The sequence below is a fragment of the Tenrec ecaudatus genome, chromosome 6 (assembly GCF_050624435.1).
Source record: "Tenrec ecaudatus isolate mTenEca1 chromosome 6, mTenEca1.hap1, whole genome shotgun sequence".
NCBI classification, from domain to species: Eukaryota; Metazoa; Chordata; class Mammalia; order Afrosoricida; family Tenrecidae; genus Tenrec; species Tenrec ecaudatus.
The window spans coordinates 6,306,195-6,357,369 of record NC_134535.1 but is presented as its reverse complement, the minus strand read 5'-3'; the positions used below and the strand labels follow the sequence as shown (position 1 = coordinate 6,357,369).

General features: G+C 54.9%; 1 protein-coding gene across 1 annotated transcript; it reads left to right on the top strand.

Moving 5' to 3' along the window:
* Positions 1-7,656: 7,656 nt before the first annotated feature.
* Positions 7,657-29,273, top strand: SAMM50 (SAMM50 sorting and assembly machinery component). Its single transcript, XM_075553515.1, has 15 exons — positions 7,657-7,768; positions 15,405-15,515; positions 16,582-16,683; positions 17,615-17,702; positions 18,043-18,149; positions 18,601-18,731; positions 18,860-18,947; positions 19,355-19,483; positions 20,045-20,116; positions 20,835-20,921; positions 22,294-22,364; positions 24,392-24,459; positions 26,395-26,541; positions 26,876-27,017; positions 29,097-29,273. The coding sequence occupies exons 1-15, from the start codon at positions 7,748-7,750 to the stop codon at positions 29,140-29,142; spliced, it is 1,410 nt and encodes a 469-aa protein (XP_075409630.1). The 5' UTR covers positions 7,657-7,747; the 3' UTR covers positions 29,143-29,273.
* The last annotated feature ends 21,902 nt before the right edge of the window (positions 29,274-51,175 follow it).

Sequence of the window (51,175 nt, the reverse complement as noted above, 5' to 3'; positions counted from 1 at the left end):
GTGGGGGAGGCAGCAGGACACAGGGGAACGTGGGAGATCAGGGAGGGAGGTGGGGGAGGGCCAGGCAGGGCTTTGAGAGTGTGAGTGTGTGCTTGCATGTACGTGCATGTGTGTGCAAAGGCACACTGGTTTGTGCAGATTCCCGGGCCCTGCCAAAGCCTCCCTGAGTCACAGTCTCTCGGGGTGGGCTGGCAGCCTGCATCATTATCGAGCAGCCCGGGTGTCGCTGCCAAGTTCAGAACATCAGTCACTGCAGATCCCGAGGCACAGAGCCTGCACCCACAGCAAGGCCTGGCCACCTCGAGTTTAGGTGTAGTTCCCTGTTCAGGATGCTGGGCTCCTCTCCTCACTGTCCTGAGAGCCCCTTGCCCTTGCCCAGCCCTGGCACGTGGGGCAGGAGCTCTGCTGTGGTTGGCAGACTCATGGACTCACGTGGGGAGTGGAGGGTCCAGCTGCACTGGCCCTCGGGGGCCATGTGGAGGCTCATCACAGCAGGGCCACCCAGTGGCTGGGTTTCATGAGAAGGTGGTACAGACTCCAGGGACAGCAGGTGGCATGGGAGGGCCTGGCTGATGCTCAGAGGACTGGGCTTGGTTAGGAAGTGGAGCAGAAGGTGGTACGGGCAGGCTGTAGGGCCCCAGGTGTGTGTGCAGGAGGACACTAATGGGCCACATCTGGAGTCCTGGATTAGAGGCCACCTGATGGCCACGGAGAGGATTCCAGGCGGCAGGCGTGGAGGCACGTGGTGGCAGAGGAAGTAGGACCCTGGCATGTGTGGTGGTTCACCTGGCATCCCACCTGGTGAGTCAGCCAGCATCGGCTGAAGCTGCCCAAGCAGCAGGCACCTCGCTAAGCTAGCTCTCTCCCTTTCAGATGCTCAGCTCCAGCAAGCTGCACACAGGCCTCGCAAGCTCAGATCCCACGGATACCGCTGTCTCCCCGCCCTGCCCCCCCGCCCTCCAAGGCCACGGTTGCCCGCCATGTTGGGTCATGAGGGCCACCCTCGCCATCTTCTCTGGCATCATGACACCCGTAGGCTGGGAAGAGACAGTACCTTCCTGGATTGTCCAGAGGGGACAGTTGCTGTACTATGCCAAGAGATGAGACGAAATTCTCTCTAGGGCTCGGCCGTCCAGCCTGGACAATCACCCCACCCCCACCCCAGCCAGCTGTCAGCCACCCATGATGCACAGAATTCCAGCATCTGGACCAAATTTACGTAGTTGTTGATGGCAGCCGTTAGGTCAGCCCTGATTCATGGGGACCCCATGTCTGCACACAGAGACCAGATCGCATGTGACCCACGCCGCTGCGTTGGCTTTTTTGCAGAAATTGGTCACCAGGCCTTTCTTCCTAATGTCTCTTAGTCTGGAAGCCCCAATGAAACTGAGTCAGCATCTCAGCAACACACACATCTCCGTGGACAGGCAGGGTGGTGGCTGTGCAGGTGGGGCGGTGGGTGGGTATGGAACCTGGGTCTGGAATGGAAGGGGGGTCTCTTGGGTACGGCGTGAGCCTTCTACTCCTGAACTAACTGTCCGTGCCTCGTCTCAGGTGGGATTAAATGAAATCAAGGGTGTACCTTTCAGAGCTGAGATGTGATGAAGAGTTTGGAGGGAAACCTAAGGGAATTCTATCATTGGTTGAATTCAGTGAAAGTTAACCGAATAAGCCTTTAATAGATAGATAGATAGATAGATAGATAGATAGATAGATAGATAGATAGATAGACAGACACTGAGCGAGAAGGACTAACATCCTGGCTCCCCAAACTGGAGGCAACAACAATAAACGCTAGGACTCCTCAGACTTTAAAGCCCTGCAGTTGAACTTCACTTGCCCGTTCTCGGGGTTGCTGTGGTGGAAATGCCATAAGTGGGTGGCTGTGATGGACAGAAGTCCAGATCGAGGGTCCCAGCTCCAGAGGAAAGCACCCTCTCTCTGGAGGACAGTCCTTGTCTCCTTCCAACACCTGTGGGCCCAGTGCTCCTTGGACATCTCCACCTGTCTGGGCATCAATCTTGCCCTGGGTCTAGGAGGTTCCCAGCACAGGAACTCCGGGCCCACAAGATAGGCTTTGTCTCCTGGCTTTCCGTTCTAGCTGTTGGTAGGTTGGTTGATCTCTCTCTCTCTCTCTCTGTCTCACCTGTAAGGTAAGAGGTGGTGCAGGCCACACCCAGGAATACTCCCCCTACATCGGATCAAGACTGATCCAAGGGAGAGTGTCACATCCCATTCGAATCAATCCCCTGGCAACGGATAGGCGTATCACATCAGCTAACACATGGGGGATGATGGACCATATCCGGTAGCTTCCAAGTTACATCATTACATTCTCAACCACTGACGAATCACGGCCTACCCAAATCGACACTTCGTTTGTGGTCACGATGTTTCTGTCACTGCCATCTCAGGTGTTGCAGCTTCCCTCCCTTCCTCTGAGCCCTCACCAGATGGCCTTGGATGTCCAGAATTCCACCCAGTATTTTCACAGCCATCTACGCTTTCACTGTTAGGCACCTTAAGACTCTTCCAGCCTCTCCTCATTGCCAGTTCTAACGCCACTTCCACATTTTACATAGCTGCCAAAGAAGCACCCTGCCCCCAGTACCAAATCCCATCTCGCTGCTCTGGTGCTGCCATACAGAAACACTGGAAGTAGGTGCCTTTAACAAGTATATTGATTTTCTCCCAGTGAGGAGGCTGGAGATTGTAGTTCAGAGAGCCAGCTCTCAGGGAAATGTTTCTCGGCTCCAGGGGCTGGTCTTTATCTCCTTTCGACGTCTGTGAATACTGAATCTCTTAGGGAGCTCCAAGTGCCTTGCATCAATCTTCCCCTGGGTCTAGGAGGCTCCCAGCAAAGGACCCTGTGTTCAAAGGACTTTCACGGCAGTGGTCAGATCCCTTCCTGTCTAGCCAACTTCTCTCTCCTGCCATGTCTTGTAAGAGAAAAGGGGGTGCACCCCCTGCCCCCACCCAGCCCCCCACAAGCAAACACCACTGACATCAGGTGAGGGCTGTGTGTGCCCTGAATTGCCATTCAACCCTAATCCCTTACAAGGGACTGGCTGACCATGTCAGAGAGTGCCATGGGTGTGTGTGTGATTACATCATTATGTAAGAGCCACGGGACTGAGGGTCATGGCCCAGCCCAGTTGACATAGACGTTGGGCAAACACTACACAGCCCGTGGCAGTTTACGGTCCCTCGTCTGTGGATAGGGAAGGACATGCTCGGCATATCTCGAGACGAAAGAACTGAAGGAAAGGTCCAAGCTCGATTTGCACTATTAAAAGATTCCATGGGCACAATTCTGCACGATGTAGGAGGCATCTGAAGATGTGCAGAACGCAGAGTCAAGGCGCATCGCCTTAATTACTGTTCCCTATTTAACAACGTTGGGTTCTATCTGCTGAAAGGGCTACGCAGACACCCTCCAACAAAACATGGTGGCAGGGTTTCTCAAGGAAGTGGACATGACCGGTGTAATGCCCTCAAGGGGACGGACGGACACCGTGGCTGCCATAACGGGCTCGAGCTCAGGGACCACTGTGAGGACAGCACAGGAGCCGGCAGTGTCCCATTCTGCTGTCCGTTGGGTCACCATGGGCCGAAACCGACTCGGGCGACACCTAACAGCAACGATGCGATTGAGAAATGCTCAGGGTAGCTGTTTGCCAGGACTTGTTACCAAGTTTCAGGTCTGCTAAGGAACGCCCGCAGGGGGGTGCCACTCTGCTGTACGCCCTGACCTGAAGGGATCAGCTCAAGCTCTTCAGCTAAGGAAGCCAGCTCCCTGATTTAAGTGCCCAGAGGCACCCCCACCCCGAGAGCCAGCCAGCCTCCTGCACAGAGCACCTAACTTCACTTGCTGTGTGGGCTGGGAGTCCATCACTCTGGCCCACGCCCTGGCTCCGGGTTCTGTTGCTGCTCCTCTGAGGGCATGGCTGTCAGCTGGATCCAAGTGGGACAGGAAACAGAGGAGGGCCCTTGACAAGAGGGACGGCCACGTGGCTGCAACAACAGGCTCGCGCGTAGGAGCGGTTGTGAGGACGGCACAGGACCAGACAGTGCTTCCTTCCCTTGTGCGCAGGCCTTGTCACAAGTCAGAACGAACTAGATGCCCCTGTGAGCAAGTGCCGCTGCGTCGGGTTCCATGCTGCATGCTCACCGTAAGGTGGACAGTACCCAGCCACTCTCCCCTCCGAGGGGCAAACGTGAGGCTTTCTGTTCCTGTATCGACACGCAGACTCAGAAACTCTATGTAAGGTCGCTATGAACCGGAATAAACACCACAGCAGTGGGGCTTTGGCGGGTGTGCTTGGGGACGGAGACTATTTCCCAACCAGAAAGTCGGCCCCCGGCCACCTTACTCACTGATGGGACTGGCTCCCGTGGGAACACCAGGTCACTCACTGCCATTGAGTCGATTCCAACTCAGAGCCACCCTAACCACACAGGAGTGTGGGGGACACCTCACTTAGATGGATACTTGTTTGAAAACAAGCCTTTAAGACCCGAGATCCTAGTCTTCCCACTGTCATGAGAACAGACTGTTCTTAGATGAGGGTTCAGATGATGTGTGAGCCCCAACGCTATTCGTCTCAGGCTCACCTTAGAGACAGCATTGCCATTGTATGTTAGAGAACATTATCGATCATCCCCCTGGGCGTAACTTCCACTGCCATCGAGTCAGTGCTGACTCATAGTGACCCTACAGGGCAGGGCAGGACTGATCCTGGGAGCCTCTGAGCCAGCAAATCTTCACGGGGAAAGCCTCATCCTTCCCCAAAGAGCTGGCTAGTGTTTTCTAACTGCCTTACCAGCCCCCACAATCGATTGGGCCCAAGAGGTAGTTGTTAATTGAGGGGTAAAATTAAAGAGACATCAGACAAGATAAAGCATGCAAATGCTCACCTCTCGGACCGCCAGGACCTCAGGAGCCACGTCCGCACAGAGAGAGAGAGAACATATTTCTAACGAAGGCTTATATACATTCAGGGGGCATGCAAGTGCCCCTAATGACAGGTAACCACATACCTAACAGGAAGGGGTTATATAACAGTCGTATGCATAACATACTCGTAACAAGGTAGGTGGACTCTAGGCGTCAAGATGGGAGCCTAACCTTGGTCGTCCCTGAGTTGGCTTGACTTGAGGTGTCTTTGGGCTCTCCTTCAGAGGAACAATCCATTACCCTTATCAGAAGGGAGTGGGCCCTACTTAAGGTGGGACAGACTATAGGTTCTCATATTTCTAGATGGCTGATAATCTTTGTTAGGTAGCAGAACAAGGACCAGGGTGTCCAACAGGCATGCGCCAATTCAGGCCCCGAGCCAGGGGGGATGGTACACCTAGGATAGGTCCAATCTTGGCCAGGTGGACTTAAGTCAACCAATGGGGTCAAAAGTACCATCGACCACATCTCCCAGCAGAAGGTCCTAAAAGCTAGAGGTTGAAGACCACTGCTTTCGTATTTCCTAGCTTCTCTTCTGCCTTCTATTCAGCCATGTGGCAGTCTCTCTCTCTCTCTCTGGCCAAAGGTCGCCATGTGTGTAAGGGTGCAGTCCTGTGTTTGGTTAACTGTAAAACCTGAATTTTCTTCTTTTATAAAAACTCACTTGGATCACAAACCAGGCTTCAGCATGAATTTCTTTCTTGTCAGAAGCCAGGAATCAAGGTATTTCCCACCTGAGGAATCTAACACCTTCAGGCAGATACCATTTAAGCAGTTGACCTCCAAGTGTATAGTCATTGACCATGTGTTAGCAAGCAGCACTTTAGGTTTGGCATATATTATGGGGGCGGCAGTTGGGGGGGGCAGCCTGGGGAATAACTTTTCTGTTTCCCCACAACCTGTAACCATTATGCATTGCTAGTGTCATTGGTTTGGCCAGTGGTATAGAATTCCAAACACTGCCGAGAAAAGGAAATCACATGAATATAGGCCAGCTATGAACTGCAATCTATGAATTGTTGACTTTACGTAGGTTGAACTCCAAAGTGACTGGGTGCTACTGACACAGACAACGGGGGCTGGAGATGGAGCAAATCTTCTAAGCATATTCATTCACAACAGCAGAGTCACATCGACCATTAATACATGTCATGATGAAGCAAGGAGGGCATTAAAATATTAAGTATATGGTAGTTCCAGGCACATCATGGCAAGGAGATAATTCTAGAAACTCTTACGTTTATTTATGCAAGTGTAAGACAGAAGGAAACAGTGAGGTTTGCTACTTCCAAGACACAGTGAAAAATCATGAGTTAGGGGCCTTAGCTACATGACAGGAAGGAGGTGGGGTGGGAATGATTAGCAGGTTTTGAAAATGATCCAAACCAAATTCACCGCTATGGGGTCTATTATGATTCACAGGGACCCTATAGGACAGGGTGAAACTTCCCCCTGGGGTTTCAGAGACTGATCAGGGGGGCCCAGAACAAGATGGCACAGGAAGCAGGGTTCACAGGAGAGCAGTTTACATTTCCCCAGGGGATTATCAGACCATCGGTTTATATCTTCATTCCTTCAGGGGCTGTGAGCTCCCAGGCTCCACTGCTTATGCAAGAGACCCTCCTTGCCTCCTTCCTGATTAGAATGCCTTTATTATTAAGTTTAAAGAGAATTTGTACTGCAAAGGAGCGTGCTGTTACATTTTGGATTTTTAACAAACCAAATGCCCATGGAAGCAGCGGTTACGAGATCAAAGGACACATCCCATTGGGTCCGTCTGCTGCACAAGACCGCTTTAACGTGTTGAACAGCAAGGCTGTGACTTCGAGGGCTAAGCTGCCTCTGACCCAAGCCATGGTGTTTTCAGTTGCCTCGTAGGCATGTGAAAGCGGGGTACTGGATCGGCAAGACGGAAGGAAAACGGGTGCATTTGAACTATGGTGCTGGTGGAGAATACTGAAAAGTGCTAGAAACAAACCCATCTGTCTTGGAAGAAGTACAGCCAGAATGCTCTTTGGAGGCAAGGTTGGCTAGACTCCCCCCACCCCCCCCCCCACCCCCCGCCTATGTACTTTGGACGTGTTGCCCGAAGAGACCAGTCCCCGGGGAAACTCATCATGCTCGGTCAAGTGGAGGGGCAGCGAAAAGGGGCAAGGTCCTTGACAAGATGGACCGACCCAGGGGCTGCGACAATGGACTCGGATGTAAGAACAAGTGTGAGGACGCGCAGTGTGTCCCTCGTTTGTGCAACGGGTTGCTAGGAGTTGGAACGCGAGGGACAATCCCCAAATAAGAACGAATCTTAAATTCTGTGATCTTTCTAGCATTTGGAATGAACAGCAGGCTCTTTCACCCCCTCTACCAAAATAGACACCAAGCACCCAACCACCTTCACAGCCCCTAAGTGTCCTGCGCTGCTCCAGGTGACGACTTGCCGACCCGCAGTCCGACCCCGGTGTCCTGCCAGCCGCGCCTCCAGGCTCCGGGCTCCCTGCCGGACCGCAACGCGGATTCGAAATCCAGCTGCCAATAGCGCCACAGGCGTCGTTGGACGCTCTGCGCACGCGCATCTCTCAACAGCAGGACTTCCGGCGCTCGTATCAATACGTCTGTCACAGGCTCGTCGGGACCAATGAGCGGCGGCGCCTTGGACGCGGGGGCGGGGCGGAGGCGGGGCCTCATCGTAGATTCCGGTGCGCCGCGGCCTGAGGCTTGTGGGAGCGGCCTCCGCGGGCCCGCCCACTGCCCTCGCTCGCCTAGTGGTCTGAGGGTCGGCGGCCGGAGGGAAGCATGGGGACGGTTCACGCCCGGGTAAGAGGCCCAATGACCCTGGGCTGTGTGGCTCGAGGGGGGCGGGCCTACGGGCAGACGCTCCCGGGGCTGTGCGCGGGCGTCCCTGGTGAGGAGTGGCGGGGCCCGCGGAAGACGCGGCCGCGCCAAAAAGATCGCTTCGGGGCCGCGGGTGGCTGACCTGAGCAGCCGGAAACGGATGCTCCGAGGCTGGACGAGACTGGCTCAGCCAAGGTCACTCAGCGCGTCGGTGGCCTCGAGTTAGGTTGCGCGAGCCCCAAGTCTTGGGGCAGCGTGTGCAAAGTTCTTGTACCCAAGGACTTGTCTTCGCTCCCCACTGGTCACCTTCTCCAGCCCGGCCGAGGCTGTGGTCACTTGGACATCACTTGGACTACCGGTCTGGGACCGATCACGTCCTTCGAAAGGGGGCGTCGCCATGGGACTGCCCTCGCCGGGCGTGGGGAGAACGAACAGACCCGGTGCATAGAAAGTGCTTAATTAAGGACTCCCTTTCAGCCTTTCCAATCCTTCAACCCCCAATCCGCAGGAGAAAGGCCTGGCGATCTGCGCCTGATAAAAATGAGAAACAAACTCACTGCCATCAAGTCCAGTCCCTCTCGACCCCTAGCGATCCTACCTGGGCAGTTCTGTTCCACTACGAGAGTGGAGAAACCCCCCCCCCCCAACAGCACCCAGCAAGGACTTTGATGCCCCCCCCCCTTACTAACTGCCAACCAGAAGTTGCGGTGACTGAGGGTGGAGGAATGAAAGTCACCTTGCATGAGCTTCAGAGAGTGTCTGCCTCTGTCCTCCTGATGCTCAGCGCTGCCATGTTTCTCTGGCCCTCCGCAGTGTGACCATCCCTGTTCGGTTGCCAAATACCTCCTCCAGAATTTCTAGTACACCCCTCAAACTGTTGCCAGCAATTGGACTAACGCTCTCATTATTCGAATCAGGCAAGCCGGCTGACTGCCCCCTGCCCCTTCTGGGCATCGCTGTGTTGTGCTGACCCCTCCCCAGCAGAGTAAGCGGATCCTCCTTTTGAACGCCCTTCAAGCCGTTGCCCACTTCAGCCTTTTCCTCTTGTCCCCTTCTTTTAGATGGGCTAGGAGTGGTTGTGCTTTGGGCTGCAAGGTCAGCAGTTAGAAACCTCCAGCTGCTCCTAGGGAGCAGGATGAGGCTGTCTGCTCCTTGTAAGAGTTCCAGTCTGGGAAAAACTCAGGGGCAGTTGGACCTTGCCCCATGGGGTCTCCGTAAGGTGGAATGGACTTGGTGGCAGTGGGTTTGGTGTTTGGTTTGGTCCGCTCTCTCGCACGTTTCCTCTGCTGCCATTTGTTTTTGGCCATGTTTTTTCATTCTGTCTGCTCTTTCTCCTACTCAGTTTCTCATTTCCTACTTTGCTTCTCCGATGCAAGCATCTCATTTGGCTTGGATCCATTGTAGCATTTTGGGCAAAGTAAAGTCCTAGTCTTAAAGGAATGCTTTAGCTCCTATCCGGAGCCCTAGTGGCTGCTAACCACCCAAGGTCAGCAGTTCGAAAACACCAGCCCTCCTCAGAGAAAGAGGAGCCTTTCTACTCCTGGAAAGAGTTAAACAGTCTCAGAAACCCTCAGGGCCAGTTCCACCCTGTCCTCTGGGGTCACTGTGAGTTGGCATTGATTCGATGGCAGAGTTTTGATTTGGTCCTAAAAGTGCTGTCCTTTGATGAATATGTTGTCTCCCCCAGTGGTCCTTAATTTGACCTTCGGGCCCCACCAGCCACTGTTTCTCGATCATTTTCATAGTAAGGAACATTTTGGATTTGCCGTCAAGTAAGTTCTTATGGAGTGCTGGTGGTGATGTGGGGGATGCGGTGGACGCCAAACCCTAGGTCAGCTGTTAAACCACTTGCCGCTCTGTGGGAGAAAGATCAGACTGCCCGCCCCGAAGATGACCGCCTGAAAAGCTCTGCGAAGGGCCCCTGAGTCCGCATCACCTCGAAGGGCCCTGAGTCAACATCACCTCGAAGGGCCCTGAGTCCGCGTTACCTCGAAGGGCCCCTGAGTCCGTGTCACCTCGAAGGGCCCCTGAGTCCGCGTCACCTCGAAGGGCCCCTGAGTCTGTGTCACCTCGAATGGCCCCTGAGTCCACATCACCTCGGTGGCAGGAGGACCTAGGACTCGTGCACACGTGAAGCACAGGCTCCTCCTGGCAAGTGGACTCAGTGTCATCCGACTGTCAACAGGGACAGACCTGGTGCTGGCGCTTGTTCCCTGTGCACACTTTGAGAAGGCAACACGCCTCCAGATTCCTCACTCGCCGCACCTGACGCTGGTCTGAGAGGCTAAAAAAAAGGAGAAAAGTAAAACTGAGTGACACATAAGTCCATTCCAAATATAGGAAGGAAGGAAAAATAGTTCAGTGACAAGATATTGACCATTAATATCTGTTTTGCATTTTTAAAAAATTTTACATTTAATTCATGCCCCTGTCACTTTAAAAATGCTGTTCATGACTTGGGTCAAAGTCACCTTAATCCCCAAAGTGGCATCTTTGCTTCTGAGCACTTTGAAGAGGTGGCTCGCAGTAGATTTGCCCAAGGCGCTCTCTTGGGCTTCCTGGCTGCTGCTGCCATGGCACTGATCGTGGGTCAAGGAAAACGAAATCCTGGGCGATTCTAATGAAGTCCGTCCGTCATCTTTGGTCTTCATCAGTAAGTGCTTCGAGTACTTTTGGCTTTCAGCAAGCAAGCTTGTGTCACACGCATGCCGCTGTCTGCTCCTGACGCTGCAGTCTTTGTATCATGAAGTGTCTCAGATGATGTGCTCAAAATGCAGACTGAAGTTTAAGTGTGGTCCGAGAATACAACCCCAATGCACACCTTTCCTGGTTTTAAACAACTTTATTGGAATGGAGTCTATGTACACGTATCCATGAGCACAGTGAAGTGCCCTGGACTTTTTCCCAATGTTATCCCTGGTTTGTTATGACCCACACAGTTAGAACACAGCATTATCCTGGTATTCTCTGCTTCCAGCCAGAATCCAGTGTCAACCGTGACAGCCCTTGCAGACCTCTCTGGCTCTAGCTTGATAGTGCCCTGTCAGTGTGATAGTGCCTGGTCATGTCTGTGTTTCTAATTATTTTCTATAAAGTTTTCACATGTGTGTTATTTGTGGCATTGGTCAATGATTTCTACATCCTGTTGGGCCATTCTTCTGAATGGGCACAGAATACTACATTAGGCAGGGTTCTCTAGAGAAAAAAAACCGAGACACTAATAATTTTGTATATATTTATATAGATAACATAAGAAATCAACAGTTAACTAATCTATAAAGCAGTACAAATGACTCAGTGGAACTCACTCCCGTGAAACAGCTACCGTGTTTCTCCGAAAGTAAGACATCCCCGGAAAATAAGACCTACTTACAGTTTTGCCTCTTGCTGAAATATAAGGCATCCCCTCCAAAATAAGACCTCCCTGAAAATAAGTCCACCCCACCCCCCGAAACTACTGGACTCTGGACCGTAGTGGCTGGCGCCTCCGCACAGCTCACTGTTGGCCAAGTGCAGCCTGACCAGACAAGAAATGCGAGGTCTCTTTAAATAGAACAATAATAAATGTGTACTGTATTCTTCATGGAAAAATAAGATATCCCCTGAAAATAAGACCTAGCGCATCTTTGGGAGCAAAAACTAACATAAGACACTGTCTTATTTTGGGGAAATGGTATTACACCAGCAGTCCTTCAATTCTTGCGGGCTGCGGGGTAGTCCTCCATGGAGCAGTTCAGGCTCTCCGGCCACAGGCAGCAAACAGCAAGCAGGTCACCAACAGTCAGCCAGATGACAGGATCCGACAGTCCCCAGCTCATGAGATGTACATTCCAGTAGTATGGCGAAGCAGGTCTTGAAGGAACCTCAAGTTACAGCGACACAGTCCACGGGTTAGGTGTCCCACAGGGAGTGTAGCTTGCAAGTGGAGGCACAGAACAAGCAAGGCCGCTGCACACTGGTCCGATGACCAAAGAGCAAGAGCGAAAGAGGTGGGGCTTGTGGAGCCATTTATCCTCCGCCCTTCAACTAATCTCACCATGTTCATTGGCCATGTTGGCACACCAAACCTACCTATCAAAAATACCCAGATTTCTTGGCTTAGAGAGAATTAAGCGGCCCCAGCATTGCAGCTGTGTGTTGAAGCATCTCAGTTGGTCTATCTATACCAGCGGCTGGAGTCTGGTTGTTTGCCAGTGCCTCAGTGCAGCTTGCGGGTCTTTCTTCAGTATCATTGGTTTGTGGCCGTACACCATCTCTTGACACGGTTGAGCCTCAGCCAGTTCTTGTTGTTACAGTAACTCTGTCCCTTCCAGCATAGTTTGACGCATCCTGCTGTGTTCATCGTTTTGCCCATAGAAGCCTTCAGCGTGACAGCTCGAGGCTTGGGTTTTTCTTGCTTTTGCTTGAGCTAGGCTGCGTGTGTTCCTCCCTGCTTCTGGTGTCCAAGGTCTGTGCCCATCTCATTAAGATACTTGGTCAGCATGGCCTTGTTTTCATGGTCACGAGGTAACTCAGTCTGCACTCACGTTAGTTAGTTTGCAGTTCGTCGGCCTGTGCGCAATCTACCGTATATGTATATACTTGTGTATAAGCCGAGTTTTCTAGCACAAAAAATGTGCTGAAAAACTGGGTTTCGGCTTATACACAGTCAGTGGTACCCCAGTGAGGTGTAACATCTCGCTGGCACCCCCTCCCCCAGGTAATGGGATGAGCGCCTGTTATCTCGTGGGTGATTGCCGTTCCTCCGCTGTTCATTCAAAGTCCCGCTGACACTGCAGGGCTTTGAATGTTTACTCACATCTAACCAATCAGAGCTGTCCTATGATGTGGATGGCTCCAATTCGCAGAGGCACCCGTAGTGATTCACTTACGCTGGCAGCTGAACTGGTAAGGATGTGTCTGTGGCTGCGCTTCCTCTTTCCCCTCTGGTCTCTGTGTTAATTCACATCCTGCATCCCCCGCCCACATGGACTCCCCCCCACTCCTCCCGGCTAACATCGTTGGTGGGGGGGATGGCATTACCATGAAAGTCCTTTTTCAAAGTCTTATTTTTTATCCTATTAGAAATGGATATTCTTGAACCAAAACAGAAACGCCGGTCATATGAGGCTGGTTTCAAAATGAAGGTTGTGTCAAGAGCAGAAGAGAGCAATAACAGTATTGCAAGTGGGGAATTGTGTGTTGACGAAAAGCAAATGAGGGAGTGGCAGAAAATGAAGGCTGACTTGGAACAGATTCCAAAAGCTAAAAAAGCTCGTGGTTTAACGTCTTTTTTATGGGGCTCTAGAGAGTGAATTGCACAAATGGGTTATGGAGTGTCGTCAAAATGTTTACTGCGTAACATGCATGGGAATCCACATACGTGCTCTACAAATGGCTAAGGATGACAAATATAAAGCACCAGGCATTGAAAAATTTGCTGCATCCGCAGGATGATGTGCCCGCTTCGTGAATAGATTTGGCCTATGTTTGAGACAAAGAACAAAGATTTCCCAGAAATTGCCACAAGACCTTGAAGGAAAAATTACTATGTCATTCCAGTCGTTTATTATAAAACAGAAGGATTTATAATTATGACCGGGCAGATATTGGGAATATGGATGAAACTGCCATGACTTTTGATCTTCCAAGCAACAGAACTGTGGCAAGTTTAGGAGAAAAAAAACATTTTTCTCAAAACCACAGGAAATGGAAAAAAACACACTTTACAGTTGTTCTATCATGTTTGGCTAATGGAACTAAGCTGCGTCCTGTCATTATTTTTAAAAGAAAGACCTTGCCTAAAAAGATAAATTTCCCACCAAGAATTACTGTGCATGCACATGTTAAAGGCTGGATGGATGCAGACAGAACAAAAAAATTGCTGGAAGAAATTTGGAACCGACGACCAGGAGCAGCCTTAAAGAAAAAGCCACCGTTACATGTTTCCACCTATCAGATAACATAAAAAATTTGGCAAAATCTAGTAAACTTACTTTAACCGTTATTCCAGGTGGGCTTACATCTGTACTGCAGCCTCTGGATGTATCTTTGAATAAGCCTTTTAAAGACCATGTGTGAAGGATGTGGCATGAATGGATGTCATCTGGTTAAGCCCAACTAACAAAAGGAGGAAATCTCATGAAGCCTGACATAGAGTTAATAGCAAAGTGGGTTCAAGATGCATGGGAAGACATGGTGCGGCGTGCCTTCCAGAAATGTAGTATTAGTAATGCTACGGATGGCAGTGAAGACTGTGCTTTGTATGAAAATGACAGCAGTGATGGTGATAACGGCGATCTCAGTGAGGACAGCGTCTGTGATGACCTCACACCAGCTGAAGCTCTGCAGTGGGATATGGATGATGATGAGGAATCCAGTTTTGAAAGATTTTAACTCTTTACATTTTAGCTTGGTTGCTGATTGAGCTCAGGGAATAGTACTCTTAAAGTATCAAATGATACCTTATTGTTTTTGTTGAACGTATTCCATTTACTGTGTGCTGTTTTACTAATGTTAAATGACTTGTCCTTTTATTTATGTTTTTTATTTAAAATAAATATTTAAATACATTACCCCACTGATGTCTCAATTTTTAGTAATTTTATTATTTTCATTTGTTTTGATTATTGAAACTCACCAATAGCTTCTGCTTCCACCCTGGCTTATACTCAAGTCAATCAGTTTTTCTGGTTTCCCAGGTAATAATTAGGTTCCTCGGCTTATACTCTGGTCGGCTTATATTCGAGTATATACGGTAGGTCTTTATAGGAGCCAGCTGCATGGGAGAGTTGGTATTAGAATCATCTGTATTAGAATCATCTCTTCAGCTCTCTCTTTTTTCTTTCATTTTTTAATATTAATATAATATTTGCACGGTTATGATTCTGTCTCCTTGGAAGTCCTAGTCTCGGAGGAGATGCTTCTGCTCCCAGGCCCTTTCCTCCGAGCGGCTCAGCCCTTAGGAGTGTGCAAACACACCCTTGGGAAAGGAGGGAGACTTTCCCATTGCTGGGCCCGGACCCAGGGCACTTCCATAGCAACGGTACAGCAGGGTTTGTGCCTTGGTTTTCCTCACCCCTGATAAATGGCTTTATTTTTAAATGATTTCTTTCCTTTAAACAGGCCTTGAGACAGGTGTGCAGAATAGATTAGCACATGGCCTTTCACAGCTAATTAATGGTGTCTGAGTTAATGATGCCGTGATTCAGTCAGTGAATACTGATAGCTTTGCCACCCATCTCATACGTTAGCAGCAGCAGCTTAACAGCTGCCCTGCGTCCAACTGCTGGCCTGCCCCTACCCACTGACCACATGCCACCACAGGCCGCCTCCTGCGACCTACCCACCTACCGACCAGCCACTATCTGCCGTTGCACAGCCGAGATTGTATGGCAGCTGCCAACCGTGAGCATCTGCCAGTGAGGCGTGCCGGGTCGAGAGGCTGTGTGACACGGCGCCTGTCCCTGGGCTGGGCTGAGAGTCCTCGTGGACTGGCAGGGCTGCAGTGGCGGCATGGGAGGCCACTACTATTGCCTGGACAGGCAGTGAGGAATGCAAGCACCGAATTTCCTGGCACGGCGGCTCTTTGTGGAGTGGCTTTGCTGAGCTGTGCTTCCATCCCGTCTCCTGTCCCCAGAGCCTGGAGCCTCTCCCCGTGGGTGGGCCTGATTTTGGAGCCTTAGGAGAAGAGGCGGAATTTGTGGAAGTTGAACCTGAATCGAAGCAGGAGATCCTCGAGAACAAAGATGTGAGTATCTTCTTGGTTCCTGGAGGCTCTGCCTCGGTGCTCTGCAGGTGGACCTGCCTCTGCACTCTAAATGGAGACGGGATGGGGCGGGGAGTAGCCAAAGTCCTTCGTGGCTCCAGAGAAGGAGCCTTATCATTGGTGGGGGGTGTGCTTAGGCGAGCTTGCTTCTGTGTGTGTGTTACCACTGGACAACATGAGCAAATGTGCACACCTCCCAGACTGGTGGCGGCGGGGGGTGGGGTGTGGCACACAATGCCCTCCCCCTGAGCTGGCCTGTTGCACCTGAAGAAAGGTAGGCACACCGATGCCTTCTTTAAGCACGCTCCTGTCCATATGCATGCCTGCTCCCCTGTGATTTATATTGACCAACTCCACTCATGGGGAACCAGCCCTGCTCCTTCCCACCACCACCACCTGAGTCTGATGCTGCCTTGTACAACCCGAGGGGCCTGATAGCTCAGTGGTACGTGCTTAGACGCCAACGGAGAGGTCAGCGATTTGACCCTCCCAGCCTTCCCTACAGGAGAAAGAGGAGGCTCCCGTAAAGTAACCCTTTAGGGGCAGGTCCCCTCTGTCCTCCCTGTGTGTGAGGCTACACACCATCTGATAGTTCCAGTGCAGCGTAAGCCCTGGGTGGGCAGGTTCTGCAATGTCCAGCGCAGGCCCTGTCTCCTGGGGTATCAGTCACCACATGGAGGGAGGGAGGGAGTGGTGGGTGGGTCCCCCCCTGGTTAGGCCACTTGTGTGAAGGGGCATTCCCTGCAGTGAGGGCCAGGCCCCTGTAGAAGCAGCTTGCTGGTGCAGTGTGTGCAGAGTCCCTGGAAGCACGGTGGGTGAGGTGGGGCATGAGGACGTCATTCACAGGCAGTGTGGCACGAGCAAGGCCCATCACAGTGGCCGGGGGTAGGTGTACAGTAGTGATGGGAAACACGTCCAGGGTAAAGAGTGGGCCCTGAGGCGTGAGAGGAAGAAGAGGAATTGAGGCGTCTTTCCCAGGCCTGCCCCCTTGCTCCCCGCCTCTGCCTGCGTCTGGGCTCGTGGTCAATGCCCGCCCCTCTGTCTATAGGTGGTGGTTCAGCACGTCCACTTCGACGGACTTGGAAGGACAAAAGATGACATTATCATATATGAAATTGGAGATGTTTTTAAGGCTAAGAACCTCATCGATGTAAGTATCAACCCTGCGTGACTGCTTTTCCAGCCCCTCTGAGGAGCCCGCAGGTCTAGTCTCCCTGTCTTCCCTACACCTGGCTCACCGTCCAGAGCCTTATCTTCCCCCCAGGGAGTTGAACCTTCAGCCTTGTCTCCTGCCCCTGGCCCATCTGTTGGCCTGGCGCGCTCCATCAGGGCCTCCCCGACCCTGCACATGGGGAGCACAGTGTGTGTGTGTGTGATCTGTCTGTCCCCTCCCTGCTGCTTGGCTCTCCCCACTGCCCCTCTGCTGAATGTAGCACCCACTCTCTTGCCTCGATCACCTCCATCTCCTGTTCTGTGGACACCTGCCCTCGGAAGCCCAGTGAGCATGCCGGGTCAAAGGTCACCGGCTGTCTTCCCGCTACTCTCGGTTCTCACTCCACCTGACCTTCACCAAGTGTGTGGTGCTGTCCCCGCTCCCCGTTAAAGGGTGGCGGTGTTTTTGTCCTAGGAGATTGAAGTCTATTATAAACCACACTCTGACTCCCTGCTGGTTTGGCATGGTACCGGCTGCAGAGGGAGGCTTGGCGAGGCAGCGGCGTGAAGCCCTGGGCCCGGGCGAGGTCACGGCGCACCGGCTTTGGTTTGATTGGGCTTTCTCTGACTGTAGCCAGAGTTTCCTTCAGGTAGACGTGTCTGTACTTGAATTATGTGGCGGGGAAGGATGTCTCTGCCCCCTTCATTGTGGGCATCAGACATTCCTGGGCAGGCTCTTCCCATTGAGCACAGGCTGAGAGGTGGGGTCTCCCAGCACGCACAGAAATCACAGCACTGCAGGCGCTCCCGGCCTCTCCTGGTGCCGCAGGAGTGCCTCAGAGGCTCTGTCTGTGCCAGTGGCCTGCTTACCTTCCCGTGTCTGTGAGCAGCATCTCACCAGAACGACTCTGCCCCGTCCCCTCTCGCAGGTCATGCGGAAGTCTCACGAAGCACGTGAGAAACTGCTTCGCCTGGGGATTTTCAGACAGGTGGATGTGCTGATCGACACGTGTCAAGGTGTGTAAGGTCCGTAGGCCCCTTGAGGTCCCTGCTCCAGCTTCCTGGGCAACAGAACGGCTCTCTGGGGAGTGGCTGGGTGTTTCTGTTGGGCTGTGGGGGGCCATGGACGTGCTGCCTGCCATGTCACTGGCCCACAGCAGACCTCTAAGGACAGGGTCCCCAAAGAGAGGGCCAGGCTGCGTCCACTTGGGGACATACACCCACTGGTGTCTGTGTCAGAGCGCTGACGGCAGACAACGCCCTGTGGTACAGCAGCCTCTGTGCGGCTACCTGGGGCAGCTCAAGGAAGGGGCTGTCACCCAAATCTCGTCTCTACTCCTGTGCTCTGTCCATGCAGGTGACGATGCCCTGCCCAATGGCTTAGATGTGACATTTGAAGTGACTGAGTTGAGGAGACTGACGGGCAGTTACAACACCATGGTCGGGAACAACGAAGGCAGCATGGTACGGTGTTGGGCCTTTCCTCGGGGCGGCCGCAGGCCCCTGGACTGGCACGTGGCTGTATGTTATTTGTGATGTCCCTGTGTGAGGGCGCGGTGGATACCCTGGAGGATAGCTACGCTCTACCCTGGGGGTCGGCAGCCGCAAACTGGGGTTACCTGGAGGCAGTGTCAACGGGAAGCAGGAACGTGGGCCCTTAGGAGACGGGCCAGCCGGCCAGCTATCATCTCTTGGCTGGTTTCTCGCCACTCGCAGCCTCGTTCGGTTGTGCTGGCTGGCAGGGCAGAGGGGCGTCTCAGAGGGAAATTGTCTGAGCTTCCCTAAGCCCTTGGTGGGGCTGTGGGAACTTGAGGGGACCTTACGGTTGGCAGAGGGAGGCATAGTCCGGCCGACTCCTGTGCCTGCTGCCGCTGGCCCTTCCCGCTGCCCACTGCTGCCTACCTGTGCCTCCCAGGTCCTCGGCCTCAAGCTCCCCAATCTCCTCGGCCGTGCTGAAAAGATGACTTTTCAGTTTTCCTACGGAACCAAAGAAACGTCCTACGGCCTGTCCTTCTTCAAGCCACAACCCGGAAACTTCGACCGAAAGTAGGAAGCCCCCCAGTGCGTTGAGCTCAGGGGCCTGGCCCGGCTCCTCAGGGATGAGCCGCTGTGTGGAGGGTGGGTTCGGCCTGGCCCCCGGGCCAGCCTTTCCAGCTCACCTCGTTGCCTCCTAGCTTCTCCGTGAATGTGTACAAGGTGACCGGGCAGTTCCCGTGGAGCTCGCTCCGAGAGACCGACCGGGGCCTGTCGGCCGAGTACAGTGTGAGTACTGCTTGGCTCCTTCCCCCTCAGGGTGCTGGGGGTGGAGGACACCCAGGGCCTGGCTCAGAAAGGCCACTGGACGACAGCCATCTCCACCTGGCCCGGAGGGGACCAAGTGTCAGTGCCTTGAGCGAGGACTGGTGGGCATGTCAAAGCAGTGTAGCCGTCTTGACCCTCATGGAGGCTGACAGCAGGAATGGACACCTGATGGTCACAGAGCTGCACGTAGCGCTCAGCTAGGTGGCCGTCGGCCTCTGCTACAGGCCTGTCTCAGCAGGCGATGCTTCCTGGGTTGAACAGCCCAGCCTGCCTCTCCTGCCTTCCTGCCCTCCCTTGAACCCACTGCTCCTTCGAGAGCACCTGGTTCCCTAAGTGGCCGTGGCCCCCGCCCCTCCTTGTGCTCGCAGTTCCCCATCTGGAAGACGAGCCACACCGTGAAGTGGGAAGGCGTGTGGCGGGAGCTGGGCTGCCTCTCGAGAACGGCCTCCTTCGCCGTCCGGAAGGAAAGTGGACATTCGCTCAAATCCTCACTCTCGGTGAGCCCTCTGCTGCTGCAGGCGCACAGAGGCGCTCTGTGTTCTGGTGCAGCGTGCTTGGGGCCGGTGCAGGGGGGATGTCAGGTCCTGGGCCCTCTGCGCAGCCGCCGCTTGGTGCGTGCGCTAGCCCTGCTGTCAACGGGACGCGCCCTGGCCGACCAAGGGCCCGGGCTGTGCTCAAGGACAGGCTCAAGTGGGCCGTGACTGCGCTGTTGAAAGCAGTGGCTGGCAGGGTCCTGTTGTGCATTTGTGACCTGTCTTGCGTGGGTTTCCCCTGAATATCATCTGTGGAATTAGAAGAGATGAATTTGAGAGCTAACGGTGGAATAAAGCTCCAGCCTCAAAGTTGGCTGACGACACCAAGTTGGGGTGACAGGTCCCTGAGGGGTGGCCCTGTGGAGGTGTCTGCTCTCACCTAATTAATGTTAATTCCTCCCACTCTGGGGACCTTCATTCCCTCGGGGATAAAATCAGGCCAGGGGTTTTATCGGTCTTCCCGGCCGGCTGGGGGTGAACTGCTCGCTAGGGGAATGGCAGGGCCCTGAAACCAGTGTCTTTCAGCACACGATGGTCATTGACTCCCGGAACTCGTCCATCCTGCCACGGAGAGGGGCACTGCTAAAAATTAACCAGGTAGCATTTGCATTCCTACCACCTGTGCGGGGCAGGCGGCAGCCAGGCTTTTGGCGGGGGAAGAAGGGTCTGTGGGCATGGGTGCCCTAGAGGCAGGGCTTTCCTGGGATGCCCATTCTTGCCATTGTGAAGGGCTCCCACCCCTGCAGCTCCGTCTTCCCACCCACAGAAGTGAGTGGGCAGGGGGGCCACTTAGCAGGCCTGGGGAGCTTTGTGGTTGAGCATGTGTGGCACTGGAGCTCAGTAGTGGGCAGAGCCCCTGGTCTCTGCTGGAACAGCAGCCCAGCAGGAGAGGAGTGGAAACCATCTTGGTGTGAGGAGGGGCTGCTGAGCCTCATGGTCTCACTCCAGCAGCTGCTTACCATCCAGCCACTGTCACCGTATAGGGTGGCCCCCAGGTGACATCCGCCCCCATCACAGCGCTTTCTGTGAAATGTCCCCCCAGACTGGGCTGGGGCCAGTGTGGGTTCTATCCTGGGTCGCTCCAGTAGCCAATCTTGTCTCTGGGGATCACTGGCTGTAGTCGGTCAGCATCTTTGGGAGAGCTTTGACCTCTCTCCATGCCAGCCCTGTGGTACTTTCTAGAGCAATTAGAACGTAGCTTCTAGCAGACACGACTACTCTGTCTCCTAGGTTAGGGTTCAGCCCCCCAGTTAGATGACTGGTGGCTGCAGGTGCTGTGCTTGCTCTCACCGTGGCCCCGGACTTGCTCCCGCAGGAACTGGCGGGCTACACCGGAGGTGATGTGAGTTTCCTGAAGGAGGACTTTGAACTTCAGCTGAACAAGCAGCTGGCGCTGGATTCAGTGAGTGTGGGGACCCCGACAGACGAGCCTGTGTCTTTACCCCTCCCTGCATGACAGTCTTCCTGCTGAATCTCTGAGCAGCAAGGCGGGGGCCCGAGGCTCTGTCCTCAGCCCTTTCAAAGGGAGTATGCAGCGGGAGGGGGCTGGCATTGACCCCCTGTGCAGACCACCTTCAATCGTCAACTCCCGTGGAACCAGGAACAAGTGCCACCACGCACCTTCTGGGCCCTCCGTGTCCCCTTCTCTCCTCGGAGTCTCCACAGGAGGGCTCCCAGGATGGGTGGAGCGTGGTATCTCAATTGACTCTGGAAATGCGGGAGTGGCAGGGTTCTGATTTAGTCAGTGGAGCCCAGGCTGAGAGACCCCGGGCTTATTCCCCAAGTCTTGCCAGCACATGGGTGAGTGGAGAGCCGGCCTTCTATCCCATGGCTGCCACCAGTGTCCTCCTCGACCTTCAACTTGAGGATGGGAGGGTGGTCCAGCCATGATTTCTGGGGCCTTGTTATGAAAACCTTAGCTGCTTCCCCTGCGCAGCTGTTGGCTCCCTGCAGGTTGGCTTGGGTCTCTGACTTCTACCTGGCCCAGTGGGAGACCCCCCACAACCCCCTTCCGCACTCCCTGTGTGAGCCATCCACCCACCCACCCGTCAACCAGCCGTCCATCGTAGAATTGGTTACTGGGGGGAATGGAGCAAAGTCAATGGCCATCTGAGGGGCCCTGATGACACTGTGGGTTGGGCATTGGGCACTCCAACCCCACCATCGGCTCTGGGGTCGGTGTGAGTGGAAGTGGGTGAGAGCCTCACGAAACCCAAGGGGTGCAGGACTAGAACACCTACTGCAGCCTGTGCACGGGCTGAAAGCAAGCCCTGGCCATTGTAGAGGGTGCCTGGAGTCGGGGAGCGGGGTGCAGGGACAGAGGCCTGGAGTCGGGGAGCAGGGGAGGGGCAGTTTGAGCCAAACGGGGGGAGAGGCTGCTGGACCAGGAGCAGAGTGGGGAGGGCGGTGGAGGTAAAGACTGGGCACCCCAGTGTAGGTGGGCCCCTCTCCAGGGGCTGGCCTGTCGGGCCTTGCTTCTCAGTGACTCAGGACCCACCACGGGTTGGAGCATGCTGGGTGCCGCAGGTTCATCATGGGCTGTGACCCCTCAGCAGCTCACCTCCAGGCCCGGCGACTTGCTCGGTGCGTCTCTGAGGACGGGAGTTGGCGCATTTTGAAAGTAGTCACAGGACCCTCAGGTCTGGCCCGTGGCCTGCAGGAAGGACCCTGCGCTCCTGCAGAGAGGCTGGCCCCAGCCCAGGGCCGGAACGTGCTGCGCCCCTGGCACGACAGGGACACCAGATGGGACAGCTGATGGTTTCTCCTCCCCACAGGTCATCTCGGCCTCGCTCTGGGGTGGGATGTTGGTGCCCATGGGTGAGAAGCCATCGAGTATAGCCGACCGGTGAGTAAGGGACGGGGGTGGAAAGGTGGTGGTGGTGTTAGGAGTCTCAAGGAGTGGCTGCAGAGTTCGGGTTGCCGGCCGTTGGGGGAGTGCGAGCCCCTGCTCATTGCACTGGCTGCTTGTGTCCGGCAGGGTTCTCCAGAGAAAGGAAACCAGGGCATATATGCACACATCAAAGGATAGGTTTATACAGCGAGAAGGAGTATGACGCTAATTAGTCCACACAGATGTACTGAGGGCTCCGTTCAGCTCTTTTTTGGGAAAATTAATATACTCAGGGTCCTTCAACTCATGAGGGCTGCCAGTCCAAGGTCAAGAAGGTAGACCAGGAGGCTTCCCCCAGGTGAAGCAGCAGAGTATGCCTGCAGGCAGCAGGGAGCAGGGTTGGGCAGCACTCATCAGTAGCACAGGAGCTTAGGGAAGCAGGCCCATGGGATCTGGAACTCAAGCACAAGACCCACCTGCCTCAGGCTCAAGCAGGGTGCACGGTGATCGAAGGAGCCTCAAGCTCTAGCAACAGGGCCACAGGTTGGCTTGGCCCACAGGTAGCGCAGCATACCGGTCCGATCCCCAAGGAGGAAGAGAGACAGGATGCCAGTGCTGAAGGTATTTATTTATCTCAGTCGCCCTCCAATCAAACTTTGGACTTGGTTGAACCCCGCTCACAGGTTCCTATGGAGGCCTAGTTGGCACAGTAACCCGGTTATCACACTATTACGGTTAGTGCCGCTGAGTCAGTTCCACGCACAGCCTCCCTGTGCACAACAGGGCGAGACACTGCGTGGGCCTGCGCCAGCACCACTGTTATCCAGCCCAGGGATGCAGCCACGGCAGTCCCCCTCACCAGGGGCCTTCCTTTCTTCCCCGCAGACTCGCCCTCATTGACACAGACTTCTGTCTGTGTCACTTCTGAGCCGACCCCGACGTTGGCCGTTTCTGAGGTTTCCATGAGTCCCCCTGGGAGGAGTGACTTTGGAATAATCATTTGCTCTGAGGAGCCTGCACCTACCCTGTCCGCTATCTCCTCTGAGGTCAGGGGCAGCCGGCAGGTGCCAGCAGCTCAGTCAGTCTGAATCGATGCTCTTCCTCTGGGCCAGGTCGGGTTCTCCAGAGCCGCAAAACCATAAACACTCGTGTGTGTTTCTGTGCAGAAAGGGGTTTCTCTCGAGTAATGGCTCACACAGGTGCAGACAGGGAAGCCCAGTCAGGCTTCTTCCGACTTGTGGAAGCTGATGGACAGGAAGCAGAGGCAGCGGGGTCACAGGCTGGCGGCTGCAGAGGGGGAAGAATCCACCGTCCATAGTCTGCTGACAGCTCCTGGGAACAGCAGGCGATGCAACAGGAGATGGAGGAACCAGACTCAAGATCCAGCTCCGACAGCAGGCGGAGGACCAGAGAATCTGACTCAGCTCAGTCTCTCTGTGTCTCAGACAGAAAGCTCATGACACCAAGGAGGTGCCATCAGGAGTCAACCCAACTGAGAGCTTGTGCTCCGCTCCTGCCCTTACCCAGGCGTGCCCAGTTGGCATAATCCCCCATAATCCTTGTTCAGCCAGAGCCAGGGAGAGCTGATGCTGCAGCCCAGGAAGGAGCAGAAGAGGAGCTGGAACTTGAGAAGAATGTTACTGTGTTTTCTGATTAAAACTCGATTGTCGAACATAGGAAACAAAACAGAACCCACATGTGAAATACCCGCAGTACTAATATGATCTGCTTCCTGCCTGGTCCCGCCTCCCCTTTTTATCCTGTTGGGATCTGTCTCGTCAGTCTGGCTCTGGCTCTGGCTGCATCAGCGCGCTGGGGGCCATCTGGAGAATTCACACGGTGCCCACGCCTGCCTGCTCCTTCCCCGAGCTGCTTTCTTTGCCGTATTTCCCACCTCCCAGCCCACCTGAGTGAAGCACCGGGATAAGATACCCGTGACCCCCCTTCCCCTGTGAACGCAGCTCTCAGAGCACCGGGGTGGCTGACTCGGAGCCCTAGCTCCCCACCCGCCATGACTCCCCTGACCCTTTGTTTCCGTCTAGGTTCTACCTGGGCGGCCCGACCAGCGTCCGTGGCTTCAGCATGCACAGCATCGGGCCTCAGAGTGAAGGTCTGTCAGCCCCTAAGCCTCAGCCCTCCCACCTCTCTCCCCCATAGCTGGGAGCGTGCCTGCCGCTCCTGGGATGAACTCCCGGTTCCTCACTGTGCAGTTAGTTAGCACACCACAGCCAGGGAACTGCAGACGATTCAGAAAGGATGCCGGCAGCCAGTGGTCGCTGTCCTGGCCCAGCCCTCTGCTCTCGGCTCCTCCTGGCCTCTCGGCCACTGGCTTCCCAGACTCGGGGTTGCTTGTTTTGCTCACCTGCAGGGTTTTTTTCCCCCATCTTTCCCTGTAAACATGAATCGAGTGTGCATTTATGAGTATATCTGTCAACTCACTGACGTGTGTGTCAGAGACTTAAAACCACGTCGTAAGCCCTGGCACTGGCAGCTAGGTCTGCGAGGCGTGCAGTTTGACCCCACCAGCCACTGCAGGAGAAGATGGGACTCTACTTCCGTGGAGACTTACAGCCCCAGACACGCACGGGGCAGGCAGGTCGCCCCGGCCTAGCGAGTCGCCGTGAGTCGGCATCGACTCCAGCAGAGAGTGGGTCTGGGTTTTCTGGTAGATGTGTATTGCTAAAACCAGGTTGTACATTTAGGACATTCAGACTGTTTTCCTTTGCTCATGATTGTAAACCCACATGAGTGAGTGTCCTCTGGTGGTGTCCATCTACAAGGCAAACCTTTCTAGATGGTTCTAGACGGGCACTTGATCCCAGGGCTTTGATGCTTTCCAAGCTCTGTGTTGTCGGGGGAGCTGAGTTCTGTTCCCGCCCGGAAGTAGGGAAGGTGGGCTCCTGGGAGCTGGCGGGACTGATGTCTACCTCACAAGGCAGGGGCTGGGAGGCGACCTTGACGCAAAGGTCTGGAGGTAAATTCCCAGCCCTTCCCTCCATGGCACCACCAGAGATAGAGGCAGACTTTAGCGAGGAGGCAGGGAAGCAGGCCACCGCGTTCTCGGCCCCGGGTGCAGAGGGACACAGACTGCACCCGCAGCGTCCCAAGGTGTGAGAATAAGTGTGAGACGTGGTGGGCACGTGGACAGGAGGACACTGGCCGCTCGCACGGCTGTGGGATGTGGCGCAGGGCTGCCGGCACATTGAAGCACAGGCTGATGGCACAGTGCGCTGATGGGTTTAAACCGTTGAATTGCGTGGTCCCTGAATTGAATGTCCATCAAAATGTTACAACTCTTATAGAGGAAAACTTTCCCAGAAGGAAAAAAGACAGTTATTTGCAAAAAACAGTAAAATGAGGGCAGTCAGCCTGGGTCTCCGCCATTCTTAGCTGGTCCATCTCCGCAGTCAGTTGGTGGGCAGCTGGCAGCAACCTGAGTGCCCAGCCCTCCCTGCCTGGTGCTGCTGCACAGAAAGGCCACAAGGGGGCAGCTTTGCAGACATGCATCTTCCCTCCTTTAGGGAAGATAGGTTGTGTGCCAGAACCAGGGCGGGTGCTCTCCTTTCCTTGCCTTCTCATTCCTGGAAGGAATGTGGCCAGCTCCTTAGTTGATGAAGAAAGGGCAAATTCTGGGAAGGGAAAAAGCAAAGTTGACCTCCTGCTGTAGGTCCTCTGGAGACACTGAACGTTTCTTTAGAGAGCGAGGCTGAAGGGTAGCGGGTGCCCCGCCTCTGTCTCTAGAGGGTTGGGCGGGGTGCTTTACCAGGATTATTGCACAGCCAACTGTGAAGGACTCTCGGCAGCTCTTCTTTCTTGCCCTCAGCCTAGTGGCGTGGGATGCTAGCGGGAGGCCAACAGAGAAGGGCTTTTCCAGGAGCGCGGTGCTAGCAATGTCAGTCGGCCCAGCTTCCAGGGGAAGGTTGTGTGTGTCCGTGAGCTTGTCCAAGGCAGGCTGGGGCCCACGCCATGCCCCTTGGGACCAGGGTGCCATCCTTTCGCGTTGTCGCCATCCTTGATCTGACTCTGTGTCCCTGTTGTGTGCCAGGTGACTATCTGGGCGGTGAGGCCTACTGGGCTGGCGGCCTACACCTCTACACCCCGCTGCCCTTCCGGCCGGGCCAAGGTGGTTTCGGGGAGCTGTTCAGGACCCACTTCTTCCTCAATGCGGGCAACCTCTGCAACCTCAACTACGGTAATGCCCGGTCTTGAGCTGGAGGGCAGTGCCTTCCTGGACGCCGTCCCTGTAGAGCCAGGCTCCTGGGTCCCCTGCCACTGCAGAGAAGACCCCAGCAAGCCATGCCTGGGCCTCTGTGGGGTTCTGTCCTGCGGGGTCCAGCTGGTGGGCGGGAATGGGGGTGGGGCAGGCAGAAGCCATGGAATGTGCCAGAGCCCAAGGACTTGGAAGTGTAGCTGGTCCCAGGGCCTGTCTGCATCTGTCCTGGGCACTCATGCTCAGTGCAGCCCTGTGTAGATGGTGCGGCCAGCCTGGCCCTGTGGGACACCACCTTCCGCCCTTCTCTCCCCAGGAGAGGGCCCCAAGGCCCACATCCGCAAGCTGGCCGAGTGTATCCGCTGGTCCTACGGCGCCGGCATCGTCCTCCGCCTGGGCAACATCGCCCGCCTGGAGCTGAATTACTGCATCCCCATGGGCGTCCAGGGGGGCGACAGGTCAGTGCTTCCTACCCACTTCCAATACTTGGTTCTGTTGGGCAGGTGTGTTTTCTATCTGTGGCCCTCAGGGAGCCACAGAATGGAAGTCCGGGTGTGTGTGTACCTTCAGTGTGTTTTCTCCTGCCAGCGTGGAAGGAGAAGTGTCCTGGGCTTACACATGTGCACAGGCCACATGGACGCGCACGCGCACACACACACGGCTTGTGCTCGTCCCCTCTACGGCCGGGGGCCTCCAGAGCTGCACCAGCGGGCCGACAGTTGCCCCTGAGCCCTGCAGCCCAGGCCCAGACCTGGGGCGAGTTGGGCACCCCTCCCAGGGCGGAGGCCTGTGTGCACAGTCAGCTTTGTCTGTCCCTTGCCGCACTCACTGTGGCCTACTCTTCAGGGTGAGACTGGCAGCACAGCACTCCAGTGACAGTGGAGTGCCTAGCATCCTGGTGGCAGGCTGCTCACTGGACAGCCCATCCTGCTTCTTGGTCCATTCTCCCCCCACCCCCCAGAGGTGCCTACACTGTGCCAGGCCTTGGCGCCCCTGCAAACAGGAGCCTGGCCTCCCAGCTTCCCAGCAGGTGGCCTTGCGCATAGGTGGTGCTTTCCAGCCCAGGGCAGATGGAGGCCTGAAGGCCTGTGTCAAGTGTCTCACACGGTCCCCCCAGTGCTGCCCATGGGGGGAGAGCCTGAGGCCCCCTGTCTCCCCGGGGACAGGACTGCCTGCTGAGTGTGAGTGTCGAGGTGGCTCTGACATGAGATGAGCACAGGGCACAAGGAGTGGGCAGCCCGGTGACTCCAAGGACAGGCGCAGACGGGACTTGTGCAGGGCCCTGGCCTTCTCTCAGCCTGGATCTCCCCCGAGTCCGGGCTGACAGGCTGGCCCCACTAGTAGTCAGTCGGAATGACAGTGGGGTGAATCTTCAATGCATTTTCATTCAAAGAACTTGGGGGGTGTTCACTCACCCATCACTTTCTGGTGGGTTCTCCCCATGCTGGTCATTGAGGCCGTGGGTGCACCACAGTACCCAGTTCACCCTCCCACTGCTGACCAGTCATAGCCCCGACTCGGCCATCTAACCAGGTAGTCAAACTTCCCCTACGGTTTCCCAGACCGCTGCATCGCATCTCTCTCCTCTCAAGAACCAGCTGGTTGGTAGCCAAGTGCGTTACCCACGGCGCCACCAGGGTCCTGAGTTCCCTCTAGAAGCCCTGAAACAGTGGTGAGCCGAGTGCCCTCCCTGCTGTTGCGTTGGACCAGGGGTACATCTGGGCTCAGGCCTGCTGCCCTTTGCCTGTGCTGCAGTACCGGGAGTGGCCACTGGGGGCCGGTGTGCTCCAGGAAGTTAGGCAGCTCACCTCACTTGGGGACGTTTGTGCATCAATGTCACAATGTCCTGAGCTGGGCGCCCTTCTGAGAGGCCTTGACCGCTGCTCCTGGCACACGCAGACCCTCATGGGAAGATTTCCCCCATTGGGATAAGTCGCCTGCTTGGCACCCTGGATGGTCGTAATGAGCTGCCCCGTGTGTGGTGCCCTGGGGGGCTGCTCTCCTCTCCGTGACCCCCAGACGTAGAAAGACCATGTTTACAGGTGACACTGCCAGCAGCCTGTCTTCATGGTGGTTTCAGCCGCCAGCAAGGTGGGGACACTCGCTGTCGGTCATCCACGGCCCCTATGTGGCGTCTTGGCTCTGACTCACTCTGTCTGCTTCGTCCTCGGAGCTGCCAGCCACGGCCTAGGTGTGGCCTGTCAGGCCCAGATCCAGACTGCCTCGGTCTCCAGGACTCCTGCAGACCGCACGCTGGCTCAGCACCTTGCAGACCTGCCCGAGGTGGCGCCCGACAGGCCACTCCCGAGAGTTGCAGATAGACCAGGGTTCGCCCCGTCCCTCGCTGAGCGGCCTGCTGTCTTTCCCGAAGTTGCCAAAGTGGCTCCTTGCCGTGGTGGTGTCCCCACAGAGGCTTCTCCTGGGTCTTGGTGGCATTCTCCCTGGGAAGCAGACAGTGGGGCGGGGTCAGCACCGGTTTGGGGTTCTGGAAGTGGGTGGGGACCGAGCAGATGCCTCACACCATGTTTCTGTTGTAGGATATGTGACGGCGTCCAGTTTGGAGCCGGGATCCGGTTCCTGTAGCTGCAGCCCAGCAGCACCCTTCTTTGGGGAGACCCCTGGGTACTGACTGCCTTCTCAGAAGACTGCACACTGGGGTGCTGCGCCCCAACTGTGGCCTGGGAACCACGCCAATAAATTGTACAGAGCCATCAGACGCTGTGCACCCTGGCTTCCTGAGGACCGTGTCCCCCACAGATGTCAGACAGCCTTGTCCTCCCGCCCCTCCTCGAACCCCATGCCCGCTGCAGGGCTGAAGCCAGCAGGGCTGCTGGCAGTGATCTCCATTCCCACCTCAGTGCCCCATGTTCTTAGGGCTGTAGGTGATGCATCCCTGACCGTCTCCCTTGTCCCTCCTTGCCAGCATCCCCATGTGCTCAGCAGGGCCATGGGGCCTGAGGAGAGGGGGCGCCCAGAGGTGACTGCTGGACACCAGACTGAGTGCGTCTTTGCAGTGCATAAGAGGTGTGAGCGTGCTGATCCCACCTTGTCCCCGAGGGGCACGTGGCAGCCGTCTGGAGTGGCAGCACACTCGTCCCTGAAGCCACACATTGGTCATCTTCCGTCTCAGGGTGAGCAGTTGGGCTGAGTCCTCTCACAGGCTGCAGGGGAGACCCGGCCCCTGTCTTGCCCACCTTCTAGAGGCCACACCCATCTGGAACCCCCGTGGTTTTGGTGGGATGCACATTGGACCACGAGCCAGAAGGTCAGTAGTCCAAACTCACCGGCTGCTCATGGGGGGAAGATGAGCCTGACTGCCCCCAGAGAGGGTGACAGCTTCAGCTTCAGGAACCCACGGAGAAGGGGGCAGAGCCGAATTGGCATGGACTAGGTGGCCTGGGTGGAGTGGCCCCCCGCCCACCTGCATTCCTTGGCTTGGGCCGCCTCTGGCCAGGGTCTTCAGATCTCTGTCTCCCCTGCTGCCACCCCCATCTCTTGTGGGCAGAGTGTGGCCGTGGAGGTAGCCCCCATCTGTCAGTTGGAGGACTTCCTGATGGGTGACCTGCCCCTCCTCCTTGATGAGTAATACTGGACTTTGGGTGCCCGGGTCTTGTTCCGCCTGGCCCTGCTAGGGCTCCAGGGTAGCTCTTGCTGGTCACAAGGGCAGAAGGTACGCAGGCCCCGTGTGCAGTCTGAACAGTGGGGTGTGGACGCGGTCCCATAGGCCCTGGCTCGGGGCATTCCCCGAAGACCACCCCACACACCCTGCTGACCAGGGCATGTCATTTCGCATGTCCCCTGCCTGGGCTGGGGGTTCCTGGGTGCCCCTGAGACTGCCCCACCCTGCCACCTGGATCTACACTTCCAGCAGGTGAGATGAAGGAGCAGTGCTGGCCGGTTTGTGACGCTCCGTGGGGCCCTGCTGGCCCAGTGGGTTCTACGTTGCTCTGCAAACCAGAAAATGGGCAGTTTGAGACCACCTGCCTCCCTCTGGGAGGAAGATGAGGCTTTTACTGTCGCGGAAACCCACAGGAGCAGTTCTGCCCTGCCCCACAGGGTCACTGTGCATCGGCACTGACCCCACAGCAGGGAAAGGCATGAAGCGACGTGGGCAGATGGAGTGGGCCATCTCAGGTTCTAATTCTTCACTTGCTCCTTTGACGGGGGAGGCCCTGCCATCTTCGAGGCCCCTGCCCAGCAGCTCGCCAGTCAGTGCCTTCCGTTCCATCACAGCTGCTGGGTGTCACACTCGTCCAGTCCTGCTGCCCTCACCAAAAGCTGCTGCTTGCCCCCCAGTGCCCACTCAAACGGCCTGCTCCACAGCGCAGTGGTATACATGTGGCCGCAAACCCAGGGTCAGCAGTTCAGGCCACCAGCCCCTCCGTGGAAGAAGCGTGTCTTAGAAGGAACCCTGTGAGGCTGTTCTACCCTGTGTTCTAATCGGAACATGCTAGATGGTGCTTAAGCGCCCAGCTGTGAACCCACAGTCGGGTTCAAACCCCAGCTGCTCCGGCTAGCGATCTGTTCCTATATGTCTCCAGTCTGGCCTGGGGGACTCGCGGGACAGTTTTCCATCATGGTGTTAGAGATTGTGTCACCCCCAAAGGAGCATCAGCCCTGACCTGAGCCCATGGCTCCTTGGGGCTCCTCTTGGCCAGCTGAGTGAGTAGCACCACCGTAGTGGGTGTCAGGACAGCCTTTCTGAGAGTCAGAGTCCACAAGCCAGTGGAGAGCAAGCCACATGGAGACCGCCCAGAAGCAGAAGCTCCAAAATGCAAGGACCTTCCTTCCCCCAGAACCTCTTAAAACTCACCCCCTGCCCTCAAATCGGCTCTGACTCCTGGTGACCCCACAGGACAGGGTACAGCTGTCCCTGAGTTGTAGTGTTGGTCCTGGCTGGTGGTGACCCTGCAGGCAGAGCCGAATTGAACTGCCCCTGGGGGTGCCCACCCTTACAGGAGTAAAAAGCCTCATATTTCTCCCATGGAGTGACCTCGAGCTTAGCCACCCACTGCGTAGCCCACCCCCACGGCCAGGGCCCCTCCCTCAGAGTCAGCACCCTGATTCAGAATTCTAGCCTCCTCCACTGTGAGAATAACTCTCCATTTCGTAAGCTCCTCCCCGTGGTGGTTCTGTGTCCGTGCTCGCTGGAGAAGGAAGGCAGATGCTGTGTTAGAATTGACAACTGGTGCTTTTTGAAGCCTGTTGATGACATTCAACCGGCGAGCAGGGCGGTACCAAACCAGCCGCTGGTGACTGCCTCCTTCCCCCACCCGTGGAAAGATGGTCCACCACGCACAGGTGTAGGAGCAACTCAGACATCTTCGCACGGTCACAATATGGAAGCCCCCGGAAGAGTTTTTGTTAACGGAGGCCGATCGCGACGCTCCCGCTGGGGCCTCCACGAGGCTCATTGCCACCTTTGCAAGTGACAAGCCCATTGCAGGTTAGCCGATAACACCTGTATGAAACTATTTCCCAGATAGCTGGGTCTCCTTGGAGCCACGTGGCTGTGGTTTTGCAAAGCGCTGACACGCAAAAAAGCCAGGTGGTCTCATCCCAGCGTGGCATCAGCTAGCTGTGACGAAGGCTGGGCGGCGGACTAGATGCAGAAAAGTTGTTCTCATGGGTGTGGAGGGGGTGGGGAGGAGACTTAAAATGGCCCTTTCCCGTAGCTGTGGTGTCCCTCGATCCGTCACCGACACACGAGAGATCACTTTGCCGTGTGAGAAGGGAGCCGCCGTGGGCTGCTTACCGCAAGGTCAGCCGTTGGTCTCGACTGCCGTAAAGAGGGGCAGTCTTGGGAACCCACAGTGCAGTTCCCCCGTCTTACAGGGTTGCCGCGAGTCCAGAGGGACTCGATGGACCTGGGAACTCTGCTACCATAAAGCCCCCTGTGTGTCTGGAAAGTGAGCCCCGACTGGACTTAGGGGCTGCTGATCTCAAGGTTAGTGGTTCTAACCCACCAGTTGATCCTCGGGGGAATGAGGTGGTCTGTCCCTGTAAAGATTGACAGCCCTGGAAACCCTCCACAGAGCACTGAATTCAGAGGTGCTCTGATAGAGTCAGGGGTTACATGTGCAGCTGCCACCCACAAGGTCCCCGGTTCGAATCCACCAGCCACCTCTTGGGAGAGAGATGAGGCTGCTTATTAAGGTCGTAGAAACCCCAAAGGGGCAGGTCTACTCTGTCCCACAGGGTGGCCGTGGTCATAACTGACTTGACGGCAGTGAGTTGGGAGTTCGTTTGCTAGGAGTTGGAGTGGATGCAGCGGGGCCATCTGGCATGGGAGCACACCCTGCTCCTCGGGACAGGTGACATTGGACACTGGTGCTGAGAAAGCACCCGTGCTCGTTGTTTAACTAGCTCTCCTGCCACAGCAGGACCGAGGTCCATTACAATGTTACTTTTCCGGCTTGGGAACACTCCGGGCACGGCTGAGGCCTGACGGGGAGGGAGCCGGAGGGTATTCCAGGCTATGTCCTTCCTCTCCCCTCGCCCCCCCCCCACGTGTGGAGCTTCTCTCACGCACGTGTGTGCGTGCCCCCACACGTCCACGTGAACACAGGGACAGCACCCCAGCAAACACCCTTGTTGCTTTTGTCCCTCCACCCCTCCCCTGCTCCTCCCTCCACCCCATGCTCAGCCTGGCCGAACCTCCGGCATCTGCAGCTGTGGGTGTGACCGTCTTTCCCGCTCCCGCCCCGTGACAACCATGGCCTCCTGGAGCATGCCCTCGCCAGCTGGCTTCCTTTGCTGAGCAGAGCGGCTTCCAGATCCGTCGGTGCCAGGGCGGTGCTGGCCAGCTCTGCCACCTTGCAGCGACGCGTGACACCCCTCTGTGGGTGGGAACCTGGGTTCCTGCACAGACGGTCCTTCTGCTTCCCGATGAGAGAGAGTACGGCCATAGGCGGTGTGCACATCTGGTTGAGGTGTAGTCTTTTCTACCTAGGCATCCACACCAACTAGGGAGACTCCGGGGTTGCCTGGTGCTTCTGTCCCCGTGTTTTTACGGAAGCGCCAGACTGCTCCGTGGTGGCTGTGCAGCACTGGAGTCCCACCACGGCCACACCATCGCACGATCACCGAGTTTCTTTCAAACATCACCGTCATTCTCATTAGGCATATATTTTTTTAATAATTGCATTGAGGGCTCGTATAACTTATCACAATCCATACATATGTCTGTTGTGTTGAGCACATTTGTACATTTGTTGCCATCATTCTCAAAACATTTTATTTCTACTTGAGCCCTTGGTATCAGCTCCTCATTTTCCCCCTCCCTCACGAACCCTTGATAATTTATAAATTATTATTTTGTCATATCTTGCACTGTCTGACGTCTCCCTCCACCCTCTTTTCTGTTTTCCATCCCCCCAGGGAGGGGGTTATATGTAAATCTTTGTGATCAGTTCCCCCTTTCTATCCCACTTTCCCTCAAACCTCCCGGTATCGCCACCCTCACCACTGGACCTGAGGGGTTCATCTATCCTGGATTCCCTGTGTTTCCAGTTCCTATCTGTATCAGTGTACATCGTCTGGTATAGCCAGGTTTGTATGGTAGAATTGGGATCATAGCTGGAGGGAGGAAGCATTAAAGAACTATACTGCACCCTGACTGGCTCATCTCCCTGTGACCCCTCTGTAAGGGGATGTCCAGTTGCCTACAGATAGGCTTTGGGTCCCCACTTCACACTCCCCCTCATTCACAATGATAAGATTTTTTTTTTTGTTCTTTGATGCCTGATACCTGATCCCATCAACGCCTCATGATCACACAGGCTGGTGTGCTTCTTTCATGTGGGCTTTGTTGCTTCTCAGTTAGATGACCGCTTATTTATCTTCAAACCTTTAAGACCCCAGATGCTATATCTTTGGATAGCCGGGCACCATCAGTTTTCTTCACCACATTTGCTTATGCACCTGCTTTGTCTTCAGAGACTGTCGGGAAGGTTAGCATCGTGGAATGCCAGTTTAATAGAACAAAGTGTTCTTCCATTGAGGGAGTACTTGAATGGAACCCCATTGTCCATCTGCTATCTTAATACTACACCTATAAATATATGCACATAGATCCATTTCCCCATATTGACATATGCATGCCTATATTTAGACCTTGGTAAATGTCCTTTGCCTCCTAGTTCTTTCCTCTATTTCCTTTTACTTTCCTCTTGTCCCACTATCATGCTCAGCCTTCATTTGGGTTTCAGTAATTCCTCTTGGTTACATTTCTCTTGATCAAGCCCTACCAGGCCTCTTACACCCTCCTTGCCACTGATTTTGGATCACTTGTTTCCTTGTCCCTGAGTTTGTTAACACCACTTCCTTTCCCCTCCCCCCACCTCCCCTTCTCCCATGACCCCCTGGAACCATTGGTCCCGTTGTTTTCTCCTCCAGACTGTTCATCCAGCCTCTCTTACCTAGATAGACCTGCAGAAATAATAATATGCACCAAAAGACGACAGCAAAACCAACAAAAGAAAACAAAATCGAGCAATAACAACAAAAAATTCCAATGACACGAGAAATGCCTGTAAACAGTTCAAGGTCTGTTGACCTTGAGAAGTGTTTTCTGGTCAAGTCTAATGTGTCAGGCCCTGGCCCCAAAGTCTAATTTTGGTACTCCCTCGGGACTTCCTCGCTCTGCTCCCCTTGTTGTTCTGCCTTGGTGTGGTGGGGTCAGATCAGGTGCAGTTCCCACACTGTCTCCAGTGTTGTCCACTGTAGGGCTATGGGTCAGTGAGGGATGTCGTGTCTTGTAGTGGGGCCAGCCATATGGTCCTCTCTGTGCATTGGCTGCTCTGAGCAGGGATATCATCCTCAAGGCTTGGTGGGCCAGGATGTGCTCCACTCTCTCTTCCTCCCCCTTCATTTGCTTCCATATGATCTGATTAGACATGTCCCTCTCCCTGAGCTGTAGCCTCAGTGCTGTCCTCTGAAATAAATTCTTCTGGTGGGAGGGGCGCCTGTCCATGTAGTAGTTGGGTTTGGGGCCAGTCCCTCAGACCTCCCTACTGGTTCCCTGCTTCATGCCAGTATATTGAATTCACATCTTGGAGCACGGGATTGAGGTCCTGTTTCCATGTGGAGATGTAAACAGTACCTTCCCCTTGGTTGGCTTAGTGCCCTGTTTCTCCACTACCCTTTTTTTTCTCCCCCCCCCCCCACCTTTTTAGGTGTCTACCATATGTATCCCTGGATTTGGTCTGGTCCCTGCCATACTACCTGGTCCTCACCCCAGGAATGTTTGTATACAGTAGCTTTTTCCCTATGCCCCTTTTGCATTTTTTTTTTTTTTAGCTTACCTCAGCGGACTCATGTTTACTTGTCCTTTTGTGCTTGGTTTACTTCGCTTAGCATGACTTCCTCCAGTTCTTCCCATGTGGCGATGTGCTTCATGCGCTCCTCACTGCCTTTTAGGGATGCGTAGTACTCCATTGTATGTATATACCACAGTTTTAAAATCTGTCTATTGATGGAAATTTGGGTTGTTTCCAACTCCTTGCAATTGTGAACTGTGCTGCAATGAGCATTGGAGCACAGATGTCTGGCTGTGGTTTGTTTCTTGCCTTTTCTGGGTATATGCCCAGTAGGGGGATTGCTGGGTCGTATGGTAGCTCAATTCCCATCTGTTTTAGATATCGCCAGATCATTTTCCACAGAGGCTGTACATACCTACAGGTCCACCAGCAGAGGATGAGAGTACCTGTCTCCCCACAGCCCCTCCAACACTTGTTGCTTTCTGATGTTTTGAATTGGGCTAGCTTTGAGGGTGTCAGGTGGCATCTCATTGCTGTTTTAATTGGCATTTCTCTTATGGCTACTCATTAGGCAAATCTTGAAGGACTGGGCAGCTGCCAAGCTCCTGGTAGTGGAAGCCAGTTTCCCCCAATTCTAATTTTCACTTGAAAGTTCCCGTTTTGTCCCCTTGCAGCAAATACCATCAGAGGTTCACCCTGCCGTCCTCGCCGTTCACTTTAGAGAGAAGACGTCTGCCAGGCATCCGTGTCAGAACAACCCTGCTCGGTCAGAGGAACAGTTAGTCCAGCTGGAAACTCACAGGCCCCAGGGCTGCTTCTCTTGCACCCCTCCCTCCCCCAGACACTCTCCCCCACCCCTCTGGAAGCTGTGAATGAGGGGATCCAGTGTGGAGCTGAACACAGGATCCTTTTGCGTGCTACACCCAAAGCCAAACCAGACCTTCTGCCATCAGCCAGTTCTGACCCATAGGGCCCCCCCTGTCACAGGAGGACACACTGGACGTTACCATGCCATCCTCATGGTTGTCCTTTTGCTTGGGCCCGTTGACGCAGCCACTGCCCTTCCTCGTTTTGGCTGCCTGGGGATTTCTGCTATCCACCGGTTTGCCCGGGGGGAACAGACCAGCACAGCTTCCAGACGAAGGAGACGTGAAGAAGACATAGGGTGGCCACTTCTGAGAAGCTACCCCTTGACAACCTCACAAGTCGCATGGAAACAGCCACCCCACAGGGCAGAGTGCAGCCGTCCACTGGGATGTTGTGTGCTGTAAGCCTTCGGGGCCGCAGGCTGCCACGCCGTCCTGTCCTGGAGCCGCTGGGGGGTTCGAATTGTCGACTTCGGGGTTAGCATTCAGGCACGTTGACCACTGCACTAGCAGGGCTTCATCAGGGCATCAGATGAAAAGAATTTGGTGCCGGGAGTGGGGGTGGTGGGGTGAGTGGCATTATATTGGTTTTATGCAACAATATAACACATTCTAGACACATTTTGGTTTTTGACATGGCTCACCACCTCAATGTAGAGTATCCTGCCTGCCCCTTCCTCCCTGAGTTCCCTGTTTCCATTCATAGCCCCCCATTCCCCCCCATCAGTGGGAGACAGACGGGCTTTCTACTCCCCTAAGGAATGACAGTCTCAGAAACCCACAGCGGCGGTCCTGCCCTGTCCTGCAGGAGGCTATGATTCAGTGTCAGCCCCGGTGGCAGGGAGTTTGGTTTGGGGGCGCAGCTGCACTGGTTACGTCATCACGTGGGGGCAGCCATGCCGACTTCCCTTTTCTAAATGATCTCATCACCATTTGGAGGAACTCAGTGACCCCATGTTAACCCTCCCCCTTTCCTGCTCCCTGCCATCTCTGCTCACCCCAGGCTGCGGTGTCTACCCACAGACCTGTTCCACTCCAAGTGAGATGATACAATGGTGCCCCAAATCAAGCTTCACCTATGTTGTAGTCTCCACCCATGTCATTTCTCCTTAATCTCCAGATTCCAACACATAGCAGCCCCAGAGGACAGAGCAGCACCTCCCCAGAGAGTGTCTCAGGTTACAGTCTCCACGGAAGCAGACACCTCATCGTTCTCTGAGGGAGCAGTGCGGGGTTCAAACGCCTGACCTTTCAGCTAGCCGCTGCGCATTTCGTCCCTGTGCCACCGAACTGCCTTCTCGTGACCATTGACCTTCGCAAAACACTGCCCTGGGCATCGAGACCCCATAGGGCAGGGCAGAACTGCCCCTGGGGGTCAGAGACTGACTATGGGGGTAGAAGGCCCGTACTTTCTCCCTCTCCTCACGATAGCTGAACTGTATTCCATGGTGTGTAGATACAACACAGGATTTAAGGAATGGCTTGGGGCCACACCTGCCCTCCTCTGCCCACATGAGGGAGACGGGAAACCCAGCTCACCCACCTGAGGCCAATGGCCGCAAGGCAGCCATCCAATGGGCCACCATCTTCCACTTTTTTTTTTCACCTTCCACTATTTATTTATTGACCCTACTCTGACACCAGATGTTCTTCCCACAGCACACCGCTTCTTTATGGGGCTCAGTCATCCGTGGCAACAGCCACATAGAACCCACAGGCGGAACTCACGATGAAAGGGGTCTATCAGAGACGTTAACAGGTGCTCACTAGCCCACATTGGAGGACACTAAGGATACAGTCTGGTCCTCAGCAGCACCAGCAGCCAAGTCTCTCTGGCCCTGCATCCCTCGTCCTTCCACACAGTTCCTAGGCCTGGCCTCTGAGGCTCTGCTGCCCTGCCGCATGGTCTCTGCCTCAGCCACGTCCAACAGGGGTCCCCCACCTGCTCCACGGGTGACTGTCTTGCTCCATGTTCTCAGGGTTCTCTCAGCCCCTGCTTCTGAGGTGGCCCTTTTATATACACAGAAAGGGCAGGACTGACCAATCCCTGAGTTAGGGTCCCCTATGCCTCATTTGCATGGCCCCTCCCAATCACTCCGTGGGCAAGACAGGATAAATGTCAGCCATCAATCAGTAAACTGCATGTCACCATGGTAACACAGACTCCATTCCCTTCCTGCACTCACCTACTGACGGACCATGTCTTCACCCTGTCCCCCACCCCACCCCCACATTAAGGCTTCTCTTTGCGGCCCTGCTTTTTCTCCTCCTCAGTCCAGACCCAGGAGGCCGGTCCCTCGGCGATCCCATGATCACCCTTTCAGGGGCCACCGTGCTGCCTCCCAAGAGGGCCACACCATTCTATCTTCCTGTCAGCCAAGCTGGTAGGCTTTTGTTCCCATGGGTGTGAGATCGGGGCTCACGGGGGTCTGATCTGCCTCCACGCATCTTGGGTGTTGCTTCTCTGGAGGAGAGTGGACGCCAGGTGCCTGGTTGAGCAGGTCAGAGAACAGCGTTGCCTGCAGCTGCGCCGGCAGAAACCGGAGAGCTGGAGAGAGAAAAGGCGGGGATTGCGTTTTGAATGAAACCTAAGGCAAGTGTTTGCATCCACACGAGCAGATTTCCCTTTGAGAAGCGAGGGCCTCGCGCAGCTGCCTCAACCCTGCGTTCTGGGGGTCAGAGCAGCCAACTCGGGTTTAGCGAATGAGCAATGGTTGCCGAGCAAGGGGCGCAGCAGTCACACACAACGTGTCCCTTTCTACGCGGCGTTGTCCCCGCAAATCAGGAGCCAGCGTTTGAGGACAAGGCATCCTGATGAAAACGGAGTCGGCCCGGACGTGTCTGAAAGATAGTCATCACTTTTGTAAAGAACATACAGTCGATGACTTCTGGGAGTGACGGTGTGAAATTGTCACTGAAATGGACAAATCCACAACAGGGCACCCTAGTCCCCCTGCTCCCCCACGCCCCATTTCCATCAGTGTTTCTCTTGGAGGAAGCAGGGATCAGAGGGGCTCGGTTAAGACACCCTGACTGGGAGTGGTGGGGATAAGAGCAGGCCTGAAGCCAACCAGCACCGTGAGGTAAGGCGAGAGCCACACACAATGGTTGGAACTTACTGTGCTGCCTAGACAGTGCAGTCTTTCCAGCAAAATCCCCCTGAAACACTAAAGTGGGTGGGGCTCCTGCTACACACCAGGGGACACCACCGAAGTGTAGATGCTGTGGCCTTGGCCTTGAGCACACAGGGACAATGACTGCTGGCCAGCTGCCCTCTCCTCCAGGCAGGGCTGACGTCAAAGGGGGACGGAATTTCCCCAGATAGTGCCAGATCTGAAAACACCAGCAGCCACTTGTGGATGCCCCCTAGTGTGTCCCATTAGGACTGTTTTCCTGCTGGTCGTCCTACCTGCGCGGACCTGTGATTCCACTTTGCTGAGCTCCTCAGTCCAAGCCCAGGAAAGCAGCAGCCAAGACATGAGACGGCCTATTGCACTGGGCCCATCGATGCATAAGGCTTCTCCCAAGGGTTGAAGAGCAAGGATGTTCCTTGGAGGATGGTGGGTCCCTGACCCAAGCCATGGTCTTTCAACTGTCTCGTAGCCTTGGGAACGCTGAACCATGAATAAAGTCCCAGAAGGCAGGTGAGCAGGTGCATTGCAGTGATGCATACTGAAAGGACTGTGGGCTGTCAGAACAAATGCCCAGAGGAGCTGCTGGCCTCCTGCATAGGGCATGGCCATTACTCCGTGGGCATCCCTTCAGTGGAGGTGGTACCCAGCAGCCCACTGGCAAGCCTTCGACCACCTGCTAGGGTGGCCCCACTGCTGATCACAAAACGGTCTCCTTGCTGCTCCCCAGACTGGGCAGCTCTGGCGAACCAAGACTGTGCAGAAGAAAAGAAACTAGGGCCGGGGGACTGAACAAAGGCTGTCTCCCATCAAAAAGAACAACAACCAACAAATTAAAGCCAGAATGCATGCCCCTTCGAAGCAGGGGTGGTACTTTGGACTTGTTGTCAGGAAGTGGCCAAGCCCTGGGAAAGACAGGCTTGGTTCAGTCGAGCGGCAGTGAAAAGGAGGGACGGCTTCGGTGACACGGATTGACACAGGGGCGGCAACAACAGGCTCAAATAGTATATAGTTGGGACCGTGCAGGAGCGGGCGATGCTTTGCTCTGTCTGCTTGGGGTCGCTGTAAGCCAGAGCTGACTGAATAGCAACCTGTATAGCTATGTATTAAACCACAGAGGCACACACACTTACATAGGAGGAGTCTTTTAAGGATTTATGGAAAGTGGATTATAAGAAAGCATGAATTTTTTAAAGTGCACCAAAATACTCACACTAACTTATTATAAGATGCCCCCCAATTATCTAGTCTGAGGTACTAAGAAGGATAAGGTGTCAGTGTGAAAAGAACCTCTATCAGACCCACAAGAACTCTGCTAGAACCGTCTGCTAAAATCAAAGCAAGAGCAAACATCGGATTTACAGTGATGCTCGGGTGGGAAAATGGTGAAATCATTGCCGCTTCGCAGAAAAATTATGGAGAGAATGCCTCAGAGAAATCGGCAGTTTGCAAATGGAGAATTCGCGACGAAGGGGCCAGAGGGTGTTGATGACGAAGCCTGCCACAGCAGACTATCCACAATATTACTGGGAAATTAATCTGGTTAGTGCCCTCCTTGAGAAGAACCAAGAAGCAAGGGTTAGCAGCACAATCAAGAGCCAGTACCACAGCCACCTCCTTCAATTCAGCTTACATAATTCTGACTAAAAAATTAAAGTTGAACCAACATTGTGCTTGGTGGGTGCTAGACTGTTGCCCCTCCCTCCATCCATTGCAGACAAGAGCAGAGCAATGTTTGATGGAGGCGAATCAAGAGCCTGAAGCATTTTCTCTAAGACGTGGTTTACCAGTATGACCCTGAAGACGAACCACAGCCAAAACAATGGCTTCAAGAGGTGGAGGTGGGTGGTGCAGGGAAAGGAAAAGCTGACAGGTCCAGAGCAAAGGTCATGTCAGTGGTATTTATGGGGCGCTCGAGACATTTTGTTTGTGCGCTTTCTGGAGGGGCAAGAAATGATCACACCTGCTTGTGTGAGAGTTTATTGAGAATGTGAGCCAGACTGCAGCAAAATTCCAGCCAAGCTCACCTGCCAGTCCTTCCCCACCACCGCTGTACTCCTGCGCCTTCCTCCACCATGCAAGAGTTTCCATAGAAAACCAGGGGGCTCCCACCTGACAAACCTGATTCGGCACCTTCTGGCTTCTGTTTGTTTCCTAACCCTTCATAAAATCTTCCAAGGGAACTCATGCTGCTTCATAATATTTCCCCCCTCAAAGTTAATCATGCCCAAAAAGACGGTCCCAATATGGTTATATCCCAGCCCCTTAGTTCTCCACAGACAGCCGAAATGGCTGGTGTCTTTGCTCACAAGTGTCTTGCCCTTCATGAAGCTTATGTTGAGAGAGTTTATATATCTATATATATTCTAATTTTCATCTTTTCATTCCATCTCCCCATGAATGTTCTGGGGAATCTGTAACATATTTGCCGGCTCGTGATCGTTTCCCCTCTACGTATGCAATTTGGTGACATCAAGTGAATTCAACAGGAAGGACTCAGGTGCCCCTGATCCAAGTCACGATATTTCCAGTCACCTCATATGCACGTGAAGGTTAGACAGTGAATCAGGAAGGCCGAAGAAACACCAATGCCTTTGAACTATGGTGTTGGTGAAGGACATTGAAAGCCCCACAGACAGCCAAACAGACAAACAGATCAGTCTTAGAAGGGGCACACCCAGAAGGCCCCTTCGAGGTGAGGATGCTGAAAACTGTGGACCTGTAGTCAGGGAGAGACCAGCCCCTGGGGAGAGGCGCCATGCTTGGTAAAGAGGACAGCCCCTGGACAAGATGGATGGACACACAGCCCCTGGGTGGTGTGTGGTTGTTGACATCAGCTGGGTGGTGTGTGGTTGTGACTCAGGGCCAGCTCGACAGCACCTAACCACAAATAACAACCACACCCCGCGAGTTGTGCAACATCACCAAGTCCCCATAATGAAAACCACTGCCTAACAGACACCTGCCGCTCCCTCCTCCTGCCCTGGTGCCAGGAATCCACTTGGGCTTCCATGCCAACTCTAGGTATCCCATAGAAGGGGGACCCTCCACTAGCTGTCTGTGATCATTAAGGTTTATTGCGCCAACCTGGACGATAAATACGTGTGGCGTTAATTGAAGGGTGACGAGATAAATGGCTCAGTGAGCCCCACCTTTCTAGTTCTCAGGTCTCTTGCTTTCTGATGGTCAGACCAGGGTGCAGCTGCCTTAGCCAGTTCCCTGCTTCGGCTGGCAAGGCTCACTTCCTGTAAGACATCCCTGAGGAGAAGCCACATGGACCTACCCTGATGCAGCCCTGGGTGCTGGAGCAGCCGTGTGGAGACCCCTGCCAGCGCTGAGATGCTTACACGCTCACTGACTCGACTTTCCTCCTGCAGTTGGTGTCATTGCGTGTGTTTTGTGAGATGGAGGAGGATTTTGTAGATCAGCGTTTGACATATGGGCTGATGTTGGACTTATGGGCTTGGACAGCACTGGGTTGGGATGCTTTCTTAATGAATCCTTACCCTTTATATAAAACTCTCCCTTATATATATGAGTTTCTGTGGATTTGTTTCCCTAGTTTACCCAGACTAAGCCACTGTCCTTCTGGGATGGATGGGTCTCCCTCAGCATGATGTCCTCAAGGTTCATCCAGGTCACCACAAATATCCAGTCTTCATTCACTTTATAGCTGAACAAGATCCCAGGACCACTCCGTCCACTGGATCCAGCCATCTGCTGGGGGCCCTTGTCCATGTTCCCACCTTCTGGCCCATAAGACAGGCTGCCACGAAGACAGGCCTGTGGGTCTCTGTGTGCCTCCCTGCCTGTTTTCTTCTGGGTGGGCACCTAGGACTGGCATTGCCAACTTTTGAGGTACCACCCTGCTGTTCTTCACGACCCCCCCCCCAACTTCTGCATTCCCACCAGCCATCGATGAAGTTCCAATCTCTCCACATCTCACCAACATGTATTGTTTTCTGTTTGTTAGCTGAAGGAGCCCTGACGGCATCGTGGTTACGAGTTGGGTCACTAACAGCAAGGTCAGCAGTTCAAAACCACCAGCCGCTCTGTGGGAGAAAGAAGAGGCTTTCTACTCCCTTCAAGAGTTACAGTCTCGGAAACTCACAGGGACAGTTCTACCCTGTCCTGTAGGGTCTCTGTGGGTTGGTCTCGACTCGGTGGCAGTGAGTTGGTTGTTGTGTATTTGATCTCAGCCATCCTGGTTCAGGTGGTGTGTGGGGGTGGGGGGTGCGGGGGAGTCAGATAAGCTTGTGGTTTGGATTCTGTAAAGTTTCCAAGGATCTTTCATAAGTCAATTTCCAGGTCTTTCTCCGGTGGCACTGCTGGGTGGATTTGAACACCTGCCCACACACACCTTGCAAGGAGCAGCCAGCCTCTTCACCATCTGCCCCCTCCAGGGCTGCCCATCACTCCGTGTGGTGAAGGTTACAAAAGGCCCTCCAGATACAGAGGATCCACAGACACTTAGCTCGGGGAGAACCAGGACCACGCCTTCCTCTCCCTTCTGATCTCAGCCTTTACTCAGGCCTGCTGGTTTTCCTGTCGGTCTGAATACAGCCCGCTCCCACCTCATCCGGAGCGGGTGGACAGGAAGGAGTGACGTGAGGTGGGAGGGTTTGAATTCTCAGTTCCTTTGACCCTCTGCTCAGTCATCAACAAATGTGGGCCAGAGCCAGGTGGAACCGGGCACACCCCCCCACCCCCAACAAGCTTCTCAGAGGGAAGTTGGAAAGCCTTATCTAGCCCACAAGGAACCTCACCATTTCAGGTCTCCCCCGCTTCACCCCAGATGGCCCCGACCCTCTGCCCATTCCACGTGGCTCCCAGTGACCAGCTTGCCTGCGGGGCCCTGCTTCTCCCCTCTGTCAGGGCCAGCTCACGTCCAGTGTGAGTCCAAGGCCGCTGAGATGCTGACCTGGGTGTCGCAGAAGGTGCCCCAAAGCAGGGACCTTGAGCTGAGACCTCCAGTAGGAGAGGAGGAAGTGAAGGGAACGGAATTCTAGGAAGTGGGAACAGCAGGTGCTAAAACTCGGGGTAGGAGGAAGCTGATTGTTTGCCAGGAAGGCAGGCTGGACGAGTAGACAAGGACAGAGGCAAGTGGGCTTGGGGCGGCGTCAGGGAGCGTGGGCTCTGAGGGTACTGAGGAAGGATGCAAAGGATGGGAGCGAGGACAGGGCTGGAGGCCCCGGGAGGTGGGAGATAAGGCAACTGCCTGATGGTGGCCTGCCCGCCTGGAGGCTGGCTGGCGGGGTGTCTGAGATAAGCAAGGCAGGGGCACTGCGTTGGCTGCACGACGGGCAGTCACCCCTGGAGCAGCTCCAGGACAGCGCCCGGGGCCCAGCTCTTCATGCTGGCACACGGCAACCTTGCCCGGCTAAGCGCAGGGTCCGTGAGTATGAAACGAGCGAATGCTCTCTCGAGCACACGCCAAAGCACGTGTTTTGCTGAAGATCATTCACACACGTGGCCGTGGTACATGGATGGGGAGCTGCCAGAAATCCACGCATGATCCAGAAGGGGCCTTGGCACAAGGGATGTCACTGTTGATGCGGACGGGGTCTTGTCTGGAGGCGCAGCCAATACCAGGAAGACGTGTACCTGTGTTTGGTGCCCGCGCGAAGGGGTTCGGCTCTGCGGTTCACAGCGCACGACGGGTGACATCGTGGGTAACAGGAGCTCTCAACAGCACACTGCGCCCCTGTGGAATCTGTGTGCAGGCCAAGGGGACCGCACGGGTTCACATCAGGAACGCCGCGCCCCCAGGGTGGGGATCCGTTCTCCACCCTTCTTCAGGCTGCGTGCTGAGCAAATCACCGCCGAGGCTGGATGACAAGATGGCTTCAGGCTTGGAGAAAGACTCATTGGTGACCCGTCCTAATCACAGGGCACAAGCTTGCTTGCTGAAAGCCGAGGGACCTGAAGCACTTCCAGATGAAGGGCTAAGGGGACAGCCTTCCCTGTGGACAGTACATCCCCAGCAAGAAATGGAACTCCCCACCCACTGAGCCAATGATCAAGGTCATGATCCGGCCGGGCAGAGATAGATGCTGTCCAGGGTTCATGTCATGTGGGTCCAACACCCAGGGAAGAGACTCAGCGCATGGGCGTGTTGGCTGGGGTGGGTGTGCGGCAGGACACCTCTTTAACGTGTTGAAGCAAAGATCTCAGGACTTGAGGACTCACGTGCCCGTGACCCCCTTTCAGTCCCCACACACACGGGCCAAAGCTGGACAATGAAGAAGGGAGGAGGGGAAGGAATCGAGGCCACTGACTGCTGCGCTTGTGTGGACGGTGGACCACGCTGTGGACTCTCGGGAGAAGAGGAGCCCTGGTGGTGTAGTGGGCTCCACGTGGGGCTGCTAACCTAGAGGTTAACAGTTTGAGGCCAACAGTGTCCTGCAGGGGAAAGATGAGGCTTTCTATTCCCTTAAAGCAGCGGTTCTCAACCTGTGGCTCTCGACCCCTTTGGGGGTCCCACGAACCGTTCACAGGGGTCACCCGATTCATGACAGTAGCAAAATGACAGTGATGAAGTAGCAATGAAAATAATTTTGTGGTTGGGGGGTCACCACCACACAAGGAGCTGTGTGAAAGGGTCGCGGCCTGAGGAAGGTGGAGAACCACTGCCTTGAACAGTTCCAGTCTCAGAAACCCACAGAGGCAGCCCCCCATCCCACAGGGCCGCCTGAGTCAGAGTAGACACTACGGCAGTGAGCGTGTGTGTCTGACCAGAAGAACAAGCACATCTGTCTTGAAGAAGTAGAACCAGGCTGATGCTGAGAAGCCAAGGTGTTGGCACCTCGCCTCATGGAATGTGGAGAGGTTGCCAAGAGGGTCCGTGTCCAGAGCAGGGCTTCCTGAAGTGGACGGTCAGTTTGGAAAGAATGAAAAAAGGCAGCCCCTCGAGGAGGTGGATTGACACACGGCGGCAACAAGGGGCTCAGGTGCAGTGATGATGGGAGGAGGGGCAGGGCCAGGGTGGGCTTCTCGGTCTGCCACACACAAGGCCGCTATGAGTCAGGGCCAACAGGATGGCCCCTAACAACCACGTCTCCAACGGAGATGTGAAAATCACAGCAGCCTCTTCTGAATGAGACAGGTAGGCAGCCCACCCGGGAAGCCAGGGGAACAGCTTTGAAATGCAGAGCTCCGGTGATGGGCCCTGAGCTGGAACAGTGGTCCTCCACCTTCCTCATGCCGTGACCCTTTCATACAGTTCCTCATGTGGTGGTGACCCCAGCCATAACATTATTTCCGTTGCTACTTCATCACTGTCATTTTTCTATTGTTAAGAATTGGGTGACCCCTGTGAAAGGGCCATTCGGGTCGCTACCCACAGGTTGAGAACTGCTGGACTAGAGTCCGAAGCGACTCTGCTCAGCCTTGGCTCTGGGTTGGCCAGCTCCGAACAGGGTGACTTAGTGCTTGCTGATCACAGAGGGTCCTGGTAAGCCACGGGGATGGGAGCCAAAGTAATCTAATTCCCTGGCAAGTTCCTGGGACTTGAATAATGTTTTTTGAAATTAATAAGGTACAGGTAGGCACAGAGGCACCAAAAAAAAAGGCAAAATAAAAGACTTCAGAATAAAGCTAGGCCACATCTCGGCGTCCCAGTTTAAACTCCAGCAAAGCCGGGAACCCTCTCTTAGCCCCAATCGTCTCTAATAGGCCCCTCCTGCGGCGTGTACAGCTCCCAGAGTCCTATGCTTTATGTTTCCTGGGCTAATTGGTAGCAGAATTAAAAACAAGTCAGCATTTAACAAAAGGTTTCTACCTCTCCAAAGAGAGTGGCCCTTCTTCTACTTTAAAACACCGTGACCATTGCCAGGGGTTGGGGGGCCCCTGTTGTGGTTGTGAGTGTGTCCGGTCAGCTCCAACTCCCAGCAACGGAAGTACAACACCACGATACAGCCGGGTCCTGCCCCATCCTCGCATCTTTCTTACGCCTGAGGCCCTGGTGGCAGCCGCCGCGTCCATCCTTCTCGCCAAGGGCCTTCCTCCTCCCTGCTGACCCTCCCCTTGACCGAGCGTGACGCCCTTTCTCCAGTGGACCGGCCTCTCTTCACTCCATGTCCGAAGTACTCGAGATGAATTCTCGCCACCCTTGGTTCTAAGGAGAATTCTCCTTAGAAATACAGATGTGTCTGTCCCGTGGCAGTGGGGACAGTTTCTGTATCCTCCCCCAGCACTGTCATTAGAATGTAGGGCGTTCCCTGCAGTCTTCCTTATTGATCCAGCGTCCACATGCACGTGATGTGATCGAAAAGACGATCCCTTCAGGCTCATAGGGAAATCCTCACCGCTTCATGCTTTAATGGGGTCTTGTGAGCCGACGTCATTTAATCTCTCGACTACTGCTTCCGGGAACATCGATTGTTTATAGAGCAAAGGCACATTGTCAGGAGATATTATATCCTTCTGCTGATTGAAAAAATGGCAGATGATATCGAAACCACCCTTGGGGGAGGACGAGGTGATCAGGTGATGCCCAGGGCATGTGTAGGGAGGAGACACTATTCTGGAAGATTCTTGTGGGGGTGGGGTGGGGTGGGGGGCACTTGTCCCGTGCACATTTATCAGAACCCCACTGATGGGATTTCGAAAAGTTTGGGGAAGGGGGGGCCAAAGGAATGAAAGATAATGGATTTTCCCGGGAAGTTCTAGACCCCCACCTTGTATATAAGACATTACAGGTAGACCTTGGAAATATTCCGAATTTGGGTCCAGACTCCCCCCCCCGCCCCCACCCCCACACACTGCAATAAAGAAGACACCGTCCTAGATACCAAGCCCTGCGGCTGTTCTGTGAAACTTAGACATTCGCACTGTAAAACCAAAACAAAGCTCCCTGCCGCCGAGCTGAGCCGTGCTGCCAACTCACAGTGACCCTGCAGGACAGGGTCGAACGCCCCCTGAGTTCCCTAGACCGCGACTCTTCATGGGAGTACAGAGCCCCATCTTCTCCCTGCGAGTGGCTGATGGCTTCGAACTGCTGACCTTGCAGATCACAGCCCAATGGGTAACCACTGCACCTCCAGGACCCCCGTACCTGCACGGGACTAGAGGCTGGAACCTTTCAGAGTGCGGGAGAGTGAGCCAGGTGGGACACCGGCAGGCGGGGAGCACACGGGGTTGGGCAAAAAGGCGCCCACAGACTTTCAGACACAGGGTGACCAGGGACCTTCAGTTTGTGGGAAGCTTCCCTGTACCACGCCCCACGAGCCCCCGCACTCCCCACCCACCCAGGGAAGGAATGGCAGTGTGTCAGATTGGTTCTTCATTGTAGGGGCTGTCCCACAGGGGGCGCTCTGCCAGCACCAGGAGGAGCAGCCTGCAGAGAGGGGAGGGCAGATGGAAATCTCTCCTCTTTTCCTGCAAACCTAAAGCTGCACTTTAAGAAGTAAATCAACAAATTAAAAGGGAAGCTTGCTTTTTTTTAATTTTAAGACTATGCACTAGAACAACAAACACCCGGAGCTCTTGGGCTATAAAACCAGGCAGCCCGGTGGCATAGTGGTTACACACTGGGCTGTGAGCCACATCATGGTTGCCAGTTCAGACCCATCAGGCACTCAGGAAGTCTGCCGAATGAGAGAGTGTACGATGGGCCCATGGCACGAGTGCCAAGGGGCAGGTAGATCCAGATGCTGAGAGGAGACCACCGGGCAGCCTGGGGTGGGTGGAGCCAGGCTGGGGCAGTGGTCTGCAGTGGGGGCTGAGGGCATTTGTCAGGGAAGGCAGGCAGAGGGCAGGTCGCGTGAGTAAGGTCCAGAGGCATCACATGACCAAGTCGGTTTGAGACGATTTGGTGGGCGGGGGAGGACCAGAGCGGCTGAAGATACTCATGAAGATCCACGGAGACGGACCTGCTCCTGGCACCCTTGTTAGAGGTCCTACCAGTCCTGTCTGGGTCCAGAGGAGCCTTGGCAGCACTGCTTGATAAGCGTTATCCTGCTAAATGCAAGGTTGGTAGTTCAAACCCACTAGCCACTCCTCTGGAGAAAGATGAGGCTGTCCATAAAGATTTGCAGGCTCGGAAATTCTCTATAGGATGAGAACTGAGCTGATGGGGGTGAGTTTGGTTGGGGGTTTAACCCAGGCCAGCCTCTGGTTTCCGTCCTGCCACCAGCGGCACACACAGCACCTTTGTCTGGCGCCCGCCACAGAGCCAGGTCAGCCCTCATAAGTCAGAACCCCGTCCTCCTGACTGCAGACATCCAGCCAGGACACCCTGATTTCTGACCTGCTGGCTGCAAGCTCTGGACCCCCAGGAGCCCTTTCCCTTCTGACTTGCTGTCTCCTGTCACTCCCCAGATTGATGGAGAAACAGAACCAGAGAAGATTGTTACATAGAAGTGTAAATTACGTAAGCTTATCAATATTTATTACATACTATATATGTGCATATTATATATTATATAAGATTATCAGCATTTGTATAAGCTTATCTATATCTATAGAGAGAGAAAGAGAGAGGGGTTTATGTCAAAGAAATGGAGCACACAGTTTTAGAGGTGGGTAATTTCCAAGTCCGTGAGTCAGGTGTCAGTCTGGAGCCTTCTCCTGACTCGTGCAGGCGCAGGGGCTGATCAGAGGTACATGGATCCACGTTCCGCAGGTCAGCAGGAAGGCGGTTGACTGACACACACCTCTGCCAGAGAGACAGTACAACAGGCTGCTGGCTCAAGGCCAAAGGCCTGGAGGTCAGCAGATAAGTCAGACGCAGGATCCAGACCCAACGAAAACCAGGCTGGCTTTCCCACAGCGTCTACTCCTATTGGAAGCAGTCCGTGCCCCAGAGGAAGCTTCCTTTCCATGGCACCTGGGCTGTGGTCCGAGTGATCTTACAGCCAATTGGCTACTCACGGCAGCTCTCCAGCTACATTGACGATGAGCGCAGTCACCAAGCGAGGCACCTCCTCTCCCCAGACAGGCGCTGGGGCCTCTGGCTTTGGCCAGAGTGTGGTCACACCAGCAGTTTCAGCCACGAGCACTGGCATCTCTCCAGAATCAGCCAGCATCCTTCAGTGAGGACACTACCCAGCAGACACGCAGGCCAGAGGGAGCCGACCCCGCAGATGAGCCCTGAGCCCGGGCTCCCTGGTGCCCACCGCCTCGGGGGAAGGGTGGGGTGGGTTTGCGAAGGCTGCCACAGGAGCCCAGCCTCAGGGGTTTGGCGTTCAGGAGAAGGTGTGGGAAGGGACTCTGATTTGGGCTCCTAAGCACAGAGGGGTTTTGAGAGCCTTGGAGAATGTGTGTGTGTTGGGGGCGGGGGGGCAACACACACTCCTCAGAGAAGACCTCGGGCAGGTGGGAGAAAGGGAGGAGGGTCCCTGGGGGAGGCTGTGGAGGA

Coding starts and splice junctions, on each gene's coding strand:
- SAMM50 (XM_075553515.1), top strand. CDS start 7,748: ATGGGGACGGTTCACGCCCGG. Junction 15,516..16,581: donor AGATCCTCGAGAACAAAGAT/GTGAGTATCTTC, acceptor CTCTGTCTATAG/GTGGTGGTTCAGCACGTCCA. Junction 18,948..19,354: donor GCCTGTCGGCCGAGTACAGT/GTGAGTACTGCT, acceptor TTGTGCTCGCAG/TTCCCCATCTGGAAGACGAG.